The sequence below is a fragment of the Lathyrus oleraceus genome, chromosome 5, assembly GCF_024323335.1.
Source record: "Lathyrus oleraceus cultivar Zhongwan6 chromosome 5, CAAS_Psat_ZW6_1.0, whole genome shotgun sequence".
Classification (NCBI taxonomy): domain Eukaryota; kingdom Viridiplantae; phylum Streptophyta; class Magnoliopsida; order Fabales; family Fabaceae; genus Lathyrus; species Lathyrus oleraceus.
The window spans coordinates 167,947,758-168,019,846 of record NC_066583.1 but is presented as its reverse complement, the minus strand read 5'-3'; the positions used below and the strand labels follow the sequence as shown (position 1 = coordinate 168,019,846).

At 37.6% G+C, this 72,089-nt stretch overlaps 3 protein-coding genes across 3 annotated transcripts; 1 reads left to right on the top strand and 2 right to left on the bottom strand.

Moving 5' to 3' along the window:
- Positions 1–17,114: 17,114 nt before the first annotated feature.
- LOC127079470 (uncharacterized) lies at positions 17,115–17,889 on the bottom strand. Its single transcript, XM_051019849.1, has 2 exons — positions 17,783–17,889; positions 17,115–17,568 (listed from the first exon to the last, which is right to left on the bottom strand). The coding sequence occupies exons 1-2, from the start codon at positions 17,887–17,889 to the stop codon at positions 17,115–17,117; spliced, it is 561 nt and encodes a 186-aa protein (XP_050875806.1).
- Positions 17,890–62,706: 44,817 nt separating this feature from the next.
- On the top strand, positions 62,707–67,651 carry LOC127080807 (U-box domain-containing protein 62). The gene is made up of 8 exons (XM_051021100.1): positions 62,707–63,405; positions 63,532–63,835; positions 64,307–64,388; positions 65,859–65,916; positions 66,093–66,181; positions 66,333–66,422; positions 66,530–66,600; positions 67,281–67,651. The coding sequence occupies exons 1-8, from the start codon at positions 62,904–62,906 to the stop codon at positions 67,420–67,422; spliced, it is 1,338 nt and encodes a 445-aa protein (XP_050877057.1). The 5' UTR covers positions 62,707–62,903; the 3' UTR covers positions 67,423–67,651.
- A 711-nt stretch (positions 67,652–68,362) lies between these two features.
- On the bottom strand, positions 68,363–69,266 carry LOC127080808 (uncharacterized). Its single transcript, XM_051021101.1, has 2 exons — positions 69,124–69,266; positions 68,363–69,032 (listed from the first exon to the last, which is right to left on the bottom strand). Exons 1-2 carry the CDS (start codon positions 69,218–69,220, stop codon positions 68,734–68,736), a joined length of 396 nt encoding a protein of 131 aa, XP_050877058.1. The 5' UTR covers positions 69,221–69,266; the 3' UTR covers positions 68,363–68,733.
- Between the last annotated feature and the right edge of the window lie 2,823 nt (positions 69,267–72,089).

Genomic DNA, 72,089 nt, shown 5'->3' with positions numbered 1-72,089 from the left:
TGTTTGGCTCTAGAGTGCAGAATAAGATTCTTACTTAAACAAATGGCAGCAGTATTATCATATAAAATAAGAACGTTACTCTCAAAGATCAGAAGGTCTTCAAGTTGATTCTTCATCCAAAACATCTGAGTAGTGCATATTGATGTTGATATATATTCTGCTTCTGCAGTGGACAGAGCTATGGTTGATTGCCTTTTGTTGGCCCAAGATATAAGATTATTTCCTAAGAACTGACAGTTTCCAGATGTACTTTTACGTTCCATTTTTTCCCCTGTGTAATCTGCATCATAATAACCAGAAAGTCTATACTCTGATGTTTTCTCATACATCAGGCCCAAGTTAGGGGTTCCTTTCAGATACTTGAGGATTCTTTTAACAACTGTTAAATGAGATTCTCTAGGATCTGATTGGAATCTGGCACAGAGGCATACACTAAATAGAATATCAGGACGTGTAGCTGTCAGATAGAGAAGAGAGCCTATCATACCACAATAGAGCTTTTGACAAACCTTCTGACTAATTTCTTCTTTTTCCAAAATGCAGGTTGGATGCATAGGTGTCTTAGCAGGTTTACATTCATCCATTTTGAAATTCTTCATAATGTCTTTTATGAATTTACTTTGATAGACGTAGGTGGCTTCTGAAGCTTGATTGATTTGAATCCCTATAAAGAACTTTAGTTCTTTCATTAAGATCATTTCAAATTCTGCCTGCATTAGCTCAGAGAATTCTTGACATACATAAGGGTTAGTTGAACCAAAAATAATGTCATCAACATATATCTGGCATATCATGAGATCATTTCTAATGTTTTTATAGAAGAGTGTAGAGTCAACCTTTCCTCTAATAAAGTCATGTTCTAGAAGAAAATTGCTTAGTCTTTCATACTATGCTCTAGGAGCTTGTTTTAAACTGTACAATAATTTCTTAAGTTTAAAAACGTGTTCTGGACATTTAGAATTTTCAAAACCTGGAGGTTGATTGACATAAACTTCTTATGATATATAACCATTAAGAAATGCACTCTTGACATCCATTTGATATAGTTTGATTGAGTGATTTACAGCAAATGAAACAAGTAAGCGAATAGATTCTAACCTGGTGACTGGGAAAAGGTTTCGTCATAGTCAATGCCTTCTTGTTGATGTACCCCTGTGCCACCAGTCATGCTTTATTTCTGACAACTTATCCTCTTTCATTCAGTTTGTTTCTGAACACCCATCTGGTTCCAATAATGTGAGTTTCTTTAGGCTTTGAAACAAGATCCCAGACGTCATTCTTTGAGAATTGATCTAGCTCTTCTTTCATAGCCAGAACCCAGTCACTCTCTTGAAGTGCCTCATCACAGGAAGTAGGTTCGATTAGAGAAACTAATCCTCAAGGAGTTTCTTTAGATACTTTGAATGTCGACCTTGTTCTGACGGGTTCATCCTTGTTTCCCATAATCAAATCTTCAGAGATGTTGGGGTGACTTCTTGATTTCTTCTGGATGGTTGAGGCTTCAGATTCATCTGGCTTGTGTCTTTCAGATACTTTTGGTGCTTTAGTCTTTTCGTCAGAACCTGCAAGAGTAATCTCCAAATCTGCAAGTTTCTCAACTAGCTTTGACTTTTCAGGGTCAAGCTTATCATCAAATCTAACATGGATTGATCCTTCCACCATTTTGGTTTCTGTGTTGTATACTTTGTAGCCTTTAGAGCGTTCTGAGTATCCTAACATAATACCTTTTTGTGTTTTTGAATCAAACTTGTTCAGATGTTCTTTAGTATTCAGAATAAAGCAAGAGCATCCAAAACGATGTAAATAAGAAATATTGGGTTTTCTTCCTTTACACAGTTCATAGGGAGTTTTCCATAATAGGTCTTATAAAGATTCTATTCTGAATATAACATGTTGTATTTACTGCTTCAGCCCAAAAGTGTTTAGCCACATTTGTTTCATTGATCATGGTTCTAGCCATCTCTTGGAGTATCCTATTCTTCCTTTCTACAACTCTATTTTATTGTGGAGTTCTAGGACAGGAGAAATCATGGGATATTCCATTAGAATCAAATAGTTCCTCAAAAAATTTATCCTCAAATTCTCCATCATGATCACTTTTGACTCTGATGATTTTAGAGTCAAATTCGTTTTGCACTTTGGAACAGAAGCTAGTGAATATAGAGTGAGACTCACTCTTGTGCTTTAGGAATTTTACCCATGTCCAGCGACTAAAGTCATCAACAATAACTAGTCCATACTTCTTTCCATTGACTGGTGCCGTCTTAACAGGCCCAAACAGGTCAATGTGAAGAAGTTCCAGAGGCTTAGAGGTAGAAACAATATTTTTCTTTTTGAAAGATGTTTTTGAAAATTTACCTTTCTGACATGCCTCACATAGAGCTTCTAAAGAATACTTCAGTTTAGGTAGGCCTCTGACTAACTCGAGTTTATTTAGCTGAGAGTTTTCTCATGCTATTGTGGCCCAAGCGTCTATGTCATACCCATTTCTCTTCATGAACATACATCAGGCATTTTATGTTTTGTTCTCTTAGGTCTGAAAGATTTATCTTGTAAAGATTGTTTTTCCTCTTGCCAGTGAATAGGACTGTTCCATTGTTTTGATTAATTGCTTTACATGTTTTTTGATTGAAGATTACATCATAACCGTTATCACTTAATTGACTTATTGATAACAGATTATGCATTAATCATTCTACATAGAGAATATCAGATATAGAGGGAAGAGTTCCATTACCAATAGTTCCGGAGCCTCTGATTCTTCCTTTCTGATTTCCTCTGAAACCTACGAAGCCAGCATCTTTAAGTTCTAGGATTTGGAACATATGCTTTCTTCCCGTCATGTGTCGCGAGCATCCAGAGTCCAGGTATTATGATTGGTGTCTTAACTATGCTGCATAAGATATCTGCAACATAAACAATCTTATCCTTTGGTACCCAGAATCTTTTGGGTCCTCCATGATTAGTTTTCCTAGAGTTTCTTAGAACTTTGGGTTTTCTAGCATTATCAAAATGTTGTGCTTGTGTATGTGTGTAGTGATAAGAAAAAGGAGATTTAGGTTTGTCCTCTTTTATTATTCTGACTAACTCCATAAATCATGGATGCCATTCTGCTCCTTTTTATCCCATTTTTCAGAAATTTTTGAAAAGTTTTTTCATATTCATATATCATTGTGTTAGAAGTTTGTGGGGCTTGAGATAGTGCTTCTTCAAGTTTTAAACATTGTTTATTTGTGGAGTCCCTTTCTTTTATCAAAGTTTGATTTTCATCTTTTAGTTCTGAAGCAGTTATCTCAAGCTTATTGTAACACCCCGATAAAAATAAGATAATTATTTAATTTAAGTTAATATTATATTTATTAATTTAATTAAATAATTGAAATTATTGGATTATTATTATTATTATTATTATTGGAATAATAATTATTGGAAAATATATATAAGTTGGAAATAAGAAAAAGAGTCCATTTTTGGTAAAGAAAGGGTTTTTACGTGAAAAGCAGAGAAGCGGCTGAAAAGAGGAAAAGGGCAAAGAGACAGAGCAAGAGGAAGAAGGTTGGAGAAGAGAAAAGCTTGAAGCTTAAAGATTCGCCTGATTAACTCAGGTAAGGGGGTTATCGTCGATTAATGGGTATTATGGGATAACATGTAGTGGGTAGTGATAAACCATGGATTTGTCTCTGATTAGAATGATGCATGATGAAATTGTGAAATATTAGATGAACGAAAATGGGATTATAATGGAAGGGAATTCGTAGGAATTAGATGTAAAAATGTTAGAATTTGTGAAATCGAATAGGGGATAATTCGTGTTAGGTGATATGAACGATTATTGTGAAAAATTGGACTGTGGAAGGTTGGAATTGGGAGATCTCGTAGCAGAGAAAACCCATTGCAGATCTGGAAATCTGGTTTCTGGTCATACGCGTATGGCACTAGGCAATACGCGTATGAGATGGCCTGGTACGCGTATGGCACTAGGCAATACGCGTAGGGATGAGGAAAATGATGTTTTGAACGTGGTTTGGTCTCTGTTGGTACGCGTATGGGGAAGTGGTACGCGTAGCATACGCGTATGAGACAGGTGATACGCGTATGGGATTGGCGTAGAAATGGGCAGTACGCGTATGGGACTAGGCAGTACGCGTATGGGCAGGATTGTGATTTTTCTGTGCTGTTGTGGTGCAGTTTTTGGTTGTTCGGCTGAGTAATGTAATTTAGCTGATGTATGATAGAGTAGGGATCATTTCCCATCGTTTTGAGTAGTATAGGTATTAGTAGAGTGTGCTAATACTGTGATTGATTATGTGGTATGACATGATATGATTATGTGGTGAATATATTGATGATGTATGATGATATGCATAATGTGGTGAATGTATCTATCATGTATGAAATTATGAATGGACTGTTTATGGCTTAGAGTGTGAGCATATGTCCATTGTGGATGATTGTTGATGTTTGCATGACTAATTGATTTAGCTTGCATATTGTGGCCTTTATGGTGGTAGCTAATTCCCATGGTGAGGAATTAGTGAGTGAATCATTGTGGATGATTGTTGATGTTTGCATGCTAGGTGATTAGCGTGCATATCATAGCCCTTGGGGTGGTAGCTAATTCCCATGGTGAGGAATTAGTGAGTGAGTCACTAGGTCTCAAATGAGTGGGACTAGTGGGCTTGGTAGCCGTACCTGGATTTGGTCGGTGAGGTTGAACTATATGTTCACGAATAGTCGGTACCGCATGCATGGAGTCTCATTGCATAATGTATGTATGTATGGCATATAATATGAATGGATGTTTTCCAATATTATATGCGTGTTTTATGGTTGTGTTGAGTTTGAGTATGATGATGATGATGATTATGAGTTGATATTGTCGTTGCTGAATATGTGTGATCTGATTAGGGTGATGATATGTGTTAAATTACTTAGCATTACATGATATTTTATAATGCTTATTATATTGATTGAGGAACTCACCCTTACCACTATTTTTCAGGTAACGAACAGTGATTGAGTAGAAGCTAGTCCTTGGAGTCTAGTGTAGTTCCTTAGTGGGTCATGCTCTGGTAGATGTAACATCGGGACAGGATGTTTTAATTGTTTTCAGATTTGGTTGTTGAACAACTTTACATGTAATGTGTTACATGTTTTGCATGATTGATTTGATTTCTATCCGCTGCGTATTGTGCAAATGCTTTATGTTTTGAATTAATAAAAGAGCATGACAGTTATTTGGTGAATGGTGTGAAATGATTGTGTGACACCCTTAATTGCATAATTACTCTGATTGATATATTGCTATTTTAATTAAATATTTGGGGTATTTTAGAAGGGTGTTACATTAGTGGTATCAGAACATAGTCGGTCGAGTCGAGTCGTAATTATTCTGTTCCCCTGTACGGGATAGGTGTTGTGTAACCCTATCAGTACTTATTGTTTAGCTTGTTGGGTTTTCAGAATAGAGATGGCTGGAAGAGGTAGGGATGATGCTGCGATTGCTGAGGCTCTGGGTATGCTAGCTGGAGTACTTGGAGGGAATCCGAATGTTGTGGGAATGGGAGCTGCTCGTCAACTGAGTGAGTTCCAGAAGAACAATCCTCCAATGTTCAAGGGAGCATACGATCCAGATGGTGCTCAGAAGTGGTTGAAGGAGATCGAGAGGATCTTCCGAGTGACTGAGTGTGCCGAAAACCAGAAGGTCAGGTTCGGTACGCATATGCTGTCAGAGGAAGCGGATGATTGGTGGGTTGCTACCCGCACTGAGTTGGAAGCTGCTGGGAATACTGAGATCACTTGGGTTGTGTTCAGAGAGAGATTCCTGAGGAAGTACTTTCCAGAGGATGTCCGAGGAAAGAAAGAGATAGAGTTCTTGGAATTGAAGCAGGGCAACCGGTCTGTTACTGAGTATGCTGCTAAGTTCACAGAGCTGTCGAAGTATTACACTCCCTATGCTGAGGCTGCTGGGGAATTTTCTAAGTGTGTGAAGTTTGAGAACGGGTTACGTCCCGAGATTAAGCAGGCTATTGGGTATCAGCGGATTAGAGTGTTTTCTGATTTGGTTGACTGTTGCAGGATTTTTGAACAGGACACCAAGGCCAGGGCGGAGAGCTATCAGCAGAGGGTTGATAGGAAAGGCAAGAATCAGAATGATCGTGGAAAACCGTATGCAGCTGGCAAAGGTTTTCAGAGACAGAGTGGGATGAAGAGGCCTAGTGGGGGAGACTCTAGTGCCCCTGCTATGTGTTACAGATGTGGTCAGGCTGGACATCGTATCCATGAGTGTACCAGTAATGAGAGGAAGTGTTTCAAGTGTGGAAAAGGTGGTCATTTGGCTGCAGAGTGCCGGTCGAAGACTGTGACTTGTTTCAACTGTGGAGAGTTGGGTCATATTAGCCCACAGTGTCCTAAGCCGAAGAAGGAGAATCAGTCGGGAGGCAAGGTCTTTGCTTTATCGGGTTCTGAGACTTCTGCAGATGATCGTTTGATCCGAGGTACGTGTTATATTAATGGCTTTCCTCTTGTAGCTATTATTGACACAGGTGCGACTCATTCCTTTATATCTTTGGATTGTGCTGTGAAACTTAAGTTAGAGATATCTGAGATGCATGGTAGTATGGTGATTGATACTCCTGCGAAGGGTTCAGTGACTACTACTTCAGTTTGTTTGAATTGTCCTTTGAGTATTTTTGGTAGAGACTTTGGAATGGACTTTGTGTGTCTTCCACTAGTACAGGTTGATGTTATCCTGGGTATGAACTGGTTGGTGTTTAACCGAGTCTATATCAACTGTTTTGATAAGACTGTGATTTTTCCTGAGATTGAGGAAGGAAAGAGTTTGTTTCTATCAGCAAGGCAGGTGAATGAGGAAGTAGCAGATGGGGCAGAGTTGTTTATGTTGTTAGCGACTTTGGAGGCTAAAGATAAACTGGTGATTTGTGATCTAGCCGTGGTGTGTGATTTTCCTGATGTGTTTCCTGAAGAAGTGAATGAATTGCCGCCAGAGCGTGAAGTTGAGTTCTCGATTGATTTGATACCGGGTACTAGACCGATATCGATGGCTCCTTACCGTATGTCTGCTGTTGAGTTAACTGAATTGAAGAGTCAGTTGGAAGATCTGTTGGATAAGAAATTTATTCGTCCGAGTGTGTCGCCGTGGGGTGCACCAGTGTTATTGGTTAAGAAGAAAGAAGGTACTATGAGGTTGTGTGTGGACTACAGGCAACTGAATAAAGTGACGATCAAGAATCGGTATCCTTTGCCGAGGATTGATGATTTGATGGATCAGTTGGTTGGTGCAAGTGTGTTCAGTAAAATAGATTTGAGATCTGGGTATCATCAGATACGTGTGAAAACTGAGGATATTCAGAAGACTGCTTTCAGAACAAGGTATGGACATTATGAGTATTCTGTAATGCCTTTTGGTGTGACTAATGCGCCGGGAGTATTTATGGAGTATATGAATAGGATTTTCCATCCGTATCTAGACAAGTTTGTTGTGGTGTTTATTGACGATATTTTGGTGTATTCGAAATCTGAAGAAGAGCATGCTGAGCATTTGAGAATGGTTTTAATAGTTCTACGAGAAAAGAAGTTATTCGCTAAACTGTCTAAGTGTGAATTTTGGTTAGAAGAGGTTAGTTTTCTTGGTCATGTGATTTCAAGAGGTGGTGTTGCTGTTGATCCTTCTAAAATAGAAGCGGTATCTAAGTGGGAAGCTCCGAAGTCAGTTTCTGAGATAAGGAGTTTTATTGGACTTGCAGGTTATTATAGGAAATTCATTGAGGGATTCTCTAAGTTGGCGTTACCGTTGACGATGTTGACTAGAAAGGGGCAAGCGTTTGTTTGGGACTCAAAATGTGAAGAAGGTTTCCAAGAGTTAAAGAGAAGGTTAACTACTGCTCCTATTCTGATATTACCGAGTCCATCGGAACCATTTGAGGTTTACTGTGATGCTTCATTGTTGGGTTTAGGTGGTGTTTTGATGTAGAATAAGCAGGTTGTAGCTTATGCTTCGAGACAACTGAAGGTTCATGAGAGGAACTATCCGACACACGATTTAGAGTTGGCAGCTGTGGTATTTGTTCTAAAGTTATGGAGGCATTACTTGTACGGGTCAAGATTTGAGGTTTTCAGTGACCATAAAAGTTTAAAGTATTTGTTTGATCAGAAAGAGCTGAATATGAGACAGAGGAGATGGTTAGAGTTTCTGAAGGATTATGATTTTGGTTTGAATTACCATCCGGGTAAAGCAAACGTAGTGGCTGATGCATTGAGTCGGAAATCATTGCATATGTCTATGTTGATGGTTAAGGAATTGGATTTAATTGAGCAGTTTAGAGACTTGAGTTTGGTGTGTGAGAGTACTCACAATAGTGTTAAATTGGGAATGTTGAAGTTAACGAGTGGTATTCTGGATGAGATTAGAGAGGGTCAGAAATCCGATGTGCTTTTGGTTGATAAGTTGACTCTAGTGAATCAAGGTCAAGGTGGTGAATTCAGAGTTGATGAGAATGGTGTTTTGAAATTTGGTAATCGGGTGTGTATTCCGGATGTTACCGAACTTAAGAAGAGTATCCTTGAGGAAGGACATCGTAGTGGCCTGAGTATTCATCCTGGGGCTACGAAGATGTATCATGATTTGAAAAAGTTATTTTGGTGGCCGGGAATGAAAAGAGAAATTGCGAGTTTTGTTTATTCTTGTTTGACTTGTCGGAAGTCAAAGATTGAGCATCAGAAGCCGTCTGGGCTAATGCAACCGTTGGCTATTCCAGAGTGGAAGTGGGACAGTATCAGTATGGATTTTGTTTCTGGTTTACCGAGGACGATTAAGAATTTTGAAGGTATTTGGGTGATTGTTGACAGATTGACAAAATCGGCTCATTTCATTCCGATCAGAATGGATTATCCGTTAGAGAGATTAGCTGAGTTGTATATTGAGAAGATTGTAAGTTTGCATGGTATTCCGTCGAGTATTGTTTCGGACAGAGATCCTAGATTTACATCGAAGTTCTGGGAAGGTTTGCAGAGGGCTTTGGGAACTAAGCTGAGATTGAGTTCTGCATATCATCCGCAGACTGATGGTCAGACTGAGAGGACGATTCAGTCACTGGAGGATCTTTTGAGGGCTTGTGTTTTGGAAAAGGGAGGTGCTTGGGATTGTTATTTACCTTTGATTGAGTTTACCTACAACAATAGTTTTCATTCGAGCATTGGTATGGCACCGTTTGAAGCTTTGTATGGTAGGAGATGTCGGACGCCTTTATGTTGGTATGAGTCCGGTGAGAGTGTTGTGGTTGGACCGGAGATTGTTCAACAAACTACGGAAAAGATTAAGATGATTCATGAGAAGATGAGGATTGCTCAGAGTCGTCAGAAGAGTTATCACGACAAGAGAAGGAAGTCACTTGAGTTTCAAGAGGGAGATCATGTGTTTCTCCGTGTTACTCCGATAACTGGTGTTGGTCGAGCTTTGAAGTCGAAGAAGTTGACACCTCGATTTATTGGTCCTTATCAGATTTTGGAGAGGATAGGGGAGGTAGCCTATCGTATCGCTTTACCGCCGTCACTTGCGAATTTGCATGAGGTTTTTCATGTGTCTCAGTTGAGGAGGTACATTCATGATCCGTCGCATGTGGTCCAAGTAGATGATGTCCAGGTGAGAGATAACCTGACTGTTGAAACATCACCTATGAGGATTGAGGATCGAGAGTTGAAGCAGTTGCGGGGTAAAGAGATTGCGTTGGTAAAGGTAGCTTGGGGAGGACCAGCAGGTGGCAATGTGACTTGGGAACTTGAGAGCCAGATGAAGGAGTCTTATCCAGAGTTATTCGTTTGAGGTATGTTTTCGAGGACGAAAACTCTTTTAGTGGGGGAGAGTTGTAACACCCCGATAAAAATAAGATAATTATTTAATTTAAGTTAATATTATATTTATTAATTTAATTAAATAATTGAAATTATTGGATTATTATTATTATTATTATTATTGGAATAATAATTATTGGAAAATATATATAAGTTGGAAATAAGAAAAAGAGTCCATTTTTGGTAAAGAAAGGGTTTTTACGTGAAAAGCAGAGAAGCGGCTGAAAAGAGGAAAAGGGCAAAGAGACAGAGCAAGAGGAAGAAGGTTGGAGAAGAGAAAAGCTTGAAGCTTAAAGATTCGCCTGATTAACTCAGGTAAGGGGGTTATCGTCGATTAATGGGTATTATGGGATAACATGTAGTGGGTAGTGATAAACCATGGATTTGTCTCTGATTAGAATGATGCATGATGAAATTGTGAAATATTAGATGAACGAAAATGGGATTATAATGGAAGGGAATTCGTAGGAATTAGATGTAAAAATGTTAGAATTTGTGAAATCGAATAGGGGATAATTCGTGTTAGGTGATATGAACGATTATTGTGAAAAATTGGACTGTGGAAGGTTGGAATTGGGAGATCTCGTAGCAGAGAAAACCCATTGCAGATCTGGAAATCTGGTTTCTGGTCATACGCGTATGGCACTAGGCAATACGCGTATGAGATGGCCTGGTACGCGTATGGCACTAGGCAATACGCGTAGGGATGAGGAAAATGATGTTTTGAACGTGGTTTGGTCTCTGTTGGTACGCGTATGGGGAAGTGGTACGCGTAGCATACGCGTATGAGACAGGTGATACGCGTATGGGATTGGCGTAGAAATGGGCAGTACGCGTATGGGACTAGGCAGTACGCGTATGGGCAGGATTGTGATTTTTCTGTGCTGTTGTGGTGCAGTTTTTGGTTGTTCGGCTGAGTAATGTAATTTAGCTGATGTATGATAGAGTAGGGATCATTTCCCATCGTTTTGAGTAGTATAGGTATTAGTAGAGTGTGATAATACTGTGATTGATTATGTGGTATGACATGATATGATTATGTGGTGAATATATTGATGATGTATGATGATATGCATAATGTGGTGAATGTATCTATCATGTATGAAATTATGAATGGACTGTTTATGGCTTAGAGTGTGAGCATATGTCCATTGTGGATGATTGTTGATGTTTGCATGACTAATTGATTTAGCTTGCATATTGTGGCCTTTATGGTGGTAGCTAATTCCCATGGTGAGGAATTAGTGAGTGAATCATTGTGGATGGTTGTTGATGTTTGCATGCTAGGTGATTAGCGTGCATATCATAGCCCTTGGGGTGGTAGCTAATTCCCATGGTGAGGAATTAGTGAGTGAGTCACTAGGTCTCAAATGAGTGGGACTAGTGGGCTTGGTAGCCGTACCTGGATTTGGTCGGTGAGGTTGAACTATATGTTCACGAATAGTCGGTACCGCATGCATGGAGTCTCATTGCATAATGTATGTATGTATGGCATATAATATGAATGGATGTTTTCCAATATTATATGCGTGTTTTATGGTTGTGTTGAGTTTGAGTATGATGATGATGATGATTATGAGTTGATATTGTCGTTGCTGAATATGTGTGATCTGATTAGGGTGATGATATGTGTTAAATTACTTAGCATTACATGATATTTTATAATGCTTATTATATTGATTGAGGAACTCACCCTTACCACTATTTTTCAGGTAACGAACAGTGATTGAGTAGAAGCTAGTCCTTGGAGTCTAGTGTAGTTCCTTAGTGGGTCATGCTCTGGTAGATGTAACATCGGGACGGGATGTTTTAATTGTTTTCAGATTTGGTTGTTGAACAACTTTACATGTAATGTGTTACATGTTTTGCATGATTGATTTGATTTCTATCCGCTGCGTATTGTGCAAATGCTTTATGTTTTGAATTAATAAAAGAGCATGACAGTTATTTGGTGAATGGTGTGAAATGATTGTGTGACACCCTTAATTGCATAATTACTCTGATTGATATATTGCTATTTTAATTAAATATTTGGGGTATTTTAGAAGGGTGTTACACTTATCACATTCTTCGATTGTTCTTTCAAGAACTCCTTTTAAAGCCTTAAATTTTTGTTTAAGTTTCTGATATGAGTTTAGAGTTTCAGAAAGGCATGATTCAAGGTCAGAGCGAGAAAGATACCTCTTCAGAGTCAGATTCTCCATCTGATGTATTTTTGGAGGTGGTAGTCATGAATGCAACATTTGCCTGTTCTTTAGAGTATGATTCGGATGAATCAGATCCACTGTCGTCCCAGGTGGCCATCAGTCCCTTTTTGTTTATGAATGAACTTTTCTTGAAATTCTCTCCTCCGGAGCTTTCTTTCTTCAAATTGGGATATTCGTTTCTGTAATGACTTGTTTCCTTACATTCATAGCATGTTATTTCTTTGTTTGACTTACCTCTGAAAGTTTATTCTGAGTGATCTCCCTTGGGTCTTGGTCTTCTGAAGTTATTATTCCTTTTTCTCTAGAGTTGTTTAACTCTTCTGGTCAAAAGGGATAACTCTTCTTCATCATCAGAGTCTTCTTTTTCAGAGTCGTCATTGTCTTCCTCTTCAACTTGGAAGGCTTTATTTCTTTTTAGTTTGCATCTTTCAGATCTGGACTTTAGTGTTACAAACTTGATCTTCTTTTAAGGTTTATCTTCCTCGAGTTCTATCTCGTGGCTTCTGAGTGAACTGACGAGTTCCTAAAGGCTGATATTGTTCATATCTTTGGATAACTTTAAAGCTGTGACCATGGGTCTCTATTTCTTTGGTAAGCTTTTAACTATCTTTGTGACATGATCTGCAGTTGTGTAGCCCTTGTCCAAAACTTTGAGTCCTGCAATTAAAGTTTGAAATCTAGAAAACATTACCTCTACAGCTTCATCGTCCTCCATTTTGAAGGTTTCATATTTCTGAATTAGAGTCAGAGCCTTTGTTTCTTTGACTTGAGAATTTCCTTCGTGTGTCATCCTCAGGGAGTCAAGTATTTCTTTAGCTGTTTCCTTGTTGGTGATCTTTTCATATTCATTGTAGGAAATGGAATTTAGTAGTATCATTCTGGCTTTGTGATGGTTTTTGAATTCGCGCTTATGATCATCTGTCATTTTGCTTCTGGGAATGGTAACGCCAGCATCAGTCACAAGTGGCGTGTAGCCAATTGTGACTATGTCCCAAAGATCAGTGTCGTAGCCTAGAAAGAAACTTTCAATTCTATCTTTCCAATAATCAAATTTTTCTCCATCAAATATTGCAGGTTTAGCATTGTAACTATCTCTTTCATTTGTGTTGGCCATAGTTTTTCTCATGCTGGATCTCTCTACATTGTTAAGTGTTTGATTAAAAAATCAATAACAGAGCCGAAGCTATGATACCAATTGAAGGTAGAGAAAAACAAGAAAGGGGGTTTGAATTGTTTTGGAAAATAAAATCTTTTTGACAGTTTAGACACACACAGAATAAAAACAGATTGACACAGGATTTTATATTGATTCGCTTGAAATTCAAAGCTACTCCAGTCCACCCGACCAAGGTGATTTCGCCTTCAAAAAGGACTTAAAATCTTGAAAGATTACACAAACAACTGTCTAAGAGAATAATCCCTTAGCCCTCTCAAGTATTCAGACTGCATAGAGTCAGTTGAGGAAGTATTTTAACAAAAATATGATTGTAATGCAACGTGCTTCTAATAAAAAGCAAATATTACAGAGTTATAAGAACAACAGTTTTTCACGTAAGAGCAGCAACCCGTGAAAACGTAAGGGAGGATGAATGGGAGTTGTTGTATTCTTGTGTGTCTTATGTGTATTCTCTTGTGAAGTATTTTTTCCTTTATATAGGAGTTTGAGAGAATCGTTGAGTGATGACAGGATCTTGGTCATTGAAGAATGTTTATTGTCATTACTCTCCTTGTTTCTTTCTAAAACAGTTTTGAGCGTGTTATAATTTCCTTCTAGAAATAGTTTCTTTCTAAAAATAGATTTCTTCATGGTTACGCGTTCTGAGCTGGTGAATTTGTATCAGAGTCTTGTTAGTCAGAGCTCAAACTTCAGAGGTTTCTTCTATCTGACCAAATTAAAGTTTCTCTACTCTTGACTTCTTCAGATTCAGAGTCTGGATTCAATCTTCTTTAACATAGTTCTTGACTTCTTTCTGTTTTGTTAGTACCTACGTTGATCAGAGTCAGAACCTTCTACACGCGTTTCCTCTGAGTTAGCATCTGATTGCTGGATTATGTATCTGATGCTTTTATCTATCTGATTGTTCGATTAGAGTCCTGCACACTTAAGAAAAATTTCGTTAGGGTACCATTTTTGTTTCATCCTTTGTTATCATCAAAATCTTAGAGATACATTGTAGAACCAACTTTGCTCTTACAATATAATGGACATTTCTTCGACGAACACGCCTATTAGAGATCACGAGAAAGAGCGTCATTCCCAAGCAGGTTGGATCTCAGTGGAAGCTCTCGTGTTCTAATGGTAATCACACCCATGATATTTCTTGCTATCTGCTTCCCTATAACGGCCAAGGAGCTCCGGTATTATGTCTTTGAAGAAGATTGTGCCTATTTTTATGGTAAGGAAGAGACAATCCGTTATAAGAAAATGGCAAAAATTTCATATAAAATGGGAAAGGCAATTGCCTTGTTGGATTTTAGAGATGTATGAAAAAGGATGCACTTGCCTTTGGTTATCTTTAGAGGGTGGAGGAAACCCTTCAAGGGAGTCTCGACGAAAATATAACTGCAATGGACAGGTTTCTTCACGAGCTCTGTGAGCCATGGAAACTTTTAAAAGAAATAGGTCACGAGGTGCAAAAACGTGGACCACTTTCTTCTCTTGACAAGATAATAAAGGAGTTGTACTTGGTGATCAAATAAAAAGAGACGACCTTGATTGTGGTCCGAAAGACATTATTTGGTATTGAGACCACTATCAACAATATCAACAAAGGTCTAGACACTTATAATAAGAATGTGGATGAATTTAAGGAGACCTTTTAGGAGGTCCATAAGGATTTGAAAGCGACTCATGAGAAGTTGCAAGAAATTGAGTATGAGAAGATCTATCTAAATAAAGAATGTGCAAAGGTCGTTGAATTCAGGTATTCCATCATGCAGACAACCTTTGAGAATAATTTGAAGCATATGAAATTCTTTCACCTTGAAGTAAATGTCTCGAGGTAGAAGATTCATCTTAAACAAGAAATATTGGATGGTAAACTGGTTATCCTTGGTGTCAAACCTTTCCCATAGACTTTTTTTCCATTATATGCCAGGTGATCTTCTCGTGTCGTTTTCTCCCTCATAGGCTAAAGTAGACTTTTGTTTGTTTGTAAGGGTACCATTAATGAATGAAACACACAATTTCTTGTTCATATGACCTTTCTTTGTTTTATGATTCCCATTTTAATTTTTTAAAAAAAGGGTGATGATTCTTTGTTGTTTATAACATGATATTTATCCTGCTATTGTTATTGTCCTTTTTTGAGGTTGGTGTTCTTTGTCTCAGATATCCACCGCGAGATCACACATGGTTTATTTGTTAAACATTTCTAAGAAGCATGTCAGGGTAATGTTCTGCTCATATTTCCTGCCCCAAGTGGAAATTCAGTTTGAAGCCAACATGATATGGGAGCTTCAACTCATGCGCCATGGAGTGGCTAGACATCAAGAGGGGGTAAACATGGCTCACCACCTTCATTTTTAAGGTTTTGGTGTTCTTAATTGTGTGACTTCTCATATTTGGGGTTTGATTTCTTTAGCCTCACTTTCGTAGTGCTTATGACATCACACCTTCTTCTCGTCACTGATTTAGACTTTGTGCGTGTTAAGATTTAGCCTCTCACTCACATAATGATATAAGAGTTTTTTTGGCAAAGAACTGAATTATCATCTTAATAATGAAGTGATTATATTGTATAAATTACAAGAAATCGTGAAAAATACATAATAAAAGTTACTTAGTTGTGATTTTATTTAATCAAGTAGCTTTCTTGGGTGGGAAAAGAGTATCTTGCAACAAAGTTTTGTGATGTTAGGTTAACTACTGGAATTAGATTATTGGAGAAAGTTTCATGTGTTTGGTGTCTCCTTTCTTATTATTAATACTTCATCCTACAAGGAGTCTATGGAAAAAATCCCCCTTCAAATCATACAACATGCCCTAATATAATCATGATAGTTATAGTATGAGAGAAAAGTTAAACGAGGATGATGATCAAAGATGATCAAACGATGAGAAGCAAATAAGAGTAATAAGATAATAACTTTGGTTCTTGATTATGAACAACATGAATTCGAGGACAAAATAAATTTAATTTATATTTAATTCACAAAAATATAAAAATAATTGAAAAAACATTTTAGGAACAATACTCTTAATTAATTTTGATGTTTAAAGAATTTATATAAAATGGTAAGAAATTTCCTCTAACTTAACTATTTGTCATGAGTTCAAACATAACCTTGAACATACATCAGTGTTAATCTTTTTTGAATTTTTTACCGCTTATTGTGATCTTCACTGACAGAGAGATTAATCTCTACAGTTGCGAGCATAGAATACTCAATTTTGAAAATTAAATTTTGAAAAATACAGCTCATGTCAAACATATTTGTGGTATCTAAACAATATGTGGGTCAAATCTGCCTACATGTACATTAACAATATTAGTGCTCATTATGAAAGTCAAAAGTGATAAAGTGTATGGAGTATTAGGTCTTCTGTCTTCCCTCACAACATAGATTTTAGAGTAGTCAAATAAAAAATATCTTAAAAAAAGAGTTGATTCTCTTTTACAATATAACATTGATAATTTTATTTATTTTTTATAGGTAAATATGTGTTAGTACGGTATAATTTTATTTTTAATTAATTGTATGTGTTACATTCAATTACATTTATTAGAGCGGCTACTATATCTCTCACACTGCGTTTTATTTAGAATAAATCACAAAACCAGAAGGATTACCACAATCATAAGGATAATCTGGAAAATCTCAAAAATAACATTATTGAATGGAATTCCTATAATATCAACACCCTGCAAAACTAGAAGAGAAAGTTAATAAGAATACTTGATGGAATTTAAAGTGCTCTTAATAATGGTAGGTTTCATCAAGGTATGCATACATTTTAGGTGTTATTCAAAATGAAATGTATGTTATGATATATAGATGATGCAAACTGAAAATAAAGTTGAATGTATAAAAGTTTTAAAAATGCTCGGACAAAATTGGGGTATGACACTTGTCATCACTGAAAGTTTGAGTTCCCTTCAGAGCGAACACTTTTCCTCCAGCTGAGATTTGCTTAGGCTTCGAGCAATGAGTATTGATATGTCCTGGTTCACCATAGTTATAGCAAGTCACCATATTCTCTCTGCAATCAGCAACCAGATGTCCTGACATCCCACACTTGTAACACCTCTTCACATCACTCTTGCATTCACTGATACGATGACCAAACTCACCGCACCTATAGCACTTAAGAGGAGTAAGAGCACCTCCTCCACTTGGCCTCTTACCATCAGTAACTCTTTGTTTACCTTTATCAACTGGAGCACTATATGGCTTCCCACAGTTCAGATATTGCCCCCTGTAGTGAGCCGACTGAGTCGTACTATCATCTTCATAAATTCTACAGTTGTTCACCAACTCTGGAAACCTCCTGATATATTGGTATCCAATCACATACTTAATCTCGGACGCAAACCATTCTCGAATTTGATACACTTCGAGAACTCAACAGTCACCTCATTGTAATAAGGGTAAAACTTAGCAAGTTCCACAAATCTGACAACATACTCAATAACCGACAAGTTACCTTGCTTCAGCTCCAGAACTCAATCTCCTTCTTCCCACGAACATCCCCAGGAAAGTACTTTCTTACAAATTCCATGCTGAACACAACCCAAGTTACAACTTCAGCTGCAACATCCAACACATGACGAGTGTTGATCCACCAATCATCAACTTCCTCGGCTAGCATATGCGTACCGAACCACACCTTATATGCTTCAGAGCAATTCATCACTCTGAATATCCTCTCAATCTCCCTGAGCCAAGTTTACGCTCCATCATGATTGTACATACCCTTGAAAGTAGGCGGATTGTTCCTCTAAAACTTCCCCAAATGTCGGAACTCGTCGTTCCCACTAGCATTAGGCTGATTTTGCACAGCCCGAGCAACAGCCTGCAAAGCAGCAGCAATAAGATTATCTTATCTTCCAGCCATTTTTTGTTTCACACCACCAACAACAATAATGGTTAAAGAGACAACATCGACAGTATTCAACTATCACACCACACCAACTTAACAACTTTGTCGGATAAACCGACCTGCTTTGATACCACAATGTAACATCCTAAATTTCCCCCGCGTAAATTTAAAATATTTATCAGAGTAAAATAATTCAACTTGCAATTTAAGATTATACACTACAACATATGATCAACCTGCTCAGTCGAAAAGACATGTAACACTTTGTAGTTATAAAAGTAGTAGTAAAAACCACATGTCTGAATGTTAACTTTTATTAAATCACAGCGGAACAACAAAAACAAACAGTTAACTCAACATATCCAATCATCAACATAACGTGTCATATTATAAATGTTAAAACATAAAGAAAGATACAACATTCCAATTCCCCAGTGTTACATATCAGAGCAGATGCTGACACTAAAATAAAATGGAAGACGTCATCTTCCACTCACATCTGAACTCCTACTGCAGATTATCTGAACGTTACCCACATGGAGGCAACATTCAAACAGAAGGGGTGAGATATCATAATTATATAAAGGAAAATATGATAATAAGCAAGCATCAGATTATCACATGCACATCACCCATTCCACAATACAATTCCACATAAATCCATACCACATCTATTCACGACATAATAGCAACATAACAACCATCCAACATAATAACAACATAATCAACCATCCGCATAATATCAAATTCAACCCATATACAATGCAATGTGACTCAATAACTCGACTCAATGCATGTGATACTAATACATAAACACTCAGGTTCACTACTTCGATCCTCACCTTCTAGGATCAAAGTGATCAATCTGTTACTATTACCTCCGATAACGTCTCACTGATTTCATCACCTCCTAAATCAGCTACCGACCCAATCCACACAATGGGATTTGAGGCTTACCAACAACTGGCCATTTATCCAACAACATGAATTCATACAACATACCATCAATGCAACAACAACAACATCATGCACAAATACCCACCTCCATAATTAATGTACACCTCCAATACTAGCTATCATACATCAAACACATGTTATACAACTTAAAAATATCACCATATAACATAATAAGCAACAACAGTGCATTTAAGGTTATGTCACACCACCACATAAACAGTATGATGCATAACAACACCATCACACAGAAAAATATTCATTTGAAGGTACTGAAACCAATTTTAAATGAAAGTACACACTCTCGGTTTTCCAACGCTTTGAACGACACTCGAATCGTACACTCAGAACAAAAGTTATGAGTTTTTAAAGTTTATAAGAAATTGCTTCTAGTGTAACCCATTACCCCAGAACCAGTAACCGATTACACTATCTCCAGTAGCATAACCCACAACTAACACGCGCATGGTAACGGGTTACCCAAAATCTGCTAATCGGTTACACCCCTCATTCCAGCAACTGTGTGGCCTTTGTTACACAGGGTAACCAGTTACTCAAAAATCAGTAACCGATTACACCTCTCAATTTTTGCCCAAGAACGTATTTTTTAAGAAGTGTAACCGGTTACTCCATTTTTGGTAATCGATTATGCGTTGCAGAATCACTTTTCTGCAACTTTTTTCAAAACGAAAGTCATCCAAAATTCATCCCAAAGCCCATTTTCTCCCAAATCGTTTACACCATATTTTAAACCGAAAATCACTTTTCCAAAGTTCAAAAACCCCAACTCATTTACCCCGAAAACATTTATAACCCTGTTCCAACTCTGACCCGAAACCACATCAATTCACACAACATTTACATCACACAATCCAATCAAATTTCATGACTCTAGCATCAATAATTCATCATTTCACATCTTTCTCAGCATCATCATACACACAATTCAACAATTTGACAAATATCACATTGATCACGAGCATAGAGAAGAAAAACACAAAACCTACATGGCATAATCTACCTACCATCATAATGTTAATCCTTACATAATCAGAACCCCACCCTTATCTTGGAGCTCCTAACAATCGATTCTTTAACCTTCAACAGTGGTGAATCTCCCCTTGAGCCCTAGCCTTTTCTTCTCTCTTTCTTTGCTACTCCTCTTTTCTCCCAAAATTTAATTTACAGAGTTTTTTTTATCCCAACTCCCCTTTTCTATTCTTTTTATTCTCATTCCTATTATTTTATTAACTTATTATATTATCACTATTTTCTTAATAATAATAATAATAATAATCCATTCAAATTAAACAATTAAATTAATGCTCATATAATATTAATTAATTAAATAAACAATAACTAATATGATTAATTAGATTTACTCACCACACCACTATTTCTACACTTTTACCCACACCCCTCAATACCTTAATTGATATAATTCTAAGGCAACTATCCTACATCCAGGGTAACACAACACACCAAAACATCAATCAACCCAACCATAAATTTCACATACTTAATTACATAAAATAATTTAAATAAAATCGGGGTGTAACACCCCTTTTTCTACCCCAAAGTACTTAACATATAATCAGAGTAAATAAGCACGCATACAAACAAAAGGGCGTCACATCGACGTTTTCAAAACTAAAAGCTTTCAAAAACCAAAAACACACCTGGTCATTCAAAATAACACATTTCACTTATCATGAATATTCAAGCAATATGCGTTCACAGCGGAAAATATGAATATCCATGCATATTATAAAATGATTCATGTCCCATACCATGATCATCTCTCAACAATCATCTCAAGATAAAATAAAGTAAGTAATAACGTAATGCATATCCAAATACGATATGAGTTCAATACTACCAATCTACCCAGTGTTACATGACCAGAGCATTGACTCATTACCTAATCTCAAACTAAAATACGGGAACTCTCCAGCTAATCTTGAACGAGCTACCGTCCACTTACTCCAGCAATACTACTCTGTAGTCTCTGCACGATACCCATGTAAAGGTAACATTTAAACAGAAAAGGTGAGAATTCAAATCATTATGAAATAGCATAATAAGGCACAATGATTAAATCAACAATTAAAAGAATTCATCACACTTTGTATACTCATGTCAATAATATTAACCAGCATTTATTTCGCATATTTCAAACATACCTCAATACTCAAGGAGTTAATATTAAAATTCAATACAATATTCTCAAATATACACATAACCACAATTATCACATAATCACATATTTCACCAAATTCAAGGTATCCAAACATCACCAAATTCAACTACTATAACTCGTACACACATCACAATCACAATAATACAACATTCAACTGTGACTCAATGCAAGACATGTGACTCTATGCATGCGGTACCTCAATGTGAACCCAAAGTTTCACCGCTTTCCGATTCAATATCTAGAATCCAAGCCACACTCCGATCCGTACAAGATCAAAGCCACTACGCCTATTTCCAATTAAGGATCAACGTCTATATGGACCCAACGTTCCACCTCTTTCCGATTCAATATCTAGAATCCAAGCCACTACGCCTATTTCCAATTAAGGATCAACGTCTATTACCATGTGGACCCACAGTTTCACCACTTCCACAATGAAGTCGACCATGCTATGAATGAATGCACACATACCAACACATATGCAATTAAGATCATCTCTACCATCTTAACATTCCACATATCACCATAACTCAACTCTATGAATTATCCACCAATGGTACATATACACATTCATAACAACATATCATCCACAGTTACATATACACATTCATAACAAGATATCATTCACAATCCACCAATGGTATATATACACATCCATAACAATATATCATTCATAATTATGCATCACACCATTCATCATGCAATAACCAATTCATGTTACCACATGAATAATATCAACAAATAACAACAACTCATTAACATCTTAACATCATCGACATAACAACATAATTATCACGCAATCATATTACAACAATGCAACGATTCATCAACCAAACGTATAACCCAGTATATTTATCAATACAGTAGGCATGTGAATATTATTAAAACATATTAACAATCAATACCATGTTTTACGTATGAGCATTAGCTTTCTAACGCTTCAAACTCCACCAAAATCGGACTTACGAGTTAAAAGTTATGATCAAAACCGTGCACGAAGACATTACTAAAAGTTGTTGTTTATTAAATTTTCCAACATAATTTTCATCTTCTTCAACCCCCAGAACATCCATGAAATAATCTCCAAAATTATTTTATTCCTGAAACAAAGTTATAGCCCTCTGTTTCAGTTATCCAACACTTCGAACGGCACTCGATTTGGACTTACGGATCAAAAGTTATGACCAAAACGATTTCTACAATAAAACATAAAAATAGGCCGCGAGTGTGACGGACAGCATGCGGAATTTTCCGCAGTTTTCATCGTTGGAGGACTTCGGGACCTCCGATTTCAATTCCGTAAAAAGCCAAACATTCAGAAAATTATAACTCACACAATACTCCAAATATATAACGTTAATGTGCAGTTTTAACACAATCAATCACCACAATCAAGCATAATCATCAAAACCTAACAATCCGGATTCCCCCTTACCTCTTCAATTTGATGGAAACCCTAGCTTCTCTTTACTTTTCCTCTCCTCTTTCTCTATTGCCTTCAATGTTCAAATGAATTCTAATTCTCACTCTCCTCACCTCTTACTATTTATATTAGTATTCTAGTTGGGCTTAAATCATGACATCCATCTAATTTAATTACTAGGCCCAATAATACCTAATATTTAAATGTCTCTATTTAATTCAAATAAATTAAACTAACACCATATATCCACTAAGTTAATTAATATAATTATTTAATTATATCTCATATCCATTAAATAGTTAATTAATACACCAATTCAATTAGTATAGTCAATTATTATACTACCTAACAACCGATTAATTAATTACCACTCCACATAATTAAAATACAATATAATAATAATAGTATAATAAATAAATACTAAAATTGGGTTGTTACAACTCTCCCCCACTTAAAAGATTTTCGTCCTCGAAAATTTACCTCAAGCGAACAACTCCGGATATGATTCCTTCATCTTATCCTTGAGTTCCCACGTAATATTGCCATTGGCGACTCCGCCCCATATCACTTTCACCAAAGCAATCTCCTTACCACGAAGCTTCTTCACTTCTCGATCTTCAATTCGCATAGGTGATGTATCAACCGTCAAATTATCCCTCACTTGGACATCATCTAATGGAACAACATGCGATGGATCCGCAATGTACCTCCTCAATTGAGACACATGGAACACATCATGAAGATTAGAAAGTGATGGTGGTAATGCAATCCGATATGCCACTTCACCTATCCTCTCGGAAATCTGATAAGGACCAATGAAACGCGGCGTCAGTTTACGCGACTTCAAAGCTCTACCAACACCCGTTATTGGCGTAACTCGAAGGAACACATGCTCATCTTTCTCAAACTCAAATCTCTAAATTGCTCCAACAATTCAAACTCTCGAATCATCAGCATAGACTTATGCAATGACTTCCTACTCAATGCATCGGCTACAACATTCGCCTTTCCAGGATGATAATTCAAACCAAAATCATAATCTTTCAAGAATTCCAACCATCTTCTCTGCCTCATATTCAATTCCTTCTGATCGAACAAATACTTCAAACTCTTGTGATCACTAAACACATCAAATCTCAATCCAAACAAGTAATGTCTCCACAGCTTCAACACAAACACAACGGCGGTCAACTCTAAATCATGCGTTGGATAATTCCTATCATGAACTTTAAGTTGCCTTGAAGCATAAGCTACCACTTGCCCTTTTTGCATCAAAACACCTCCTAAACCCAACAAAGAAGCATCACAATACACAACGAAAGTTTCTAACGGATCCGGTAAAATTAAAATAGGAGCCGTAGTCAATCTTCTCTTAAGCTCTTGAAAATTCGCTTCACACTGCGAAGTCCAAATGAAAGCTTGACCTTTCCTAGTCAACTGCGTCAATGATGACGACAACTTAGAAAATCCTTCAATGAACTTCCTATAATAACCAGCCAAACCAATGAAACTTCTAATCTCAGCAACAAACTTAGGAGCTTCCCGTTGAGATACAGCTTCAATCTTCGTAGGATCCACAGAAATACCACCACTCGAAATCACATGTCCAAGAAAACTTACTTCACTTAACCAAAACTCACAAACTGTTGGCAATCCTTCAATCGTCCTCTTCTCCCGAATATCCAAAGTTGCCAACAACATAAACAACTCGGCACCATCGTGCACCGATTCATCAACTTGCTTAGCAGACACACACCAATCTTCCTTAGCACTAACCTCAGGAAAAATAACCGTCTTCTCGAAACAGTTGATATACACCCGATTAACTTCTAACCAATTCATACCCAAAATCACGTTGAGTTGCTCTAACGGAAGACAAACTAAATCAATTCCAAAATCCCTACCAAATATACTCAACGGACAATTCAAACACACATAAGAAGTAGAGACAGAACCCATAGCAGGTGTATCAATAACCATACTTCTACGCATATCAGATAATATAAGATTCAGCCTCTTAGCACAACCCAAAGAAATGAAAGAATGTGTTACACCGGTATCAATAATGGCAATCAAAGGTGTACCATTAATAAAGCACGTACCTTGGATTAGTCTATCATCGGTAGTGGCCTCCGCACCAGACAATGCAAACACCTTTCCCTTCGCTTGCTCCTTCTCCGGCTTATCACATTGCGTACTAATGTGACCTTTCTCACCATAATTGTAATAAGTCACACTCGAACCAACTCCACACTAGTTTGTTCTGTGACCACTCTTGCCACACTTGAAACACGTCATCGGATTCTTACTACAATCCTCAGCGCGATGACCTTCAACGCCACATTTGAAACACTTAAGTGGAGTAGAAGATCCTCCCCCACTTGGCTTCTTGCCAAAACCAGATTGTCTCCTCTTGTCATCATACGGTTTCCCACGATCTTGATTTTTCCCCTTCGAGCTCTTGTAGACAGAAGCACTCTCCCTACTATCCTCATCATAGATCCGACTCTTGTTAACCAACTCTGTAAAACGAGTAATCTGTTGGTAACCAATGGCCTTCTTGATATCATGTCTCAAGCCATTCACAAACTTCAAGCATTTAGATCTCTCAGCATTAGCAGTATTGTAATGAGGACAATACTTGATAAGCTCCTTAAATCTAGCAGCGTACTCAGCAACAATACCATTTCCTTGCTTCAATTCAAGGAACTCCACCTCTTTCTTCCCACGACAATCTTCTGGAAAATAGTTCTCCAAGAAGACATCACGGAACAGAGCCCAAGTAACCTCAATGTTGTCTTCTTCAAACCTTTGAAGAGTGTTATTCCACCAATCTTCAGCTTCCTTCTCAAGCATATGAATACCAAACTGCACTTTCTGAGCATTAGTACAGTTCATGACTCTGAAGATCTTCTCAATTTCCTTCAGCCAAGCTTGAGCTTTATCAGGTTCGTGCCCGCCCTCAAAGACAGAAGGATTGTTCCGCTGGAATCTCCCCAAAGCACGTAACTCATCATCATCTCCATTTCGGTTACCAGCATTCGCTTGAGGGATCTGACCCATGGATTCAGCCAACATCCTCAGCGCCTCAGCAATGGCATCACCATTCCTGCCTGCAACCATCGTCCTGAACAGTCCGAACAATCAGACAACCAGTATCGATCGTGTCAGATACACAATCAAATACAACGGGATGGAAAACCCTGACGACTATTGACCAACTGGTCGACCATGCTCTGATACCACTAATGTAACACCCCTTTTTCTACCCCAAAATACTTAACATATAATCAGAGTAAATAAGCACGCATACAAACAAAAGGGCGTCACATCGACGTTTTCAAAACTAAAAGCTTTCAAAAACCAACAACACACCTGGTCATTCAAAATAACACATTTCACTTATCATGAATATTCAAGCAATATGCGTTCACAGCGGAAAATATGAATATCCATGCATATTATAAAATGATTCATGTCCCATACCATGATCATCTCTCAACAATCATCTCAAGATAAAATAAAGTAAGTAATAACGTAATGCATATCCAAATACGATATGAGTTCAATACTACCAATCTACCCAGTGTTACATGACCAGAGCATTGACTCATTACCTAATCTCAAACTAAAATACGGGAACTCTCCAGCTAATCTTGAACGAGCTACCGTCCACTTACTCCAGCAATACTACTCTGTAGTCTCTGCACGATACCCATGTAAAGGTAACATTTAAACAGAAAAGGTGAGAATTCAAATCATTATGAAATAGCATAATAAGGCACAATGATTAAATCAACAATTAAAAGAATTCATCACACTTTGTATACTCATGTCAATAATATTAACCAGCATTTATTTCGCATATTTCAAACATACCTCAATACTCAAGGAGTTAATATTAAAATTCAATACAATATTCTCAAATATACACATAACCATAATTATCACATAATCACATATTTCACCAAATTCAAGGTATCCAAACATCACCAAATTCAACTACTATAACTCGTACACACATCACAATCACAATAATACAACATTCAACTGTGACTCAATGCAAGACATGTGACTCTATGCATGCGGTACCTCAATGTGAACCCAAAGTTTCACCGCTTTCCGATTCAATATCTAGAATCCAAGCCACACTCCGATCCGTACAAGATCAAAGCCACTACGCCTATTTCCAATTAAGGATCAACGTCTATATGGACCCAACGTTCCACCTCTTTCCGATTCAATATCTAGAATCCAAGCCACTACGCCTATTTCCAATTAAGGATCAACGTCTATTACCATGTGGACCCACAGTTTCACCACTTCCACAATGAAGTCGACCATGCTATGAATGAATGCACACATACCAACACATATGCAATTAAGATCATCTCTACCATCTTAACATTCCACATATCACCATAACTCAACTCTATGAATTATCCACCAATGGTACATATACACATTCATAACAACATATCATCCACAATTACATATACACATTCATAACAAGATATCATTCACAATCCACCAATGGTACATATACACATCCATAACAATATATCATTCATAATTATGCATCACATCATTCATCATGCAATAACCAATTCATGTTACCACATGAATAATATCAACAAATAACAACAACTTATTAACATCTTAACATCATCGACATAACAACATAATTATCACGCAATCATATTACAACAATGCAACGATTCATCAACCAAACGTATAACCCAATATATTTATCAATATAGTAGGCATGTAAATATTATTAAAACATATTAACAATCAATACCATGTTTTAGGTATGAGCATTAGCTTTCTAACGCTTCAAACTCCACCAAAATCGGACTTACAAGCTAAAAGTTATGATCAAAACCGTGCACGAAGGCATTACTAAAAGTTGTTGTTTATTAAATTTTCTAACATAATTTTCATCTTCTTCAACCCCCAGAACGTCCATGAAATAATCTCCAAAATTATTTTATTCCTGAAACAACGTTATAGCCCTATATTTCAGCTATCCAACGCTTCGAACGACACTCGATTTGGACTTACGGATCAAAAATTATGACCAAAACGATTTCGATAATAAAACATAAAAACGGGCCGCGGGTGTGACGGACAGCATGCATAATTTTCCGCAGTTTTCATCGTTGGAGGACTTCCGGACCTCCGATTTCAATTCCGTAAAAAGTCAAACGTTCAGAAAATTATAACTCACACAATACTCCAAATATATAACGTTAATTTGCAGTTTTAACACAATCAATCACCACAATCAAGCATAATCATCAAAACCTAACAATCCTAAAATCATGGAAATTAGGGATTTTAACCTAAACATACATCTACCCATTGACCCAATCATACTAACCCATAATAATAAGGATTCCCCCTTACCTATTCAATTTGATGGAAACCCTAGCTTCTCTTTACTTTTCCTCTCCTCTTTCTCTATTGCCTTCAATGTTCAAATGAATTCTAATTCTCACTCTCCTCACCTCTTACTATTTATATTAGTATTCTAGTTGGGCTTAAATCATGACATCCATCTAATTTAATTACTAGGCCCAATAATACCTAATATTTAAATGTCTCTATTTAATTCAAATAAATTAAACTAACACCATATATCCACTAAGTTAATTTATATAATTATTTAATTATATCTCATATCCACTAAATAGTTAATTATTACACCAATTCAATTAGTATAGTCAATTATTATACTACCTAACAACCGATTAATTAATTACCACTCCACATAATTAAAATACAATATAATAATAATAGTATAATAAATAAATACTAAAATTGGGTTGTTACAACTCTCCCCCACTTAAAAGATTTTCGTCCTCGAAAATTTACCTCAAGCGAACAACTCCGGATATGATTCCTTCATCTTATCCTTGAGTTCCCACGTAATATTGCCATTGGCGACTCCGCCCCATATCACTTTCACCAAAGCAATCTCCTTACCACGAAGCTTCTTCACTTCCCGATCTTCAATTCGCATAGGTGATGTATCAACCGTCAAATTATCCCTCACTTGGACATCATCTAATGGAACAACATGCGATGGATCCGCAATGTACCTCCTCAATTGAGACACATGGAACACATCATGAAGATTAGAAAGTGATGGTGGTAATGCAATCCGATATGCCACTTCACCTATCCTCTCGGAAATCTGATAAGGACCAATGAAACGCGGCGTCAATTTACGCGACTTCAAAGCTCTACCAACACCCGTTATTGGCGTAACTCGAAGGAACACATGTTCATCTTTCTCAAACTCAAATCTCTAAATTGCTCCAACAATTCAAACTCTCGAATCATCAGCATAGACTTGTGCAATGACTTCCTACTCAATGCATCGGCTACAACATTCGCCTTTCCAGGATGATAATTCAAACCAAAATCATAATCTTTCAAGAATTCCAACCATCTTCTCTGCCTCATATTCAATTCCTTCTGATCGAACAAATACTTCAAACTCTTGTGATCACTAAACACATCAAATCTCGATCCAAACAAGTAATGTCTCCACAGCTTCAACACAAACACAACGGCGGTCAACTCTAAATCATGCGTCGGATAATTCCTACCATGAACTTTAAGATGCCTTGAAGCATAAGCTACCACTTGCCTTTTTTGCATCAAAACACCTCCTAAACCCAACAAAGAAGCATCACAATACACAACGAAAATTTCTAACGGATCCGGTAAAATTAAAATAGGAGCCGTAGTCAATCTTCTCTTAAGCTCTTGAAAATTCGCTTCACACTGCGAAGTCCAAATGAAAGCTTGACCTTTCCTAGTCAACTGCGTCAATGATGACGACAACTTAGAAAATCCTTCAATGAACTTCCTATAATAACCAGCCAAACCAATGAAACTTCTAATCTCGGCAACAAACTTAGGAGCTTCCCGTTGAGATACAGCTTCAATCTTCGTAGGATCCACAGAAATACCACCACTCGAAATCACATGTCCAAGAAAACTTACTTCACTTAACCAAAACTCACAAACTGTTGGCAATCCTTCAATCGTCCTCTTCTCCCGAATATCCAAAGTTGCCAACAACATAAACAACTCGGCACCATCGTGCACCGATTCATCAACTTGCTTAGCAGACACACACCAATCTTCCTTAGCACTAACCTCAAGAAAAATAACCGTCTTCTCGAAACAGTTGATATACACCCGATTAACTTCTAACCAATTCATACTCAAAATCACGTCGAGTTGCTCTAACGGAAGACAAACTAAATCAATTCCAAAATCCCTACCAAATATACTCAACGGACAATTCAAACACACATAGGAAGTAGAGACAGAACCCATAACAGGTGTATCAATAACCATACTTCTACGCATATCAGATAATATAAGATTCAGCCTCTTAGCACAACCCAAAGAAATGAAAGAATGTGTTACACTGGTATCAATAATGGCAATCAAAGGTGTACCATTAATAAAGCACGTACCTTGGATTAGTCTATCATCGGTAGTGGTCTCCGCACCAGACAATGCAAACACCTTTCCCTTCGCTTGCTCCTTCTTCGGCTTATCACATTGCGTACTAACTTGACCTTTCTCACCATAATTGTAACAAGTCACACTCGAACCAACTCCACACTGGTTTGTTCTGTAACCACTCTTGCCACACTTGAAACACGTCATCGGATTCTTACTACAATCCTCAGCGTGATGACCTTCAACGCCACATTTGAAACACTTAAATGGAGTAGAAGATCCTCCCCCACTTGGCTTCTTGCTAAAACCAGATTGTCTCCTCTTGTCATCATACGGTTTCCCACGATCTTGATTTTTCCCCTTCGAGCTCTTATAGACAGAAGCACTCTCCCTACTATCCTCATCATAGATCCGACTCTTGTTAACCAACTCTGTAAAACGAGTAATCTGTTGGTAACCAATGGCCTTCTTGATATCATGTCTCAAGCCATTCATAAACTTCAAGCATTTAGATCTCTCAGCATTAGCAGTATTGTAATGAGGACAATACTTGATAAGCTCCTTAAATCTAGCAGCGTACTCAGCAACAGTACCATTTCCTTGCTTCAATTCAAGGAACTCCACCTCTTTCTTCCCACGACAATCTTCTGGAAAATAGTTCTCCAAGAAGACATCACGGAATAGAGCCCAAGTAACCTCAATGCTGTCTTCTTCAAACCTTTGAAGAGTGTTATTCCACCAATCTTCAGCTTCCTTCTCAAGCATATGAGTACCAAACTGCACTTTCTGAGCATCAGTACAGTTCATGACTCTGAAGATCTTCTCAATTGCCTTCAGCCAAGCTTGAGCTTTATCAGGTTCATGCCCTCCCTCAAAGACAGAAGGATTGTTCCGCTGGAATCTCCCCAAAGTACGGAACTCATCATCATCTCCATTTCGGTTACCAGCATTCGCTTGAGGGATCTGACCCATGGATTCAGCCAACATCCTCAGCGCCTCAGCAATGGCATCATCATTCCTGCCTGCAACCATCGTCCTGAACAGTCCGAACAATCAGACAACCAGTATCGATCGTGTCAGATACACAATCAAATACAACGGGATGGAAAACCCTGGCGACTATTGACCAACTGGTCGACCATGCTCTGATACCACAAATGTAACACCCCTTTTTCTACCCCAAAATACTTAACATATAATCAGAGTAAATAAGCACGCATACAAACAAAAGGGCGTCACATCGACGTTTTCAAAACTAAAAGCTTTCAAAAACCAACAACACACCTGGTCATTCAAAATAACACATTTCACTTATCATGAATATTCAAGCAATATGCGTTCACAGCGGAAAATATGAATATCCATGCATATTATAAAATGATTCATGTCCCATACCATGATCATCTCTCAACAATCATCTCAAGATAAAATAAAGTAAGTAATAACGTAATGCATATCCAAATACGATATGAGTTCAATACTACCAATCTACCCAGTGTTACATGACCAGAGCATTAACTCATTACCTAATCTCAAACTAAAATACGGGAACTCTCCAGCTAATCTTGAGCAAGCTAGCGTCCACTTACTCCAGCAATACTACTCTGTAGTATCTGCATGATACCCATGTAAAGGTAACATTCAAACAGAAAAGGTGAGAATTCAAATCATTATGAAATAGCATAATAAGGCACAATGATTAAATCAACAATTAAAAGAATTCATCACACTTTGTATACTCATGTCAATAATATTAACCAGCATTTATTTCGCATATTTCAAACATACCTCAATACTCAAGGAGTTAATATTAAAATTCAATACAATATTCTCAAATATACACATAACCACAATTATCACATAATCACATATTTCACCAAATTCAAGGTATCCAAACATCACCAAATTCAACTACTATAACTCGTACACACATCACAATCACAATAATACAACATTCAACTGTGACTCAATGCAAGACATGTGACTCTATGCATGCGGTACCTCAATGTGAACCCAAAGTTTCACCGCTTTCCGATTCAATATCTAGAATCCAAGCCACACTCCGATCCGGACAAGATCAAAGCCACTACGCCTATTTCCAATTAAGGATCAACGTCTATATGGACCCAACGTTCTACCTCTTTCCGATTCAATATCTAGAATCCAAGCCACTACGCCTATTTCCAATTAAGGATCAACGTCTATTACCATGTGGACCCACAGTTTCACCACTTCCACAATGAAGTCGACCATGCTATGAATGAATGCACACATACCAACACATATGCAATTAAGATCATCTCTACCATCTTAACATTCCACATATCACCATAACTCAACTCTATGAATTATCCACCAATGGTACATATACACATTCATAACAACATATCATCCACAATTACATATACACATTCATAACAAGATATCATTCACAATCCACCAATGGTATATATACACATCCATAACAATATATCATTCATAATTATGCATCACACCATTCATCATGCAATAACCAATTCATGTTACCACATGAATAATATCAACAAATAACAACAACTCATTAACATCTTAACATCATCGACATAACAACATAATTATCACGCAATCATATTACAACAATGCAACGATTCATCAACCAAACGTATAACCCAGTATATTTATCAATACAATAGGCATGTGAATATTATTAAAACATATTAACAATCAATACCATGTTTTAGGTATGAGCATTAGCTTTCTAACGCTTCAAACTCCACCAAAATCGGACTTACAAGCTAAAAGTTATGATCAAAACCGTGCACGAAGGCATTACTAAAAGTTGTTGTTTATTAAATTTTCCAACATAATTTTCATCTTCTTCAACCCCCAGAACATCCATGAAATAATCTCCAAAATTATTTTATTCCTGAAACAACGTTATAGCCCTCTATTTCAGCTATCCAACGCTTCGAACGGCACTCGATTTGGACTTACGGATCAAAAATTATGACCAAAACGATTTCGATAATAAAACATAAAAACAGGCCGCGAGTGTGATGGACAGCATGCAGAATTTTCCGCAGTTTTCATCGTTGGAGGACTTCCGGACCTCCGATTTCAATTCCGTAAAAAGCCAAACGTTCAGAAAATTATAACTCACACAATACTCCAAATATATAACGTTAATTTGCAGTTTTAACACAATCAATCACCACAATCAAGCATAATCATCAAAACCTAACAATCCTAAAATCATGGAAATTAGGGATTTTAACCTAAACATACATCTACCCATTGACCCAATCATACTAACCCATAATAATAAGGATTCCCCCTTACCTCTTCAATTTGATGGAAACCCTAGCTTCTCTTTACTTTTCCTCTCCTCTTTCTCTATTGCCTTCAATGTTCAAATGAATTCTAATTCTCACTCTCCTCACCTCTTACTATTTATATTAGTATTCTAGTTGGGCTTAAATCATGACATCCATCTAATTTAATTACTAGGCCCAATAATACCTAATATTTAAATGTCTCTATTTAATTCAAATAAATTAAACTAACACCATATATCCACTAAGTTAATTTATATAATTATTTAATTATATCTCATATCCACTAAATAGTTAATTAATACACCAATTCAATTAGTATAGTCAATTATTATACTACCTAACAACCGATTAATTAATTACCACTCCACATAATTAAAATACAATATAATAATAATAGTATAATAAATAAATACTAAAATTGGGTTGTTACACGGGGCATTACAGACACTGGTTGTTCGACCACTATGGGTTCACCGCGTTGGCCCTAATTAACCTTACCCATATTCGGTGTGAGATGTCGGGCATGATTAATCCTTGAGTCTTCTTCCAAAGTCGCTCATTGGTTTTCTATTAGTCGTGTTGGCTGTGGTTGTGGAGCATGTCGAACTCGCGCTTTTGGAGCGCCAAATAAATATGCAATGCGCACCATTTGCGCTGCCAATTGCTGTTTTATCTGGGCATTTTACTGATTAGTGTGGGTATCATTTTGGATTAAAGGATTGAATATTGTGTCCATCTTTTGAGTGAGCATATAAACCATCTCATGGGTGCTTTCGTCTATTTGCTGCCTTAACACTTCCGCAAAACTTGTAGTAAAAGTTAGCATTGGCTGGGCAGAAAATCATGTTCCCATGGGTTGGGTAGTTCAACCAGGATTATTCACAACCGATCTCGACCCTTGCAACAACGAATACATAGTCACCTTTGGGCCAACAAATGTTGATGCACTATTATGCAAACTCATTAACGCTGAAGTTGGCATACCGTATGGATGTTCGCGACCATCCATAGGCATTGTGAATCCAGGCACATAGGACCTGAAAGTACTTGACATTACGGGTCTTGGAGTCACTGATTGACTATGCGTTATCACCAAGGATAATATTGGGCCACTCTTGGTACTTGACGGTATTATCGTTGTACTCATCGTCAAAGATATCGCTTCGGTCACAATCGCTACGACCGTGCTTTCCCCTGTTGTCCGAGATGGTTTCTCTCCATTGTTATTTGGTGGGTTAACCATTCTGCTAACATTTTTCCTTTTTGGCAAAGCTTCACAATCTCATGCAACATTTTTCCTATCAATTCTCAATCTCATGCAACAAAGTTTGAAAATTTGTTGTATGTGTATGAAGAACTAATGCAAAAAAAATTAAAACGCCTAAGCATAAGGGTCCCACTGGGCATGCTAATTTGTTTACCGTAGATTTCGGTAAACAACCGCTAGTCCTTCAAAATTGATACTTTGATTACTTGTAGGATCGACTAGATTGATCCTAAAACATATGTGCATAACTTTCTTAAGTTTTTCTTGATAATGAGTATTTGTACACTAGTTTGTGACTTTAAAGTAATGCAAGAATAATTTATAAGGAAATAGAGAACAACTTCGACTACAAATATAAAGAAATAAAGAACAACTTCGACTGAAACTTAAAAGGTATGAAAATAACATTAACATAAATGATTTGACATTGAATGAAAATATGGTGATTCATATGTACATTTCACTCAACAACTCTTTTCTCAATACACTTATATACTTTGAGTAATATGAGTTTTGTTAACAATTGAACACCCTGGATCTTGATACGAGGACCCCTATTTATACTAAATTTATAATAATGGTAATGGACAGTCATTTCTCCAGAGAATGGCATGTTCTTGCCTGCATGTGTTTCGCCCTTCACAAGCTTCGACACGTCCTTCAAGAAATGGATAATGCTAAAAATCAGTTAATCAACCTTATCTCAAATTATTTTGTCGAAGTCATTATCATACTAGATCAAAAATATTATAAGTCCTATAATGATATCACCTTGTAGAATGAAGATCTCTTCGCCAATTCTAGTTAAAATCTCATCAAGATTTCCTTAGTCGAACTAGACTTATCTTCTCCAAATATTTCCTTCAATTTTTCTTTGACATGTTAAATCCTTATTAGTGTCAAAATTTCAGCTAACAATATTCCAATTAACGATCCCATTAAACCTTTTGTAATGAAAACCATACTCTTTATAAAAGGAATTTTGTTTTAGGGAAATTTTACTTCCTGACTTATCATACTAAATTTTATGAGTAATAAGCGTTAAAGTAAATTAAAAGACAAGGAGAAATATGAAAAGTGCAATAACTCAAGAAAATAAAAAAAATGACGACATTAGAAAACCAATGAAAAAGTTGGAAAAAGATGAGTATTTTTGTAAGGAAGAATAAATAATAATACTAAAATAAAGATGAAAAAAGACAAAGAGCTCCTATATATTAAAGGGCAAAAGTTTGTCATCTTTTGGAATTCAAGATATTGACCAAAAATCATAATGCTAAGTAGAGTGGCAATATGGGCAGGATCCGTCAGACATTGTCCACACTTTTTTCGTATGGCGTATCAATGTTTTAGGTTTATACCCTTTAATATGTTAGTTCGCTCCATTTTTTACAGGCTTTTGCGGGTGCAGACATTAACATAAATTTTTGCAATTTTTAGGCTTAAGAGGTGTAGTACCTGCGAGCCTGCCTCACCCTTATTTTTCGTAGGGTGGACTAAGATTGTAGGTCCATACCCTCAACTACACTCCATCCCTATTTTTTTGCGGGCTTATGCGGGGCGAGCCTAAATGGGACAAACATGCCCGTTTTGCACCCCTAATGCTATAACATATGCCACCAGCCAAAAGTCTAAAAATGCACGAATCCTAACGCTAGTAAGAAAGCATTGAAAAAAATGCTTGAGAGAAGCTGAGACACTACGGATACAAAAAGGTATTATCCGCTGTCGCACACGGGTCAAAAACAAGTAACTAAGAATGATAGTCTAAGGAAGCGACATCCGGATATCGAATCGCAAGGACTCTTGACAGATTAACCAAATAAGAAAACAAAATAAGGGGATTTAGATTTAGATTTAGAATAAGTGATTATAAAATAAGTTGATCTACTGTTTTGGTTTCCTAACTTATCATTGGTTAATATAATTTTCATGCCCTAAGCGGTTTCTAATCCCTTTTTGATTATAGTAACAATAACAAGCGCATTGATACTAATATATGATATGTGTTCCTAATTTCTGAATTAAGCAAACAAATTAAACACACGCAAATTAAGCCAACACGATTATGGAACATATATCAATCAAAATTAATAAACACATAGTCTATACAACTTGAATAAAGCATACAAGATATAGAGCAAAATATTGAAAGGGAAAAGATATTTGACTGAAAATTAAGAAACCTCAAAGTATCGGCGGAAACCGATTACAGCAGATCAATCTTGTGAACTTTAGTTCTCCATGAAATCGTCTAAGCAACATTGTATCTTCAAAATTCAGAATATGATTACTGTATCCGTGAAATACCTAATATAATAAAAGGGAAGTTCGGGCCCTTATGGGATCCAATTCGAAAATTACCAAAATCGGCCCAAACTAACTATTTTAATTAAGTCGGTAACTTCAATGAATTATTCGGACCTCCTTCACTCCTAATATGCTTTTTACTTCAACATGAAACTTATAGCTCTTTCTCTTAGCTTTCCGACGTATATTAGAATACGCTAATCTGACTCTTATAAATCAAATTATGATTTGTATAGTAACAAGGTATCAAATAACTATTTATGCTGAAAATAAAGTACGAAAATAAAATAAAGATAAAAATAAACTTAAATATAAAAGCACACTAAAATAGTACAAATAATAGAATAAACCATAGAGTTACCTAAGTACAATAGTAGAAGAATGTGTATCAAAACGTACTGATCAAATTCCCTCACACTTGAACTTTTATACTCCGAGCAAAGAATGGAATAATAAGCTCAATGGGGTTTTCAAACAAGGGATGATATTATTCAGGGTTGATTTTTTGGCTTTTGGATAAAAAATAAATAAAACAAAAATAAGTTGTCTTTATCATATCAATGTGCATAAGTAAACAAAAAGTTTTAAAAAGAGTCAATTCAAGTTCTAGAGACTAACACACATGAGTGAAACATTCAAGAAAGAAAGATATGTTTTTTTTAATATTATCCATTAAAAGGCTCAAAATCTCACAAGTTTAATTTATCTAACACAAATATGTTAGAATAATATATATATTTATCATATGTTCCTGATAACAAAAGAACAACAAGATCAATAAAACAAAATGTGGAAATAGAATTAGAGGTTTTACCTCCAGCCATTGTTGCAGTGTTGTGAGTGCACTGCATTTGATTCTTCCAAGCTCTTTCTCTCTCAATATAGATGGTGTATTTCTTTTGTGATGAGAGAAAACTTTGGGGACCAAAGACTACTTATAGGCTTGATTCTACCATCAAGAATTTAAAGCCATTAAAACTCATTACAACCCAATTAAATGGCCATATCAATTTACATTAAAACCAAAATAAATCATACCCTTTTCAGAAGCAAAATCCCAAAACTATGGACCACGTTAAAATTGGTTTTTTATTATTAATAACTATTATGATAAAAATAAGAAGCCGTTACATTCTCCCACTTGGTCCATAGAACTGATTATTGGCATAAATGAGTCATGGAAAACTTATTCAAGAAATAAATATGTGAATCATAGAGATAGTCCCTCTTAAAGCGAGTAGTCTCATCTATGTATTACAACATGTCTATTTTCAAGTATATATCTGTAATGTGGTAACTAACTTGATGAATAAACCAATGTTTACTCTTGGTCCAGATGTAACATATTTTCTCAAACTGATGTGCACATGAAAATGAGAAAACATCACAATATAAGAGTTTTATTAATAAACTGTATGTATACAATCATAAGGAGGACCCAAGTCCCATGTTCTCTACATGATCCTTAAATTTTATTGGTGGCATGCCCTTAGTCAAAGGATCAACGATCATTGAATCAGTACTAATGTGATTAATAACTACTATTTTATCTTTAACTCTTCCTCTAATGGCTAAATACTTTATGTCGATGTGCTTGCTTCGACTTCCACTTTTATTGTTCTTAGCCATAAAGACAGCTGCTGAATTATCGCAAAAAATCTTTAGAGGTTTTGAAATAGAATCCATGATTCTAAGCCCAAAAATAAAACTCTTAAGCCATACACCATGAGAAGTGGCCTCAAAACAGGAGACAAACTCGGCTTCCATAGTAGAAGTAGCAACCAAGGTTTGCTTAGTACTTCTCCATGAAATAGCTCCATCAGCCATCATAAAAATATATCCTGATGTTGATTTGCGAGAATCAACACAACCAGCAAAGTCGGAGTCTGAATAGTCGATCACATCAAGATTGCCCGTCTGCCTATACATTAGCATGTAATCTTTTGTTCCATTAAGATATCTCGACACCTTCTTTGCAGCTTTCCAGTGATCCATACATGGACTACTCTGATATCTTCCTAAGATTCCAACAACAAATGCAATGTCGGGCCTTGTGCATACTTGAGCATACATAAGACTTCCAACAACAGAAGCATATGGAATGTTCTTCATTTGTTCCCGCTTAAAATCATTCTTAGGGCATTGATTCAAATTAAATCTACCGCCCTTGACAATGGGTGCAACACTTGGTGAACAATCTTTCATTCTAAATCTCTCTAAAACTTTATTGATGTAGGTTTTTTGTGATAGACCCAAAATTCCTCGAAGTCCATCTCTGTGGATCTTAATGCCAATGACATAAGATGCCTCACCCATATCCTTCATATCAAAGTTTTTAGAGAGGAATTTTTTCACCTCGTGTAGAAAACCTTTATCATTGGTTGCAAGTAGTATGTCATCCACATACAAAATGAGAAAACAAATTTTACTCCTACTGACCTTCTGGTATATACATTGATCCACGGGGTTTTCAATAAACCCAAATGAAGATATCGTTTGATGGAATTTAAGATACCATTGACGAGAGGCTTATTTTAAATCTCTCAGGATCATTCTCAACTCCAACATTATAGTTAGATTCTTGTAGATACACAATGTAATCATTAGGAATAGCTGATTTTCTTGTCCTAGTAGATCTTCTTAATGTTTGATCAACATTTTCTTGTGGATCTTGTTGTTCAACTAATTGTTCATCATCTTGATGACCAACTTGATTGACTGGATCATCAGTAGCTTGTGGAGTCTCGATGATTGGTTGATCAACATCCATTTGAACTTGAGGGATGTTGTAAATAGTAACCAATCTATTACTTGAAGTGGAAGGTTCATACTCTATATGATCATGCACATAAATTGAATTTTTGATTTGATCGCTCCCACTAGTCAAATGATTTTCAAGAAACTTTGCATTTCTTGATTCCATAATCCTAGTTGTATGAGATGGACAATAAAATCTATAACCTTTAGACCTTTCGGCATATCCAATGAAATACCCACTAATGGTCCTCGGATCTAGTTTCTTTTCTTGTGGGTTATAAATCCTCACCTCAGACAGACATCCTCAAACGCGCATATGTCGTAAACTCGACTTTCATCCTTTAAATAACTCAAATGGTGTCTTTGGGACAACCTTGGATGAAACCCGATTTAGAATATACACAACCGTCTTTAGTGCTTCATTCCACAATGATTTAGGAATATTAGAGTTGCTAAGAATACTCCGCACCATGTTCAATAATGTTCAGTTTCTTCTTTCTGCAACACCATTTTGGTTCGGAGAACCGGGCATGGTGTATTGGGCAACAATCTCATGTTCTTGAAGAAACTTAGCAAATGGACCAGGTGCTTGTCCACTCTCAGTGTATCTACCATAGTATTCACCATCCCGATCTGATGTCACTATCTTTATTTGTTTTCCACACTGGTTCTCAACTTCAGCCTTAAAGACTTTGAAGGAATCCAATGCTTCATATTTATTGTTAAACAAATAAATATTCATACATCGTGAGTAATCATCTATGAAAGTGATGAAATATTTCTGACCATGAGCATCCATATCAGGACAACATATGTTTGTATGAATTATTTCTAATATACTTGAACTTCTATTGGCACCTTTCTTAGACATGTTGGTTTGCTTTCCCTTAATGCAGTCAACACAAGTTTCAAAGTCAGCAAAATCTAGAATATTAAGTACCCCATCTTTTACTAACCTTTTTAATTCTCTCTATGAAGATATGTCCTAATCTCCGATGCCATAACATAGAAGAATTCTCATTAACTATAAATGGATTCGATTTGTAAATTAATACGATAAAGACCATCAGACAATATACCATTCCCAACACATTCTGAATTATAAAATAATTCAAACAAGGTGTCTTTAAAATTAAAGGAATATCCAAAAGGTACAAGTCTAGAAACTGAAATCAAGTTTCATGAGAAACTTGGTACATAAAAGGTCCTTTCTAATTTCAAAACAAAACCATTATTCAAAATTAAATTGCAAGTTCCAATAGCTTCCACATGTGAGCCCATCCTGCTTCCTGATAGGACAGTCTGCTCACTTCCCACTGGCTTCCTTAGGTTTTGCATACCCTGTAAGGAATTTGTTATATGGATTGTTGATCCAAAATAAATCCACCAGGTGTTAATATTAACATCAGTCATATTAGATTCATAACAAACAAATGAGAATAAATTACCTTTCTGTTCCATCAGTCCCGCGAGTGCTTGTCAGCAATGCACTCTCACTCTGTTCCATTACAAGCCTTTCTTCTTCCTGAACACACATGGTCATTAATTCATTGATTGAACAGTTGTCTTTATGTGTATTGTAGGAGATCTTGAAAGGCCCATACTCAACCGAAAGAGAGTTCAGAATATAGTGCACCAGGAAGGAGTCAGACATATCAACCTCAAGTTTCTTAAGTTGAGCTGAAATGTCACGCATTTTCATTATGTGCTCAAGCACACTTTTCACACTGGTGAGTCGGTAGGAGGAAAATTTCATAATTAATGTGCTTGCCAAAACCTTTTCAGAAGTGACAAACTGATCGTCAATGGCTTTCAACAAATCATAAACATTCTCATGTTGATCGACAGAACCATGTATTCCACCTGTGACCTTAGTCTTAATGAACATCACACTGAGCCAGTTGGATCTCTCCCACCGCTCATATAGTGCGATTGCAGCTGGAGTATTTTCATCTGTAATTGCAGGTGGTTCTTCTTTCCTAATAGCATAATCTATGTCCATCCATCCTAGATGAAGAAGAATTCTTTCCTTCCACACCTTGTAGTTATCTCCTCTGAGCTCGGGAATATCACATCGGATATTAGAAAAATTAGCAGGTTGAGAAGCTAAAAAGATAAACAAAATTGATGTCAAAATTTGAGGCATAAATATTATCCAAATTGTATATATTATCAATATAAACATACCATAAAATAAATCTTGCAACATAAAAATTACCTGTGGGCTAAATTTTAATGTAATAAGATTTTAAAAAAATTGCGATAGATTTTTCAAACCTCACACTTACGTGCATGATATAATTTTGTTTTTCTATCCAAAATTAATACTTTATGATAAAACTATCAAATTATGTACCAATTCATAATTCATGTGGGCAAGTTATGAAAATATTTTGACATTTTATCCCAATTAATCATACAAATATAATAAAAAAAATTGTAGGATAAAATTCATTATACCACGTATAATTAATTACAATTTTATGTCTAATAATTTATGTGATCTCAAAACTTTAAAAAAATAATCTCAATTAATTTAAGGATGCTGTGACTAATCCAAATTAATTAAAATTATAACGATCACTAGACATAGTAACTCAATTATATGAGAGAACAAAATTAAATAAATAAGATCTTTTATACAATTGCTTAACAAAATAATAACATTATAAATCAATTTTAATTTATGCATAAATTTAATTCAAAGATTAAATAATAAGGCATAATGATTAGTAAAAATAAAATCATATGGATCTGAACAGAATTAAAATACATGTTTAACAAAGTAGCCCAGTGATAACATTTATGAATGCCATGGATCATGACTTAGGTTCAATACCCTTCTATAGAAAAAATAATGTTTGGTTTTTTATTATTGATAATTATTATAATAAAAATAAGAAACCGTTACAAAATAATGTATAATTTAGAGTTTAGTCCCACATATCATACTAAATAATGTCTGGACCACATTAAAATTGGTTTTTTATTATTAATAATTATTATAATAAAAATAAGAATGCACAAAAAGAATCAATCACATCACACCACAAGTCTTTAATCAAGAGAACAAGAATCAATCACATCACACCGCAAGTCTTTAATCAAGAGAACATAGAAAATACTCACAATTGTAACTCGAAAATCACAGAAAAAACACACGAGTAAATGATTCCCCCCCCCCCCCACCACACACTTAAGACACACATTATCCTCAATGAAAGAACATAAGTATAAAATAGGAGAGAAGAGAGATAGGAAAAAACATACCCGAGAAGTCAAAGCGGATAAATGACTGCATAAACAACCTTTCTCAAAGAGAACTCTTTTACAGTCTCTTCTTCCAAAGTCAGACTCTCATGGAGTAGCTTTTGATAGTGTCCATTGACCTCAAAATTTTGATTAGTGCCTTTGTTTTATATTCCAGGATCAAAGAAGGATCTTCAATAAGTAAAAATGTTGAATGAGCATGTGAAAGTGATCTCCTTTTTCACAACATCAAGAATCAAAGGATTGCATGATTGCCTCACTATTTTTGTTTCATCTTTAACTGAGATCTTATGCATACATATGACTGAGCTAATATCACGAGTGTCAACCAAGGTCCATCCAATTCCCTTCTTATGTTCCTGCTCAAGTTGAAGCTTTGATAAATAATATAAATCCTCAGGAAGTGGTTTAGACCCTAAAGAAGGTGGTTGTTCAATGGACAATATGTTTGGGGGCAACTGGGATGTCAAGAGCTTCAGTTACATAAACAACTTCATTTACATTGTCACCCTACAAGGCATCATCAATCTTAAACAAAAACACACAAATGTTAGTGTTAATACAATCATCACATGAGTAAATATTATCAAAATGCACTGATCATTACGTAGGTGGAAGACATCATTTTATTGCAAGTTAGCATATTTTAGGGCAGATCAATGTAACCCCCCTTATTTCTTAAAGAAAACACCAAACATGTGAAAATAAAACATCAGAGGATTTTTCATTTATAATATAGACTTTCCAATTATCTTAAAGTGTTACTTCAAGCACTACTCCAACTAATATTACGACCACCACTGACCACCCATCAAACGAACATTGACCACCACCAACCATCCAACCACCATTTACCAACATCAACCACCACTTATGACCTCACCTTGGATTACCACTTTATCCACCCATGATGTGTATTCCTACCACCACTCTGACCACCACCACCAATCCCTAATTTGGTGACATCCAACCACTACTACAACCATTGTTAACCACTACAACAACAATCGTTGATCCAAATCTGAGTACCGGTCACCATCATCGAATACCACTATACACCACGACTCCAACCATCGTACACCACCACTCATCATCCCACCAACCTCATTCTAACAACCAACAATCACCTTTATGAGATGCATCCACCGTCAACCACTATTTTTAACCACCATTATTAAAATCTTTAAAAAAAAATATATTATATATTTGTAAAATTTTAATTATTTTGCAAACATATTATTAGAATGGTAATATGTTTACGATAAATATTTATTTTTATTTGCTAATTTTGTTATTTAAAAATATTATAATTCAAAATTAAAACTAATATAAAATTTTAAAATATTTTTTTATATTTTTATTTTTTAAAAAAATAAAATCAGAAAATCACAAAATATATATATATATATATATATATATATATATATATATATATTATATATATATATTATATATATATATATATATATATATATTATATATATATATTATATATATATATATATATATATATATATATATATATATATTATATATATATATATATATATATATATCATATAATATATATATATATATATATATATATATATATATCTATATATATATATATTATATATATATATATTTTTTTTTTTTAAATTTAACAACAATAAACTTTTCTAATAGCCTAATTTTACAAAAGTATTTTAGAAAACTATTATCTATTAAGAGTTTTAAAAACAAAAAATATATTTTTGTAAAAAAAAAACTAAAAAACTAAAACGAATTTTATAAGTTTTGGTTTTTGGTTTTTAATTTTTGAAGTTAGCAAGGAAAAAAATTAATACACTTTTTACTAATAAGTTTGTACATCATACAATTTTAAAATACAGTTTAAAACAGTTTTTAAAAATAAAATGATCAAATATATTTTTTTTACTTCAAAGTTATTTCTTAAAATTGATTTATAAAATAATTTTTTAAAAACAAAAAAATTATAACTCATTTAAAAGAGCTGTTACTTTTATTTTTTTAAAATCTTGGGTAGAGAAAGGATGATTATGGAAACTTACTTTTTTTTTCTTCTTCTTGAATATGATATTTTTAGAAGGGGCGAATATGATATTTTTGATTTTTTTACCCAAATAACCCACTTTTTCAAAGAAATTCTCAAAATACCCCTAGTTTAAAAAAAATCCCAAAATACTCCACTTTTAGGAGGAGTCGCCAATTCAATTGGAGACTCCTCCTAAAAGGCATTTTTTTGTGTTTTATGGTATAAGTGAAAGATAAATATGATATAATACGACTTGATATTAATAAAGTTTGGAGTTTAATCAAAGAAACCTAATGGTGATGACCGGGATCACCTAACCGACCTCCGGTCCCACATCCTCTAGCTACCCTAACCCTTGGCCCTAACCCACGTTGACGATTCTGCATCGGTGTTTGATCATCTGAGGGGCCAGGAGTGTCACTACCAACTACAGGAGAAGGTCCGTTGAGGTATTCAGACAAGTCAACATAGTCTTCAGTATGCATTGATGGTGTACCGCCGTAGCTGAGCTCATGACCCATGCCAGAGAAGTTGGGATGTGGTTGACTCATGGATGGGCGATCGGGACGGTTGAAGGGAGACATGGGTGTGAATGATACGTCGAGGAAAGGTTGGAAAGGTTGTTGGGGTGTTTGGTAGAGATAGGGTTGTTGGATGTTTTGGTTTTGTGATGTTTGAGCTTCTTGGCTACGGTAGGAGGAGGGGCGGTTGGTGTTTTGGCTAAGGCGACTTTGGTAGGGTGATGGTGTGGGTGCGAAGCGATGTTGGATCTCAGGTTGATGGTCAATTTGTTGGTGGTGGTATAGGGTATGCTCTTGGTATTGGGGTTGGGTGAATGGCATGTTTTGGTTGTATGTTTGTATGTTTGTGGAACGAAAAGTTTGACGGATAGGGGGTTGTGAGTAACCGGGCTGAGAATGTTGTTGGGAGTTAGATGTTGATCCTTCTTGTGTGTAACTTGCCTGGCGTGGGTCGTATAGGTACATATCTTCGGCGATGAACTGAAAACCAACCTATCTATACGAAGTCATATAAGTACGACTTGGTTTTACCTCAGTTGGCATGACTGCGTCAGTTAAGACATGGTCATGACAGTGCTTCCACTTGCGACACTCCGATCTTGCGAAGTTTTGCCATGGGTTGAAGTTCTATTGGTCGTTAAATTTACGCAGATGACATTCTCCTAGGCTAGCTGGGGGATCTGGGATATTCTGGACTATACTGAACTGCAGCTTCACACGATCGGTGTTGTGCATCTCCACAGTTGTGAACCGTATTATCGGTGTGCATGTTGTCCATACGACTGCGTCTTCAGCGTTGACCTCATGGTCATGATCCAAATTAAGGTATGGACGTCAAATGAAATGAAATGTTAAAGAAGATAGGATTATAATGAATGTAGAAAAAGTTAACAAAATATAACGAAATAATTAAGTTATTTTGCTTACGTCTGTCGGTCGAAGGTGATCCAACATGTTGCGATACTGAGTAATACAGTGTCTCGGACATCTGTTGTAACTCATACCACGTGTCGACCATCTACACCAAAAAGTTAAAAAAAAATAGTTTGAGGTAATAAACTTTAAGGAAGTAAGTAAAGATATAGCAATTTAAACAACTTACTTTTGTGCATATGGAAAAGTGAAAGGGTTGTTATTGACCGGTGCTAGAGACGGTAGTCTTGACCAACCCCATGCTTGTAGCAAAACAGCACATCCAGAAAATGTAGATGTGTCTTTGTGGGAGTTTTTGCACAACGAGCTATAAAGATAGGCTAGACAAGCAGATCCCCAACTGTAACTTCCTATTCTATCTACATGTCTAAGTAGAGGTAAGTACATAATATGCATGCTAGAACCACTACCTTCGGGAAATAAAAAGGATCCTATTAACAACATAATGTAACACCTAGTTTTTATTATTCGAGCATCTTCGGTAGAATGCTCATCTAAGTATAAACTATTATAATATGACTTTAGGCGTGAGAGTAATATACCTTGACCTCTAGCATTATCATCTAACAAACCAGTGTCTAAGAGCTCCATGCAAATTGAATTTGCATAGTTGGTCTTACCATTAACAGCCTTGCCTTCAATTGGTAGTCTTAAAAGCATGTAGATGTCTTCTAACGTCACGGTACACTCACCGGTTGGGAACCAAAATGTGTGTGTCTCTGGTCTCCATCTTTCGCATAAGGCTAGAATGAATTTGTTATCTATAGACCAAGACAAAATCTTGCTAATATGACCAAAACCGGCGAGTTCAACATAAGGTTGAATCATCGGGTCCATATGGACATATTCGTGGACCCGAGTTCGAAACCTTGATACATCCTATAAAAGAAAGAATAAAACACTTGACTAAGTTGGTATGTCAAAATAAAACGGGGTTGGTGAAGATGAAAGATAAAAAGTTAACAAAAGAAAAAACTTACATATGTTGCGATGTTTGCAACCGTTCCTCTATGTGCTTCGCCCATTGTGAGTAAAGACATTTTGTTAGGGGGTTGGTGTAGATGAAACTAGAAGATGTTGTTGAAGATGAAATTGTAAAAGAAGTATTGTAGAGGAAGTAGTGAGAGTGATGGTGTGGAAGAAGTGTTGATGGAGTGGATGTATTTATAGGCAAATGGACGGGAGCATGAAAAGTTGTGCTTGCATGGTGTCTCCACATGAATTGGCGACCATGTACAACCTTTAAGAGGGGTCGCCATTCAAATTGGCGCCTCCATAGGGACATGCATGCAAGACCTAGGTCTGAATGCTTGGTTTCGAGGTCTGAATGCATGGTCTCTCCACTTGAATTGGCGACCATGTACAAGGAATAAGTGGAGGTGCCAATCCATTTGGAGTGTGTGTCTGCATGTCTGACACATGGCTATCTTGTCTCCTGCATGCTGAACAAGTCACTTCTTGATAGCTTGCATGGTTGAGACATCATCTTAGAGTATCTTGCATGTCCGACACGTGGCTGTCTTGTCTCCTGCATGTTGAACAAGTCACTTCTTGATAGCTTGCATGGTTGACACATCATCTCAGACTATCTTGCATGTCTGACACATCATCTCAGACTAGCTTGCATGTCCAACACGTCATCTCAGACTATCTTGCATGTGCGACACATCACTCCGAACTAGCTAGCATGTGAGACACTTCACTCATCTATTTAAGTGTCTTACTATCAACATCCAAGACACTTCACTCATATTCATCTGCAGTAAGAAAATAGTTTTCATCTGCACAATGTCATCTTCATCATTATACAGTGTCAATGTTCACTGCAACGGTGAAACATTGGAGTCTGAGCTACATGGTTTTTGTTTTCGAAACACTGATACCATTAGAATCACGATCAAGAGAAATGCAACCTTCTTGCATTTGAAAAAAAGAATACAATCCTTTATAGGATCGGGTATTGTGTCAAAGATCACATGTCAAAATCCAATATTTTTTGAGAATGGTCAATGCAAGTATTTCCCCCTTAAGGTACGAGACGATGAAGATGTTGAATACATGTTTGTTAGTCATGAACATTCAGACTGCAACTGTATCGAGTTGTACATTACTCTTCAACCATGTATACCATCTCAACAGTCTCAACTAACCGATCAGGATGAAGCTGGTGAAGATGATCCACAATGGTCAGATGAACTCAACCCAGAAGCAGAAGCAGAAGTGGACGTTGTTGATGAAGAAGAAGAGGAAACTGAGATACAGGTTGATCACATGCTGAACAACGACGATGAAGATGACGATCAACCACCACCAATACCTCCTAGTCATATCTACAATCCGCCTCAACATATGACAAATATGGATCTTCACGACGATGAAACATCCAACAGTGTTTTCTATAATCCGTATCCAAGATCAGAAGGCAAATTAAAGGTGGGAGACATGTTTCATACCAAAGAAGAATGTGTTCTGGCAATCAAAAAATTCCACATGAACAACTCTGCTGACTTTACAGGGAAACACACTGATTCTAGAAGGTATGTTATCGAATGTCGTAACATGCTTTGTAAGTTTCGTTTGGCTGCGTCTTACAGAAGAAAAAATGACTCTTGGGAGATCGCTTCAATAGACCCACCGCACAGTTGCATTGCAACTAACGTTGAACAAGATCACCGTAAACTAAGCGCAACTTTGATATGTCAAGACATTCTGCCGTTGGTTAATAAAGACCCATCAGTTAAGGTGAGTATAATTATATCCCATATCAGAACAACATATAATTATACTCCATCTTACAAGAAAGCCTGGATTGCGAGGACAAAGGCTGTTGAACAGGTTTTCGGCAACCGGGAGGATTCATTCAAGGAATTTCCACGGTTTTTATGGGCACTAAAAACATATGTCCCAGGAACTGTGACAATTATGGAGACAGTGCCATCAATGATGCCAGACGGAACCTGTGCTACAGGTAATAGAATATTTCACCGTCTCTTTTGGGCATTTAACCCGTGCATCAAAGGTTTCGCATTCTGCAAACCTATTATTCAAATTGATGGCACTTGGTTATACGGAAAATACAAGAGTACTTTGCTCATGGCGGTTGCACAAGACGGCAACAACAATGTCTTTCCCATTGCCTTTGCTCTTGTTGAAGGTGAAATGACTGGTGGATGGGGTTTCTTTCTTCGACATCTCAGAACGCATGTGGCTTCACAAGCCAATCTATGTTTGATTTCTGGTAGACATGCTGCCATTGAGAGTGCCTACAACAACCATGACAACGGATGGCATGATCCTCCTTCTACACATGTCTACTGTATCAGACACATTGCACAAAACTTCATGTGTGCTATAAAAGATAAGAATCTTCGCAAGAAGGTGGTGAATGCTGGGTGTCATACCCCAAAATTTGCCCGTTAATATTACAAGGCATTTTTCAGGACACTCCGACTTATTTTCCAAGGCACTGACCTTAAAAGAACAAAGGCCCAGCTCACGAGTGGCCCAATCCAGAAAATGGCCCAAACTGGCCTGCTCGCTAGGCGAGCAAATCCTTCGCCTAGCGAACCCTTCGTCATGACACTCGCCCCAGCGAAGCACCAGATCCAGTAAAAGCCCAAACTAGCTTGCTCGCTAGGCGAGCAACTCCTTCGCCTAGCGAAGCTTGCGAATATCAGAATTTTTGGGCTTTATTCTGAGCCCATTAGGTCATAGCAAGAGCATTATAAATAGCCAAGCTTCAGTCACGAAAGGGAGGACGAAAAACGGAGAAAGGAGAGCCCTAGCAAGCAAACCCTGATACTCACTGGAGGCAAACCCTGAAGGAACTCGGCGGCACCAAGGTCTACCTCTGCCCAATTCAATCCGATTTGCCGATTCGAAGTCATAACTCAGTTGCTAACAGGTTTACATTGCTATTATTGTCTTATGTTCTTAATTTGCATATGGCTTTATGATTAGATTTATGAAATATCTTAAGTTTGGCATGTGAACTTTGGTATATACCTGAATACCTTAAATGATTAACCATATAATTGCAGTAATGAAATCCATAAGGCCTAAAATTGGTTGAGATTGTACTGATATCAAATTCAAAACCAGCAGCCGCTCGCTAGCACATCGCTAAGCGAGCCGGTAGCGAGTACTCGCTAGGCCTTCGCTAGGCGAAGCAGGGGCGAACGGGACAGTGGCTGTTTCATTTCCTTGCTGTTCTATCTTATGTTTGTCTAATCATGATTTATTATAATTCTGCATCATTTGGCCTGAGTTCATGACTGTTGTGTTTATTTTATGGTGCAACTTTCAATTATACTTTATCTCGATGCTCTAATCCGTGTGTTGAATTGTGTAAAGGCTTACATATTCTCGAAGAAACGGCCGGCTAGGTACTCCACCTTATGTGTGGGATACCCTTATGGAGATTCACCCTGAATTACTCAATTGATTTTAATGTATTAATTTTATGGCGAAGATCCACCCTAATGGATTAATTGTTCTTAATGTATTGATTTTCATATGGACCTAACTACCTAATTGATTACGGCTATATAATTAATTGTAAAACTTTGCCTTTTAATAAGTGATCTTGGACCTCTCTTTGTTACCCTACGATTATGGTATTATGGTCATGTCCCGCGAATGTGGGGATGCACTTAGCAAAGACCCTTCGTTTAAATCATCATAGTCCCTCGAATGTTGCCTTTGTCCCTCGATGACCCTTCGGTGTAGCCTACGGTTAAATGATGATCGTCCCTTCGAATGCTAAGGTATCCTCACAACTGTTGCATTCAATGACCAATCGATGACCCTACGATGACCCTTTTACATCCAAAGGATAAAACTGCTTACTTCTCAATAGTAAGGACAGTTTTACCCTCATAAGGATAGGAAATGCCCGGAAAGACCTCGGATAGGTATAACTCTTAATTGCTCATTCACAATTCAAAACTACTTTTCACACCTCACACATTTCAAAACATCCTTTTTAGAAAATCACCACTTAGCATACATCCGTACTAGGATCATTGTCGAGTTATATTTTTCTAAACGACTTTCAAAACTAAACGAGATAACCACTTTGTATACATTCATACAGGAATCATTACAAAGTTAAATTCTCCTTTTCAAAACGTTTCTTACACATTTCTCAAACACTTTTTTTTCAAACAAAACATAAATGATTGAGCAATTAAGAGCCCATGGATAACCATGGATACAAAGGGTGCTAACACCTTCCCTTTGTATAATGTACCTCCCGAACCTAAGAATCTAAATTAAGGTCTTTCCTGTTCTCTTCCACCTTTCCTTATTGGATAAAAGAAAAGTCGGTGGCGACTCTTGCTAACCGCAACATTGCGATTAAAAACACATTAAAGTCAGTTCACCGTATGACAGAACTGACGACTCTGCTGGGGACTAACAAAGAGAGGTCACCTTAAAAAATCATTTATGTTTCAAATTATTCCTTCTTTTAAGGGTATTTTTGAGTGAAAGATCCTACACTCGGATCTAGTGTATCTTAGGTAAGTAGCAATAGATCATCGCGACTATCCGGCGTATACTGGAATGGTTAAAATGATGGCTACGGTTAATGTGACACTTTGGATGTCCTGATGTTCCTCATGTTTACTTGAGGAAAAATTTGGCATTCGCGTGGTGTCATCAAAGCATTAACCAGACCTTTAGAACCCTAATTGACTCATCCTAGCCATTAGAAAGTAGTGAGATAACTGGCTTCGGTTCCGACTGAGGTTGGTTGATACTCGATACTACACTCTTTGAGATTGGACTTTAAGGAAATTTTGGTCAACCACTTGGTGTTGCACTGAAGTGGACTTAAAGAAAGGTCAATGATTGGAGATCCTTCTAGAACCCGGTTACTATTCTAGGACAGGTTGAACCAACCAAACTTCAGTGGGGAGGGTACTTACCTATGGAACTCATGCAAGCCTTAAAACCTAGGAATGATTATTGTGTGATTTGCTTGTGCTTGTTATCTACATAACATCATAACATCATCATGGCATTATACTAACCATTTCGAGGACTTAGAGATTTAACTTTGCTCTATTTTGTAAAAAAAAAAAGAAAAAAAAAAGAAAAAAAAAGTCTCCTTTTTTTTGGTAGTTTATGCAAAGTTAAGTTCCAAAAGTCCTTGAAAACATTTCATACATTGCATAGCATAGCATAACATTGCATAACAGGTGTTCTAAAGGGATCAATGTTCTCATGGTTTTCATCCAAACAGAAAAATGGCTCTCGAACAAGCTGTCAAGGATCTCCAGGCTCAAAATGCTCAATTCCAGGAGATGATCTTGAACTTATCCAAGGGGCAGGAGGAACTGAAGGCTCTCTTGCTCGAAAAGAAGAAAGACAAGAAACTTGTGAGTTACATTAACCTGGGAAGAAGGCTTAGAGGACAGGCCACAGGAGTCAAGATCAGAACGCCGAAGGATCAAGAAGAGAAGAATGCTGATCTCTTCAGCCAGGAGGACGACGATGAAGATTATGAGAATGAGCAGTACTCTCCAAAAGGTGATAAGTATAAGTTGCTGGAAGAACGTATGCTAGCTATGGAGGGTCAGAAGGCGCCCAGTCTGGATTTCGAAAGCTTGGGTCTAGTCTCCGATGTGATCATTCCTCGCAAATTCAAGGTCCCCGCTTTCACTCAGTATGATGGGGCATCTTGTCCTCAGATGCATCTGAGAGCTTATGTGAGAAAGATTCAGCCGCATACCACTGATAAGAAGCTCTGGATCCATTTCTTCCAAGAGAGTCTGTCTGGCACACAGTTGGAATGGTACTATCAGCTCGAGAGCTCTGACATCCGCACCTGGACTGATTTAGCGACAGCTTTCTACAAGCACTACCAGTACAATTCTGAATTGGCACCTACTCGGCTACAGTTGCAGAATATGACTATGGGATCTAAAGAAAGCTTCAAAGAATATGCTCAGAAATGGAGAGATTTGGCTGGCAGAGTCAAACCCCCTATGACCGATCGAGAATTAGTGGACATGTTCATGAGCACACTGACTGGCCCATTCTACAGCCATCTATTGAGGAGTTCCTCATTGGGTTTCACTGAACTTATATTGACAGGTGAACATGTTGAAAGCGGCATTCGAAGCGGAAAGATACAGGCGGCTACCTCTGATCCTCCGGAGATTCCTAATGACATCACTGCTCCTCTGCCTAACCATGACGAGACTGTCAATGCTGTGGAAGATGATGATAGCGATCGCGACCTGGATAGCTGGATTTTCCCAACAATTGGTGACGGACTCAATAATTGGAAGGCTGAAGACACTATCCCGATTTCCTTTAGTCAGGAGTAATTGTTATTGCTATTTCTGTGTTTCAAAGCATTGTGTCTATACCCGGGGCATAATAGCTAATTTTTCAAGGGTTTTGTCATTTTCATAAGCATATTTACATTCAATAAATCAATGGACCTTTTTGCATTCAAATATTGCGCTCTTTATCTTTCCTGTCATTTTTTTCAAACAAGCTATGTTTTCATGCACACACTCACGTAACAATTTTCCGATCCATATCCACTCTGGATCCTGTTGATAATAGTTCTGCTACTGTTAATTATGACTTCGAAAATCCGATCTACCAAACCAAGGATGGAAGTGAGGAAGATTGTGAAGTACCTGGAGAGCTTGCCAGACTGGTACTACAAGAAGAAAAGACCATACAGCCGCAAGAGGAATCAATTGAAATTACAAATCTGGGTACTGAAATAGACAAGAAAGAAGTCAGAGGTTTCTTGGGACACTTGAATTACATCGCCCGATTCATTCCACACTTGACTGCTACCTGCAAACCCATCTTCAAATTACTAAAATCAAGAGATGGTATGGAATGATGAATGACGAAATCAAGAAATATCTCCAAGAACCTCCAATTCTGATGCTACCAGTTGAAGGAAGACCTCTAATCATGTATTTGACCGTGTTAGAAAATTCAATAGGGTGTGCTGGGGCAACATGACGAGTCTGGTCGAAAAGAGCATGCCATACGCTGCCTTAGCAAAAGGTACCGACTGTGAAACAAGATACTCACAGCTCGAGAAAGCTTGCTGCGCTTTGGCCTGGGCTGCTCGCCGACTAAGACAGTATATGTTGAATCATACCACTTTATTGATTTCTAAGATGGATCCTATCAAATACATGTTTGAGAAGCCAGCTCTCTCCGGGAGAATAGCAAGATGGCAGATGATTTTAACAGAATATGATATCCAGTATACTACCCAGAAAGCAATCAAAGGAAGCGGCTAGCTGATCATTTGGCTCATCAAGCGGTGGACGACTACCACTCTATGAATTTTGAGTTCCCAGATGAGGATGTCATGCTTGTTACTGATCATGAAAAACCTGGACCGAATGAAGGACCCGAACCGGGATCCCGATGGACTATGGTGTTTGATGGATCTTCTAATGCATTGGGCAACGGTGTTGGTGTTGTAATCATTTCTCCCGGGGGCTACCATACACCTTTCACTGCTAGACTATGTTTTCATTGTACCAATAATATGGCTGAGTATGAAGCATGTAATTTGGGACTCAAGGCTGCTATAGACCTGCGAATCAAGTTTTTGAGTGTGTACGGAGATTCAGCCTTGGTAATCAGTCAGATCAAAGGAGAATGGGACACTAAACATCCGAATCTCATCCCTTATCGAGAGTGGGTAATGACATTAATCCCATATTTTGAAGAGATTACATTTGAACATATTCCACAAGAAGAGAATCAGTTGGCAGATGCATTGGCTACCATGTCATCTATGTTCAAAGTCAGATGGGATAACGAAGCTCCCAGGATCGCTATTGAACGATTAGACGAACCAGCATATTGTTATGAACTTAACGCTGCTAAAGTAGAAGAGAAACCTTGGTTCCACGAAGTAAAAAGATATTTAGAAGCTCAGGAATACCCTGAAGGGACATCCATCAATGACAGAAAATTCCTGAGGAAGTTCTCCGCTAAATTCTTTTTGAGTAATGGAGTATTATACAGACGTAATCACGATTCGACTCTGCTTCGCTGTGTAGATAAAAAGGAAGCAGAAAAGATTATGGAAGACATGCATGACGGTGTTTTCGGGACTCATTCTAGTGGACATACAATGGCCAAGAAGATTCTGAGATCAGGGTATTATTGGTCCACCATGGAAGCGGATTGCCACCATCACTCCAGAACCTGTCATAAGTGCCAGATCTATGCGGACAAAGTACATGTGCCTCCTGCTCCATTAAACGTGTTGACTGCTTCTTGGCCCTTTGCAATGTGGGGCATTGATATGATTGGGGAGATTAAATCTACTGCTTCTAACGGACATCGCTTCATTCTTGTTGCGATTGATTACTTTACAAAGTGGGTAGAGGCAGCCTCATTTGCTTCTGTTACCAAGAATGTGGTGGCACGGTTCATCAAGAATAGTCTTATTTGCCGATATGGCGTCCCTGAAAGGATTATCACTGATAATGGCACTAATTTGAACAACAAGATGATTACTGAACTCTGCACGCAGTTCAAAATAAAACACCATAACTCTTCTCCGTACCGGCCAAAGATGAACGGCGCCGTGGAGGCTGCTAATAAGAATATCAAGAAGATCATACAAAAGATGACAGTAACGTACAAAGACTGGCATGAGATGTTACCATTCGCTCTCCATGGTTATCGCACTTCAATACGCACTTCGACAGGGGCAACTCCCTTCTCTTTAGTCTATGGAATGGAAGCCGTTTTACCAGTGGAAATTCAGATTCCCTCTCTAAGAATCATGAAAGAGGCGGGCTTAGATGAAGATGAATGGATTCAGACTCGACTCGATCAAATAAATTTGATTGATGAGAAGAGACTGGCGGCTGTTTGTCATGGGCAGATATATCAGAAGCGCATGACCCAGGCATTCAACAAAAAGGTCAAGAGACGGGTGTATCAAATCGGCGAATTGGTGATAAAGCGTATCATTCTACCACAAGGTGATCCCAGGGGCAAATGGACTCCCACATACGAAGGGCCATTTGTAGTTAAAAAGGTATTCTCTGGTGGAGCCATGATACTTGTTACTATGGATGGTGAAGACTTCCCGCATCCGGTGAACGCGGACATAGTTAAAAAATACTACGCATAAAAGAGACCCGCTAGGTCGACGTACCTAGGCAAAAGTAAGGGCATCCCGGCGAACCAAAAGGGTTCGGGCAAAAATTAGGGATAAACATATAAAGACGTACACCCGGCAAGTCGAAAACCTGAAAAGGCGGCTTGGGCAAAAAAGGGTATCCCGGTGGACTGAAAACCTGAAAAGGCGGTCCAGGCAAAAATTAGGGATTAAAGCGTATGACTATGTCCCGTTCTCAGTCAGCTTCACCCATGTTCCAAGGACTGAACAAGCCAATCACTTCCATCCGACAGCAAGGGATGAGATTACTTGAAGACATAATGACAGTGGTGGAATTAGAATCGATAGGACTGTTTCTGCATAGCTTTCTCTTTGTTTGCCTGACAATTTCCTCTTACTAGGATTTTTGTCTCCTTGTACACAAATTGCCCGTTTACAGGCCCTCTTTCAAAATCAATACAATTTTATTTCCAAAAAAGATGCTTTTGTTTTTACTTTTCTGTTTTGTTTGCGTAAACGTCCATTGATTTAATTTGAATTGATTTATGCATTTGAAGATGGTCAATGTTTACCAAAAGTGCATGCCTAGAATAGTAATAGCAATTACTATACGACTTCAGGGTCGAGGAGAAGGTCTAATCATGCTTTCCAATGAATCCGTTGCCAATTCTATTCCCCGGCTAAGCCAGTTATTCCCCAGAAGAAATTGGCATCACTAGACAAATTGGTCATCTCTTCTACCCCCAGCCAGGCTCTGTTAAATATCCCTGCCATCAGACAGAAATCAAATGCCCCCAGCTGAGACAAGGTCATCAATACAAATATCTCCGACCAGAAGGCTGAGATTTATTTCCCCAGTAGAGCCCCCTGGAAGAACGTTTCAGACGCATAGTGCATTCATTACATCATTTCACATCACATACCTGCATACAATGTTCACATTTATTTCATTCCGCATCATATACATTACATCGTTTCATAGCATGCACATGCATACCATGTTCGCAGGCATAAAAACATCTCATGCACCATGACTTTGCATGAAACTAATTTGATCTTTCAGGTTAATTATCCTCCTGATCACCTCCAAGATTCAGACACATTTTTCAGATAGAATCCAGATGGATACCCATTCTGACAAACGTTCTGACATTCATTGCAAATACAACCATAAATATTATCAGATACAGCCTAACGTACGGTCCATTCTGATTCGGCCCAACATACGACCCCTTCAGCTCAGATACGATCTAGCGTACGATCCATTTTGACATTCTGCAACTCCAATACGGTCTAGCGTATGACCCATTTGGACCTTCAAATCCTTAGATACTGCCTAGCGTACGGCACATTCCGGGGTGTAGTCTAGCATACGACTACTTTCTTCTTCAGATACAACCTAACGTACGGTTCATTTTGCAACTCCAATACGGTCTAACGTACGACCCATTTGGACCTTCAAATCCTCAGATACTGCCTAGCGTACGGCACATTCCGGGGTGTAGTCTAGCATACGACTACTTTCTTCTTCAGATACAACCTAACGTACGGTTCATTCTGCAACTCCAATACGGTCTAACGTACGACCCATTTGGACCTTCAAATCCTCAGATACTGCCTAGCGTACGGTACATTCCGGGGTGTAGTCTAGCATACGACTACTTTCTTCTTCAGATACCACCTAACGTACGGTTCATTCTGCAACTCCAATACGGTCTAACGTACGACCCATTTGGACCTTCAAATCCTCAGATGCTGCCTAGCGTACGGTACATTCCGGGGTGTAGTCTAGCGTACGACTACCTTCTCCTTCAGATACAGTCTAACGTACGGATCATTCTGCCACTCCAATACGGTCTAACGTATGATCCATTTGGACCTTCAACTCAGATACGATCCAGCGTACGATCCATTCTGATTCTACCTTCGTCAGATATAGCCTAACGTACGGCTCATTCGGCAACTCAGATACGATCTAGCGTATGATCCATTCTGATCTTTCATCCCCAGCAAAGTCATCCGCCTAATGAACAACTCACTCTGGTATTCAGATACGGTCAAGCGTATGATCCATTCTGATCCCTTATCCCCAGCAGCGTATAACACACTCTGACTCCCCAGCGAAGTCGATAGCATAATGGATGACTCACTATACGGTCTAGCGTATGACCCGGTATGACCCCCATGTCTCCAGATGTCGTCTAACGTACGACACAATCGGAAGCTCTCATCATCAAATTTCCTGGATGGCATCTTTAAGCCCATCTCCATCAAGACTAATTGACAACGCAAATTTTCGGGGCATTCTAGTGTTCAATAATCTTTCACCTCCAGACCACGAACGGCATACTTGCCATCCTAACTCTCTCGGTTCAAGAATATTGAACAGGGGCAGCTGTCATACCCCAAATATTTCCCGTTAATATTACAAGGCATTTTTCAGGACACTCCGACTTATTTTCCAAGGCACTGACCTTAAAAGAACAAAGGCCCAGCTCACGAGTGGCCCAATCCAGAAAATGGCCCAAACTGGCCTGCTCGCTAGGCGAGCAAATCCTTCGCCTAGCGAACCCTTCGTCATGACACTCGCCCCAGCGAAGCACCAGATCCAGTAAAAGCCCAAACTAGCTTGCTCGCTAGGCGAGCAACTCCTTCTCCTAGCGAAGCTTGCGAATATCAGAATTTCTGGGCTTCATTCTGAGCCCATTAGGTCATAGCAAGAGCATTATAAATAGCCAAGCTTCAGTCACGAAAGGGAGGACAAAAAACGGAGAAAGGAGAGCCCTAGCAAGCAAACCCTGATACTCACTGGAGGCAAACCCTGAAGGAACTCGGCGGCACCAAGGTCTACCTCTGCCCAATTCAATCCGATTTGCCGATTCGAAGTCATAACTCAGTTGCTAACAGGTTTACATTGCTACTATTGTCTTATGTTCTTAATTTGCATATGGCTTTATGATTAGATTTATGAAATATCTTAAGTTTGGCATGTGAACTTTGGTATATACCTGAATACCTTAAATGATTAACCATATAATTGCAGTAATGAAATCCATAAGGCATAAAATTGGTTGAGATTGTACTGATATCAAATTCAAAACCAGCAGCCGCTCGCTAGCACATCGCTAAGCGAGCCGGTAGCGAGTACTCGCTAGGCCTTCGCTAGGCGAAGTAGGGGCGAACGGGACAGTGGCTGTTTCATTTCCTTGCTGTTCTATCTTATGTTTGTCTAATCATGATTTATTATAATTCTGCATCATTTGGCCTGAGTTCATGACTGTTGTGTTTATTTTATGGTGCAACTTTCAATTATACTTTATCTCGATGCTCTAATCCGTGTGTTGAATTGTGTAAAGGCTTACATATTCTCGAAGAAACGGCCGACTAGGTACTCCACCTTATGTGTGGGATACCCTTATGGAGATTCACCCTGAATTACTCAATTGATTTTAATGTATTAATTTTATGGCGAAGATCCACCCTAATGGCTTAATTGTTCTTAATGTATTGATTTTCATATGGACCTAACTACCTAATTGATTACGGCTATATAATTAATTGTAAAACTTTGCCTTTTAATAAGTGATCTTGGACCTCTCTTTGTTACCCTACGATTATGGTATTACGGTCATGTCCCGCGAATGTGGGGATGCACTTAGCAAAGACCCTTCGTTTAAATCATCATAGTCCCTCGAATGTTGCCTTTGTCCCTCGATGACCCTTCGGTGTAGCCTACGGTTAAATGATGATCGTCCCTTCGAATGCTAAGGTATCCTCACAACTGTTGCCTTCAATGACCAATCGATGACCCTACGATGACCCTTTTACATCCAAAGGATAAAACTGCTTACTTCTCAATAGTAAGGACAGTTTTACCCTCATAAGGATAGGAAATGCCCGGAAAGACCTCGGATAGGTATAACTCTTAATTGCTCATTCACAATTCAAAACTACTTTTCACACCTCACACATTTCAAAACATCCTTTTTAGAAAATCACCACTTAGCATACATCCGTACTAGGATCATTGCCGAGTTATATTTTTCTAAACGACTTTCAAAACTAAACGAGATAACCACTTTGTATACATTCATACAGGAATCATTACAAAGTTAAATTCTCCTTTTCAAAACATTTCTTACACATTTCTCAAACACTTTTTTTTCAAACAAAACATAAATGATTGAGCAATTAAGAGCCCATGGATAACCATGGATACAAAGGGTGCTAACACCTTCCCTTTGTATAATGTACCTCCCGAACCTAAGAATCTAAATTAAGGTCTTTCCTGTTCTTTTCCACCTTTCCTTATTGGATAAAAGAAAAGTCGGTGGCGACTCTTGCTAACCGCGACATTGCGATTAAAAACACATTAAAGTCAGTTCACCGTATGACACTGGGTATGCTTTAACTCAACCGTCATTTCAATATTATCGTGATGAAATTAGACTGTCTAATGAAGACGCAGGGAGATGGATAAATAACATACCAGTAGAGCAGTGGACAAGGGCATTTGACAGAGGTTGTCGATGGGTTCACATGACAACAAACATTGTGGAATGCATGAATGGGGTTTTCAAAGGAATTCGAAATCTACCGATAACCGCCTTGGTAAGATCAACCTATTGTAGGTTGGCTTCTATGCTCGCAACCAGAGGTGAAAGATGGAGTGCAGTGTTAATGTCCGGGCAAGTATTCAGTGAGTGTTGCATGAAGGTCATGAAAGAGGAGAGCATCAAAGCTAGCACACACGCTGTAACAGTCTTTGACCGTCATAGACAAAATTTCAGCGTCCAGGAAACAATGGGCAACAACGAGGGGAGACCAAATTTAGCCTACGCTGTTAGACTAAACAGAAGTTTGTGCGATTGTGGAAAATTCCAGGCCTTCCGCATACCTTGCTCCCATGTCATAGCAGCATACGCTTATACTCGTCAAGACGCTTACAACCATTTATCTGATGTGTACAAGGCCAACACCATCATGAATGTATATACTCAAAGCTTCTCAGTACTACCAATGGAGGATTACTGGCCTCCATATGAAGGAGATATTGTTTGGCACAATGACGAGATGCGTAGAAAGAAGAAAGGAAGACTAAACATCACACGTATCAGAACAGAGATGGATTCCACAGATAAAATGAAAAAATTATGTAGTATCTGTCGTCAACCAGGACACAACAAGAACAACTGTCCCAATCGAGGAGCATCATCTGGGTCTTAAGCTTTTTGTAACATTGTATTTTTGTAACATTCAATCATTATATATCATTAAGTTCTTGTTACAACGAGGTTCACAACAAACATCAGTACAAAACATCTGAAAACATAAATATTTCTAACTGATTACAACAATCAAATTGATGTCGTCTCGACCGAACATCATTTTCCTAGCATCCTTATCAGTCTTCATTCGCACCCAACCAAAGATACTGTCAAGTCTCTCAATACTTCTGATTTTTTTCCTTCTGGTATTTTCCCATCTAACCAACGAACCAGCTCCCTCTTCAGTTGATCGAACGTGGTGATGTTCCAAAACAGCATCAGCATTTGAGGTTTGTCTCTCGCATAAATCACCTTTCCGTATCAGCGACGAACACCAAACATGATAGCCAAATGATTATATGAGATGTGAAACAATTGGTCACACAACGCATCTATTTATAACACAAAAAATGCATTTTAGGAGGAGTCTTCAATTGAATTGACGACTCCTCTTAAAACCTACACATAGGCGCCAATTGGATTGGCTAGGGCACCTGCCCTAGCCAATCCAATTGGCGCCTCCATTCAAGTTTTAAGAGGAGTCGCCAATTCAATTGAAGACTCCTCCTAAAAGTGGGATATTTTGGGATTTTTTTTGAAATCAGGGATATTTTAGGAATTTTCTTAAAAAACTGGTTATTTTTGTAAAAACCCGATATTTTTAGTAAATATATTTATAATCGGTCAAAATTAAGAATACTTTGAGGAAATCATATCGTCCCCAAACTTTCCTAACGACGTCGTCTCAATCGGCATTTGGATGCAAAGACACGCTACCAGTGTCACAAGACAGCGCGCGCACATGAATTACAATGTAAAACGTCACCGTTTTAGATCTAACACCGTCTCCAAACCCTAATTGTGTCTCTTCATCATTCCAATAACTCGAGCTTCACGGTTTGCACCATGTCCTCCGATGACATCAATCTCGGTCCTGATCAGAGAATTGAAAACGGCCTCACTTCCCCCCTCGTCTTCCAAGACGATGCTTTACGCTTCAACTGCGATGGTGCACCACAGCGGCAGGTCGGCGATCCGGTTCTTAAACCCCGGGAAGTCGGCGGTTTCATCGACGACAAGATGTTCACTGTAAATCGCGATCGCTTTTTCACCTCCCAGGGTGCCGAGTTCCGCCGTAACGTTTTTGCTGATCGCTCCGACCACAGGGATGCTCCAGATGTACTGAACTGGAGCGCGGGAACTCCCAGTAGCGATGATTCGGACGGAGAAGACGATGAAGATGACGATGGAGATGAAGGTGACGATGGTGGCGAAGGGGTCATTGTAGTAGACAGACTCGTCAGTATTGGTGACGGGAGCAACCGGAGTTCAAATGCAATCATTGACGTTAACAATAACAACGGTGGTGGTGTTGTAATTGGAAAATCTCAGCATCATTCCCCTTATGGTATGAACGAAGCAATTTTTTTTGCGCCATTACTAGCTTTGAAAAATATTCACAAGTTCCTTATGAGTTTCAGAATGTAAACTTTACATTGTTAGTTGTTTGTTTTTGGTCATATTTGAATCGTAGTTTCTGGTAGAGAGATGTTGGGAAAGGACGGAGAGATTGTACAGTTGGTGCATAACCATGGGAGTGGTACTGTTGGTGAAGCTCATCAGCGAGAAAGATTAGGTAAAACTCAGAACTCTGCAACTGTTGCTGAAACCGATTGTGAGGAGTATTATTCCCATTACCTTCAAGGTGCAGAAGGGTCACCTTCTGTACAGAAAGTTATGGTGGATGACAATGGTTGTGGGTTTAGTGGAAGAAGGGATGCTGTGTATTCAAGCGAGTCAGGGGAGTCATTGAGGGCAATTCTTTCAGATCCTGTTACGTAAGTCTCTTTCAGTTAATTAAAAAAGGTTTTAGTGGGTAGTACCAGTAGGCTCTATATTTTATGTTATGATTGTTGAGAAATATGATTTGAATTATTTTTCATTTCTAATGGTTTCCAACCATTCCTCTGTTTTTTATTGATATTATATACAAAACCATGTACTTTCCAACCTATAGAGATTATCTCAATTGATCCCTCATGTAAAAGTATGTGTCAAGCTTATAGTTACGATTTCCTTAATTTTTTTATTCTCTTAATCAAAAGCTTAAATCTGATGATGCAGAACATGAAAATCTAATTTGGTATTTTTAGATCCATCTCCTTTGCAAGTATAGGGATCACATAAGTTTAATCTGCTGCTGATATCGTGTATGTTACCTATGTTTTTTTTGGGGTATGTTTCTACTTTCTAGTGTTGCATCTTCAGACTTGTACTTTTTGTTTTTGATTCATCTTCTTAAAATACAGTGGGACTCTTATGGATGATGCAATGATATTACCTTGTGGACATTCTTTTGGCGGAGGTGGAGTACAGCATGTTATTAGAATGGTGGGTTCTAAGCCATCAAAATGCCATAATTTTCAGACTGACCTTTTGTGTGACTAGTCTTCTGAAAAATGTTAATAACTATGGATCTGGTAATTTTCAGCCTCTTTCTCAAATATACGTCTCTATACAGTAGAATGGAAGGACTCTCAAAGCTACCTATGACATTTTGAACCAGTATTTGTCTCCAACAAATTCTAAATTTCATTCTTCTGAGAATATGGAAAACATTTATTGTGTTAGGAGAAGACAAGAACTGAATTTTTAATCAAACATTGGTCATAAGTTCAAATGGAAGAATCTATGAAGTCTATAAAACTTTATTAAATGAGAATGGACATTGTATGTTAGGTTGTTAATAGAGGCAAATAAGGCACTATTTTGGCGGAGCAGGGTGCTGCTATGGCAGTGCTCCCTGGTGGATTGTATATAGGGTGGTGCAGCTAGAAACAGCTGTTTTCGCGCATGGAGTGTGCAAGGTGCTAGAGGATTTTTTTCCAAAACCCAAAATATCTTTACAGATATGTTGTTGTGGCTATGTGCGGCTAAAAATGTGGAATAGCGCACACAAGAGAGGGGAAGTAAAATCCCAAAAATGATGGTAACTTGGACTTTCTCATTGTTTCTTACAGCTTTCCTCCCTCGCTTACTCGCTCCATAATGACCGAGCTTTGCATCACAAGGTACCTCCTGACCACGGCAGCAGGAGGAGGGAGGAGAAAGGAGAGTAGAATCACAAACAGTAGTAGTAGCAGAAGAAGAATATGCAGTAAGAATAAGTACTAAAAACAGAAAAGAGCAGTGGTACTGTTGATTCTTGATATATATGTTTTAGGGTGTTGTGATTTGCTGCTGCTGCGTTGACATATGTGTTCTTAGGTTTGATTAAGTATTAATGAAATGGTCTAACAGGCCTGTTTTTTGGTTGAGCAATAATAGGCCGACGAGAATATTGGGCTTCTTGTAAAGTGATAATCTCTCTAGTTTTAACCGATATGTAAATGTATATAAATAGAATAGAATTTAGAGATATAATACTTATTTATATCTTAGTCATCAATTATCTATATATAAAATAGTATTGACTAATTAATCAATATAAAAAATATTGTGGTCGGCTACTCTGCGTTGCTGTTGAAGCTTTACGACATTGATAGTATGTAGCTTTATTTCATAATTTTCTTGTTGTAAGAATCAAATTCAACTTATGGTTCTTGAGAATTAGTATATAATTTAAATTTTCCATGGGAGAAGCTCTGTATACATCTATATTGTTCATGGATTAGAAATTTGAATGAATGTTAATTTGGTCATTTCATTCACATCTGTATGTTTGGGTTATGGATTTGCCTGCAGTATGCTGTAGACATTTCAGTGATATACATGCTGTTTTTTATAAATTTACATTTAGATGTCACATGCTGCCAACTAGCTAATATACAGCAGTGATGCATTTTTTTTTTTGTTTTTCAGAAAGCTTGTTGTACTTGCTCTCAACCCACACTGGAGGAATCAATATCTCCGAATCTTTGTAAGTCAATAATGTAGAAATTCAATTAATTTTTCTTAAATAAGATATGGTCTCATAAACATATATTGAATATTCTTAGATAAACAATAATGGAATATAATACTTAGTCATATTTTGTTGGAATGTTCTGATTTTTCCCCACATATTTCTTTCTGTGATGCTGCCTTCCTTGACAGCACTCCAAGCTGCCGTGCAGGCGTACCGTCGGGAAGAGGAATCACAATTTTACCGGTCATCTAAAAGAAGAAGAGAAAGATTTGATCAGGTGTGTACTGTGTATCTCCATTGCCCAAACATGTTTAAACCTTTCATAGAGAAACTCAGACATATGAAAAGAAAATCAAGAACCACCTAGTTTGCTTTTGTTACTTACGTTGGCATCTTTCATCTTTTAACGATATATATATTTATGACAGGGTGGTTTAGGAGAGTGTGCTGTTTTTGAACCATCAAGGAGCAGAGGTGTTCAATTTCCATTTGCTGTGACGGACAGGGTTATCATAAAGGTAGTGTGTAAAACGCCTTGAGAGTCAAGACTACTTCTGAAAGTTTTTTACATTATAAATTATTTTTAAAATCTACACATGAAGTAATCAGAGAGAAAACTGATCAGGGGAACAAAAGGACACCACAACGCTTTGTTGGAAGGGAAGCTATTGTAACAACACAATGCCTGAATGGATGGTCAGTGACTATTAAATCTTGATTTGCCATGTTTATTTTTTATTATTAATATATAGTAAATTGTGTAACATGCCAATTTATTTATTGACTAATAAAACTGACCTGATAGATTTAATAACATTATCTTTTGAGGATTTTGTATCCAAGATATCTCTGAAATAAAAAATTACAAAATGTCTAGAAATCCTAACTCAAGTAGCAAATTCCGCCAATTTTAACTTGGACACCTTCAACTGGGTTCTAACTTGGACACCTTCAACTGGGTTCAAACCCGACCTAAAAGTTGTCTGTGGGTTTTTAGTGGTTATTGCCACTTCGTCTTCGAACCCAAAAAAATTAAGAAATGTTGCCTTGTATTGCTACAGTGCTTTTGGCAGCTGAGTTGCAGAAGTTGAAAATATTGTTATACTGTTATAGCTGGTTAGATGCACCTAGAAAAAATAGTGGATGTTGATGAATAAATTTCTTTACTTCTTTTGAACTTAGCGGCACATTTGCTTGGTTGAGACTTAAAATAACTACATGTGCCATGTTATAAATCTAACTGTATTAAAAATAATATCTGCAATTGAGACATGGTAGATGGTTTCTGTCATGCATACTTCCACACTTGAATGTTGCTTTCAAGGAGCTACTTTAATCTTGCTTCTGCAGTTAATAAAAGACTTATTTATGTACAGGTATGTGGTGAAGACATTGGACAATGCAGAGAGTGTAAAATTGCAGTATCGCTCCCTTGCGAAGGTTTCTGATGATCCTTCAAAACTTGTCTCCAGCAACAAGGGGCCTAATTGGCTTCAGATCAGCCGCACACCATCATAAAATGTGGTTGATAATTTTTCTGCAGAAGTTGCTACTTTATGTTAAGCAATTTATTCTTAACACCCCAAACAAAATATCTTTGTAATTTTACAGTTGTATTGTAAGAAAACTGTAACTACGAGTTTGTAAAATATGTATGCCTTGTATTTTTTGAGTATAGTATCTTAGCAACCATTTTGTTCGGCTACAGTAACAGATAATACTTAGATAGAAGCTATTGTGACTTAAATATTATTGTACACTAATTGATTTTATACTTAGTATGACATTCAGTGCTCCCATCTCCTCCCTAATCAGGAAGGGTACAATGCATTGGAAAAATGAAGTTGCTTAAAAAAAGGATGGCTCTGAAATTTCTGAGACCACAAGTTAATTATTTGGAGAATGACTTTTTTTAGCTAGCTTCTTTGATTTGGTAAAAGGTTTATTATAGTCAAAAAATAGTTTCCTTTATGTCAGATGATCAAGACTTGGAGATTAGAATTTTCAGGGGACTTTGTCAAGATACCATTTAAAGGCATCATTCAACTTTATTATGTTCTAACAAACAGGGAAGGTAGACGGAAATACAAAAGCGACCTGCTTTGGAAGGTTATGAGCTGAATCTATCTCGTCATCTTCTCTCAAACTAGTCAAAATTTCATCTGCATCCGTAGAACTCAAACAAACAATAATATGACAAAAATACAAAAGAGAGGGTCTAGGGTTGTGTGTTAAACTATCTTATATTGACAATGCATATCATTTTACTATATTCTTTTGAAGTATTTTATAAGATTGATCGACAAAAATGATTATTATAAACTCAGTTACACAAACAACCAATTAAAACTCATATTTTACAGCATTAGATTGTATTTTAAAATATAATGAAAATTGATAAAAAAACACAATATGTTAAATTAATTTTGTTGGTAACTGAGCATGGAGATATTGAATATTGAGTTTGAATTTGTCACATTTATTTATTTTTGAAGTTCTGACTTCCAAATTGTAATTGCTTTTTTTTGCCCTTCCTTTTTTTCTCGGATGCAAACTCCCATATATCCCATGTTCAGTGACTGCCCTAGTTCACATGTGACATAAGGAAAGCAACACACACAACCATTCAAAATTTGTTTAAACAATTTATTAGAAATCCATTTATAAGCATTGATGGAGTGGTGGCAATTACTTTCAAGGGATGGATGCGAGGTGGGGGCAATGGGATGAGAGAAAGATACATTTTGATTGGATAACTATCTAAACTTGGGTTTGACATAGTTGCTTCATATCCTTTAACTCACAATTTTGAGGATTCTCTCCTGGACCTCACCCCCACAAAAAAATATTATCATTACCCGCAGGATCAGCAATGCCCTTGTTAATATTATCATTACCCGCAGGATCAGCAATGCCCTTGTTAATATTATCATTACCCGCAGGATCAGCAATGCCCTTGTTTTCATCCTTCAGTCCCTGGACAAGCTCACAGGAAAGTGCAGTCTTTTCTATGGGCGAGACAATTGCATTATCACAAGTGGGCAGCAATGTCTTCAATTGAACAGAATTAAAAAGCATAGCTTTTGCCTTGATCATCTGAACCAGCATGATCCCCGAGTCGGAGTTATCTGCATTAAATATTTGATCAGTAAAGAAACTGCATACCTGCTCTTAAGTTAAGTATGTTAGAAAATTGTTGTAAAGGAATCAAAAGGATACCTAGGATTGAAAGAATAGCGGCACGAGCTGCTAAATCCTCCGCATCCTTTTTTCTTCTAGCTGCTTCTCCAATGTAACTTGTACAATTGAAATCCATAGTACATACAAAATATGGAATCACCTTTTTATACTCCACAGTGTTGTATGTATTAGAAGTAATTCATATTTATTAGTTGTACTATTTTCTTAGCCCCTAAATTTGTTAGAGGGTATTTTAGTATTTTATCCTATTCTAGTAACCCTAGTTTTAGCTTATAAATATGGTGACAATCATTGTAACTTTTATCATGTTTGTAGCCGTCATTCTCTGAATAGAATATTTTCATTCATCATTTATTCTACCTTTGCACCAACAATTGGTATCTAGAGCTCCGGTTCGGATTCATTGGGAATATTTCCATTCATCATTTATTCTACCTTTTCGTGCATATTTGCCTTGTCATACCTCGTGCTTAGGCAAACCCATTTTCATGCATGTTTGCCTTGTCAAATCTCGTGCTTAGGAAAATCCCATTTTCATGCATGTTTGCCTTGTCCTACCTCGTGCTTAGACAAACCCCTTTTTCATGCATGTTTGCCTTGTCATACATCATGCTTAGGCAAACTCCTTTTCATGCATGTTTTCCTTGTTATACCTCGTGCTTAGCCAAACCCCATTTTCATGCATGTTTTAATTGTCGGACCTCGTGCTTAGGAAAACCCATTTTCATGCATGTTTGCCTTGTCATACCTCGTGCTTAGGCAAACCCCATTTTCATGCATGTTTGCCTTGTCAGACCTCGTGCTTAGGACCCCCCTGTAGGTCTTGATCCCCGGATCTCGAAAAAATCCTACGACTCTGCACTACTCACTGTAACACCCCAAAATTTGCCCTCCTCATTCATGCATTCACTTTTTAGGTCATTTAGCATTTCATACCACATCGCATCATGTCAATCGGAATTAGCTCCAAGAAGCTCGGACATCATCCAGGACACTTTGTGGGTTCTACTTAGACGATCAGTCAACACAAGGAAAAGACTGAAGGTACTACCAACAGGACCAAATGGGGCCTATTCACCGTACAAATCGCCAAGCTAGAAGAAGCGAGAATCTGCTGCTGAGTTGTCATGCTCGCTAGGCGAGCAGATGCTTCGCCTAGCGAAAAGTACTGCCATGCTCGCTAGGCGAGCAGATCCTTCGCTAGGCGAAGGGCGCGCACTTCAGAAAATATCAGAAAGATTTTGGGCTTGAGCTGTCCTCATTCAAAGCCCACAAGTTGCGAAATTTGGTCTATAAATACCAGAGTGGTCAATGAAATAAACCCTGAACACTGGATGAACAGAAAAGACCAGAGACTGGAGAAAGAGACCTAGGAACTACTCTGCAGCAACCTTCAGGCAGCTCTGAGAAGTTCACTCCGCCTCACACAAACCCTAGTATTACTTTGCAGATCCAGCCGTACCATTCAATCTTAATCAGTCTCTCTCATCAGGTATGCCTTTGTTCCTGTTACTTTACGCCTTGAATTTGAATATTATGAATGTATGAGGTAATATCAGGTTTTGCCCACGGGTTCGAATAGGCATGAATGTGTAACAATACCTTGAATGTTTTAATCATTTTCGTTTATGAGATGGATACCACAGGGTTTCGGATCATAGAGATCGAACTGTTATCAAGGAGGAATCCAAAACCCGCAGGCCTTCGCTAGCCGCTTCGCTAGGCGAGCATGTAGCGAAGCTTCGCTAAGCCTTCGCTAGGCAAAGCAGTCGCGAACGTGACAATATTTGCTTTTTGTTCTGTTTTGTTCTAACCTGTCTTGTGCTTCCATGGCATTGTTTTCCCTAGATTTCATCTTGTTTGTCTAACCTTTTTGTCAAGTTTTTGTGAGGACTCACATACTCTTGCAGGGATACCATGCGGAGGTTTATTCTGATTACTCGTATTGACTGATTTTCTTTGATGATCTAGCTGGAGAGATCTAAGGGTTGCTAATCCTTTAATTGCTGTAACTTCGGATCTTTATCCGTGTGGTAATTTTTTCCCTTTCTCGTACTTTATCGCTTTCTTAGCTGGAAGACCTCGATAGGAGGCAATGTTTGAGCCCCTTGGTGGCATTTTACTTTAAGATACATGTTTTGTGTGGTGTGATCGTTTCCCCATAGGACACGAGGCTTCGGATAGTCTCCCGTTTGCATGCCAATTAAGGTAGCACTGTTCCTTCGCCTAGGACTTCCTTTTTTGCATGCGCGTTCCTACAACGCGAACAAACCCTAAAACCCAAAGCAACATGTTATCTCCTTCTACTACAGGCGAGTAAGTCTCCAAAGGTCGAGCATCCGGTAGATTGCGTAGTAACGTTGTTCGTCCAAAACCCAATCCATAACCCCGTAGTTAGCCGAACTACGGCTTGCTCTGATTCTCATTCCAGATGAGATACGTAGGCATAAGACGCGATGTCTTAGCGAGCACACATCCCCCCAACCCATAGGTCAGCCGAGCTACGAAGACTCTGATTCTCATATTCAGATGAGATACGTATGCAGTGGATGCGACATCCGCGCGAGTCATTTCTCTTAACCTTTTTTAGTAAATAAACACATTAGGTAAACTCACACCCTTTAGACAAGAATCACAAAAGCGGATCCCGTAGAGTACTATGGATGCGTAGGGGTGCTAATACCTTCCCTTCGCATAACCGACTCCCGAACCCAAGGTTTGGTTGCGAGACCCCGTCTTGTCCTTTCCTCTTTTCAGGTTTACTTCAAGCGTTTCCTTTCCCTCCTTTGGGATGAATAACGCACGGTGGCGACTCTTCTGTCATTTTCTTTCGCCGGTTGTTTTTTCGCGCACTGTATTTCTCAGGTTGCGACAGCTGGCGACTCTGCTGGGGACTTAAGAAGTTGACCTCTTGCTGGTCCATCTTCCCTAAGCGAGTCCCTCCTAGCTTTTGTGATTTCTGGTTCATTGGGTGCTCATGCTTT

What these genes read in the sequence shown, in the direction of transcription:
- LOC127079470 (XM_051019849.1), bottom strand. Translation starts at nt 17,889, where the DNA reads ATGCTAGCCGAGGAAGTTGATGATTGGTGGATCAACACTCGTCATGTG. An exon ending in AGCATGGAATTTGTAAGAAA is followed by an intron (nt 17,569 to 17,782) that starts GTACTTTCCTGG and finishes CCAATATATCAG; the next exon opens with GAGGTTTCCAGAGTTGGTGA.
- LOC127080807 (XM_051021100.1), top strand. Translation starts at nt 62,904, where the DNA reads ATGTCCTCCGATGACATCAATCTCGGTCCTGATCAGAGAATTGAAAAC. An exon ending in TCAGCATCATTCCCCTTATG is followed by an intron (nt 63,406 to 63,531) that starts GTATGAACGAAG and finishes TTTGAATCGTAG; the next exon opens with TTTCTGGTAGAGAGATGTTG. An exon ending in ATCAATATCTCCGAATCTTT is followed by an intron (nt 65,917 to 66,092) that starts GTAAGTCAATAA and finishes CTTCCTTGACAG; the next exon opens with CACTCCAAGCTGCCGTGCAG.
- LOC127080808 (XM_051021101.1), bottom strand. Translation starts at nt 69,220, where the DNA reads ATGGATTTCAATTGTACAAGTTACATTGGAGAAGCAGCTAGAAGAAAA. An exon ending in CGCTATTCTTTCAATCCTAG is followed by an intron (nt 69,033 to 69,123) that starts GTATCCTTTTGA and finishes TATTTAATGCAG; the next exon opens with ATAACTCCGACTCGGGGATC.